We start from the raw sequence: 72,089 nt of genomic DNA, 5'->3' as shown, positions 1-72,089 counted from the left end.
TTGTTTAAAAGGAAATAAACATGGCAACCTCCGTATCCCTCTCACTTAGGTGTCCTTTAATGTAATGTGAATTGATGCCTTCGGAACTTTCCTTTCTTACTTTGCAGCAACTGCAACTTATTTATAGTGACCGATGAGCACAAATTTCACATAATCACATAATTTCGCAATTTTGATGCAAAATTGTAATGCAAAGTTTCAAGAAAAATCTTTATGTATAACTGTCGGGCAAAAAAATCAAAAATCAATTCTTTATTTTTATCTGGTAAACAAGTAATAAAGATGCTAACCAGGCAATCCAAAAGTTAAAATCACTATTACTTTTCTTGTTGATAAATGATCATTCCCCAGTTTACCTGACTCTTATTTTGTACGTTGTCGCACAAAGGAAGTTGCAGGGCATGCTGGGTTGTCTTTTTTTGCTTCTTTATTTCCCCTCAGACTTAACTAATGTACAGAAGCAAGAAAGGACAACCCAGCATGCCGTGCAACTTCCTTTGTGCGGCAACGTACAAAATAAGAGTCAGGTAAACTGGGGAATGATCATTTATAAACAAGAAAACTAATAGAGATTTAAACTTTTGGATTGCTTGATTAGCATCCTTATTACTTGTTTACCAGATAAAAATAATATTTATTTTTGATTTTATGCCCGACAGTTACACTTTAAAGGGAACCCAAGGTAAGAGTGATATGGAGGCTGCCATATTTATTTCCTTTTAAACAATACCAGTTGCCTGGCAGTCCTCCTGATCCTCTGCCTCTAACTTTTAGCCATAGACCCTGAACAAGCATTTGCAGATCAGGTACTCTGACTTACCTGACTTAGGTTTTAAAGCAGTGATCCTAAAACTAAGGCCCGCGGGCCGAATGCGGCCCCCTGAGGCTTTTTTTACAGGCCCCCCACACACAAAATGTATTACTTATAGATGTGGTCAGCTACATCTTTAAATAAATATTGGTGGTCCACATATAGAATAGCAAGTGCTGGCACCACCCATCAACATGGAAGCCAGATAGCAGTAATTCGCCGGTTTCCAATAAAATTCCACTTAAGGTGATGCTGCTGTCCAATTGGACTTCAGGTTGTCACCCGAGTATGCTTCACTGTCTGGCCCGCAAAGACATCATTTTATGTATACTCCGGCCCCCCAGCAGTCTGAAGTATGTTGACCCGGCCCTCTACCCAAAAAGTTTGGGGACCCCTGTTTTAAAGGATTAGCCATATGCTTGTTCCATGGTTTTGACTCTACGTATGCCCGAAGATCAACAGGACTTCTAGGCAACTGGTATTGTTTAAAAGGAAATAAATATGGCAGCCTCCATATCACTCTCACCTTGGGTTCCCTTTAAAGAAAATCTATACTAAGAAAAACGGCCCCTGGGGGGTACTCACCTCGGTAGGGGAAAGCCTCCGGATCCTATCGAAACTTCCCCCGTCCTCCTGTGTCCCACGGTGGTCTCGTTGTGCCCCTCTGAACGTTGGTGATGTAAATATTTACCTTCCCGGCTCAAGCACAGGCGCAGTAGCGGCGATGCGCTCCGAAGTTGGCGGAAATAGCCGATCGCCGTTGGGTCCGTTGTATTACGCAGGCACAAGTCTCCAGCGCCTGCGCAGTAGAACGGACCCGACCGAGATCGGGTATTTCCGTCTACTTCGGAGCTGAAAGCCGAACCAGCACCCCCGCTGGAGCCTGGAAAGGTAAATATTGAACAGGCTGCCGGATTTGTCGGGCCGACTTTGAAGAGCTGCAGCGAGACCCCCGTGGGACAGAGGAGGACGGGGGAAGCCTCATTAGGATCCGGAGGCTTCCCCCTCCCGAGGTGAGTACCCCCCAGGGGAAGTTTTCCTTGTTACAGTGTCTCTTTAATCTCAACGGTTTGCAACCGTGATCAGCGGATCTGGAGGTGTGTTTAGCTTCCAAGGGACAACAATGGTTAATTTGCATATATCCAGCAGTGATGCACTGGGAGACATCTCAGAGCTCACTCCAACTTGAATTATTGCAAATTCTTTCTAGCAAACTTTGGTTTTACATAACATTTTAGTAAGGGAGCTTTTAGGTCCATTGTAGCCCCTCACACACTCCTAAGAGTTCTGGTCCACCATGAGCTTGCTGGGTACTCTGTACAACCGTAATCAGGAACCGTACATTTGCAATTTTGAGTAATTTTGTGCCAACGCTAATGGTTAACAGCAAAGCATGTATAGGAAAAATGTTTTTCAAACTGCCATTTTTCTGAGTTCAAAAAACATTTTTCCTTTGCATTTTTAAAATCGATTTTCTCAAAAATTGCTAGGTCTTTTTTTTTTTTAATTTGTTCCCACTATTCCCCTTAACATACATTGCAATTTTGGTGACAAAAGCATGTATGGGGGCTTTGCTTAATTGCTTAAAGGGGAACTGAAGAGAGAGGTGTATGGAGGCTGCCATGTTTATTTCCTTTTAAGCAATACCAGTTGCCTGGCAGCCCTGCGGATCCTCTACCTCTAATACTATAATAGCCATAGCCCCTGAACAAGCATGCAGCAGATCAGTTGTTTCAGACTTTAAAGTCAGATCTGACAAGACTAACTGCATGCTTGTTTCTGGTGTTATTCAGATACTACTGCAGAAAAATAGACCAGCAGGGCTGCCAGGCAACTGGTATTGATTAAAAGGAAATAAATATGGCAGCCTCCGTATACCTCTTACTTCAGTTCCCCTTTAAGTCGGCACAAAATTATGCATAATTATGAAAAATTATGAATGGATTACAATTCAATAAATCAATTGGATTTCTAAATCATAATTACATATGGCCATAACTACCAAAAAAATAATAATTTACTTTAATTTTTTAATTTTACAAAATTTGTTGTGCAAGATCAATTTATAATAATTTTCTATTGAAGTATATGGGAATGCACATGAACGCAGGCTTAAAAAACGATTTTTACTAGGATGACATAAATATTACAAAATGGTATTCATTTTTCCCAGGTGTTACTTGCAAGTCTCCTGACTTGATGTCCAGAAATTACATTCCATTGTTCACTGTAACATGTTATCTTTATCACACACTAGAAAAGCAAAAATGTTTTAAGCCATGGAAAGGTTCCTGTAGTATGAGCAGGTTGGTCTTTAAAAGCCACTATTTTGCAATATTTAAAAATTTTACTAATGAAAATAAGGTTTTTTTTATTTATTTATTTTTTTTACAATCCAATAATTGACAATGTACTCATGGATTCCAAGCAATTAATATTTTTTAGTGTAGAGAAGCTGCTTAGTCCATTAATGCAACAAACAGAAATTCATGAGAACTTTCCTACTGTCGTATTGTTTTGAAATTCATCATCTCTCCATCATTTGGAATGTTAATGAAATACGTCACTAATTGTCAACTCTGGTATTCTTTAGATAAGCCAGGCAGTTGGCCAGGCAGTGGACCAGGCAGTTGGCCCGGCAGCGGACCAGGCAGTTGGCCCGGCAACAGACCAGGCAGTTGGCCCGGCAACAGACCAGGCAGTTGGCCCGGCAGCGGACCAGGCAGTGGGCCAGGCAGTGGACCAGGCTGTAGACCAGGCAGTGGACCAGGCTGTGGACCACCAGGTGGTCCAGGTAGTGGACCAGGCAGTGGACCAAACCCAGGTGACCAATAATTATACAATTAATGTAACTCAGTCCAAGGGTGTAGACCTGGAGGATGACTGCTTATGATGTCACTGACTTATGTGATCGACACTGTTTAAGCCCCCCCAATCAGACTAACACCAACTTCTGTTTACAACCACCCAGAGACCTGCATTACCCCCACTCTCCACCCACCTGAAGACTTACACCAACCCTTTTTTCACACCCCTAGAGACTGACACAACCAATATTGTCTACCCACCCAGAGACTTAACCTCACCCTGACTATCCACATCCCTAGAGACTCACACTACCTTCACTGTCCACCCACCCAGACTCATATACCACCCCTAGAGACTCATACCACCCCCACTGTCCACCCACCCAGACACTTACACCACCCTGGCTATCCACAACACTAAAGACTCACACCACCCCCACTGTCTACCCACCCAGACACTTACACCACCTCGACTATCCACACCCCTAGAGACTCACACCACCCTCACTGTCCACCCAGACACTTACACCACCCCGACTATACACACCCCTAGAGACTCACACCACCCAGTATCCCCCACCCAAACACCTACACCACCCTGACTCTCCACACCCCTAGAGACTAACACCACCCCCCGGTCCACCGACCCAGGCACATATACCACCCCGACTATACACACCCCTAGAGACTCACACCTCCTCCACTGTCCACCCATGCAGACACATATACCACCCCGACTATCCACACCGCTAGAGACTCCCCCCACCCCTACTGTCCACCCACCCAAACACTTACACCACCCAGACATTTATACCACCCTGACTATCAACACCCCTAGAAACTCCCCCCCCACACTGTTCCCCCACCGAGACACTTATACCACCTCGACTATCCACACCCCTAGAGACTCCTCCCCACACTGTCCACCCACCCAGACCCTTACAGCACCCCGACTATCCACACCACTAGAGACTCACACCATCCCTACTGTCCACCCACCCAAACACTTACACCACCCTGACTAACCACACCCCTAGAGACTCAAACCACCACCACCCCGATCCACCCACCAAGAACACCTCGACTATCCACACCCCTAGAGACTCACACCCCCTCACTGTCCACCCCCCAGACACATATAACACCCCGACTATCCACACCACTAGAGACTCACACCACCCCGACTTTCCACCCACCCGAACACTTACACCACCCTGACTATACACACCTATAGAGACTCCCCCCCCCACACACACACTGTCCACCCACCAAGACGCTTACACCACTCCAACTATTCACACCACCCTTACTATTCACATCCTTAGAGAGTAAACAGACTTCCACACTGCACACCCACCAGCACCTTTCACATCCATAGACAATAAACACCCATACAACCTCTCCGCCCTACATTTCCACATCTCATAGCCACCAAACAACCTCAAACAACACATTCTCTAACCCTCCCTTCTTTGTATCCATCCTACATAAATTACACACGTTTCAATTCTAATATGGCCATTACCACTCAAACAGCAGCACACTATACAGAAAAACCATACAATAAGCTATAACAAAGCCCAACAGACTCATAAATAGTGTAATATAGTAAGGTTCAAATGTGTGTTCAACATCATTATTAGAGATGGCCCCAACCTCTGATTTTAGGTTTGCGAACCTCGAACACGAACCTCCGAAAAAGTTTGCGTTCGCGCGAACTTTGCGAACCGCCATAGACTTCAATGGGCAGGCGAACCTTCAAAACTACAAACAATTGTGGCCACTAAAGTGTTGGAAAAAATTATTCAAGGGGTCCAACACCTGGAGGGGGGCATGGCGGAGTGGGATACACGCCAAAAGTCTCGGAGGAAAAATGCGGATTTTACGCAGAGCAGGATTTAAGGGCAGAAATCACATTTTATTGCTAAATTGGAGGCCTAAAGTGATTTAAAAAATCTTGCATGTGTATACATCAATCAGGGAGTGTAATTAGTGTACTGCTTCACACTGACAGACCAAACTCACTGTGTAACGCACCGCAAACAGCTGTTTGTGTGGTGACGGCCGTGCTGGACTGGTGCACACCATAGCGAGAGTGCAGGCCATGGTGGTTTTCAAGCCCATATGGTCGGGCTGAGGTAGCTGAATGACAGAACAACAGTGACTGAGTGTCCAGCTGATCGAATTTGGTCTGTCCACAATGAAGCAATGACCTTATTATCTATCTTCTTGGGTCAGGTGTGCCAACCAACCCCAACACACTCATTTAGCCGGTCATTGCATCATTGTGATACGCAAGCCCCTTCATTGCGGCAAGGTAACGATCACGAAGGGGAATTGACACATGTACATGCCTTTTGTTTTGTGGTTGCAGCCCCAGTGCATCCAGAAAAATTAGGCAGGCAGACAGGTATGCACGGTCGGAATGGTATTACAAATGTGCAGCTGTCACACACAGGTGCGGTGCAGTGAAAAGGTAGGCACTGAATGTGCTGGGCCTGCCAGTGGCACAGTATAGGAATTAGCAAGGGCCAGCTGCGACTGACAGGGCTGTATATGCAAGTGTCAGTGGGATACACACACACACACACACAAAAAAAAATAAATCACAAAAACAACATTAGCTCTCAAAAGAGCTGTTGTGGGGTGCTTTTAAGCAATAAGTATCAGCAAGAAGCAAGTTAACAAGCCTAACTAAGCTTTCCCTAATCTCTGCAGCAACTCTCTCCCTTCTCTCACTAACTCTGCAGCAACACCGAGTGAGATAATGGGCAACGCAGCTGCCTTATATAAGGGGGGGGGGGGGGCGGGCTCCAGGAGGGAGTGTAGCCTAATTGGCTACCATGTGTCTGATGACTTTGATGTAGAGGGTCAAAGTTTAGCCCAGTGATGTAGTATAGGGGGCGGGTCGAACTAGCATAAAATTCACGATTCGACACGATCCACCAATGTTCGCGCGAATAAGTTCGTATGCGAACCGTTCGGGCCATCTCTAATCATTATGTTTGGAGAAGGTCACAAAGTTGTGTGTTCCAGGTCATGTTTCATTCGACTCCTTCCAAGCTGGAAGGAGAATACATCCTAATCTTAACATTTTGTATAGCGGTGTTCTCCTGTTGGAGTCAAAGTGCTCAAGAGCTGCATCCACTATGGCTGCACTCAAGGAGCCACCCTGCAGTGCTAGGAAGTCTTGCCCAAAGGCTGCTTACTGAATAGGTACTGACCCTAGCCAGGATTCAAACCCTGGTCCTCCATGTCCAAGGCAGAGCCCTTAACCAGTGCACTATCCAGCCTCTACACCTTATACACCCACTTTGAGCCCATACATACTAATACACCACCTTTAACCACTAGTAATTATCGTAATGTGCTCATTACAATTTCATGAAATTTTGCATAATTTTCATAATTATGATCCTAATGGAAAAATTATGTAAAATTTTGACCATGCACAAATTTTCGTAACTACGATCGTTTTCATGACCACATTTTTCAGGAATTACAAAAATGTTCACAATGAGGAGTACTTTTCGGGATGAATTATCATGTAAAACACAAAATTACGATTTCGTGTTACCTGTAATTTTGCAGTTTCGTGTAATTTTCTTGTTTTAGAAGAAATTATAAAATGACGAGTGATGCAAAATTAAACACAAAATTACGATTAAACCTGAAATTATGACACAAAATTACAAATTACGAAATTATGAATTACAAATTTGTAAATTTAGTGTCGTAATTGCAAATTTCGTGTCTTAATTACGGAAACGCAAAATTTCGGCTCATCACTAATGACCACGTGCGCTGTATACTTACCCGCTAATTCTCCAAATTAAACCCACAATGATGCTATGACTCACCCCTCTTATAGGCATGCATATGATTAAGCTGCCGGGAGATTTAGGCGCAGGGTAAAGCCGAAAAACGGCTCATCCTGCTCCTGCAAAAGTCCTGGCGGCGTTAATTACTACTCCCCCTCCAGGTCGCCGTGGATAGTGGGGAAAGATGTAATTCGGCTTCCAGCCATTGTTGGCAGCCAAATTACAGTGTTTTCTGTAATTTGTGCTCCGTCTTTTGACGGCGCCTAAATTACTCACTGAGCGCTGCTATAATTCCTATTACGGCCTATGTTCCTATTACGGCCTATGACGGCGCCCAAATTTCCGGCGCTGTTTTTACAGCTCTCCTCTTATAAAGCCTGTAATAGGTCGCCAGGGTTTGGTTGCTAAGGCCTCGGATTTGCTAGAGCTCTGAAATTCCGAGCTTGGGTCTATGATTGGCCACAATTCAGAATGCAAATACGAATCTTGGAATTCGGGAAATTCAAAAATTTGATTCAGACCACCAAATTCTAATGCAAAACTCAAAATTCAGAATTTCACAAAATCACTTCCCCACATCTGTGAGCACCTGCGCCAAACACTTACAAACACTGCACACTTAACCACCCCCTGTAACCACCACATGCACTGTACATTCATTTAAAAGAAGTAAGCGCATGCACTGTATACTTATCCATCCACTGTAACCCCAGTGCAATGTACCCTCATTCACCTGATGTAAGCACATGTGATGTGCACTTGTCAACCTCTGTAAGCAGATTCACTGTACACTTACCCACCTGCCCTAAGTACATGCACTGTGTTCACTTATCCGACCCCTAAGCACATGTATGATGTACTTACGCAACTGCTGTAAGCATACCTCCCAACTTTTGAAGCTCGAAAAAAGGGCACTAAGCCACACCTCCAGCCACACCCCAAATTCATGCACTGTTAAAAATGGGCATGGCCATAAGGTACTGTGGGCAAAGCCGTATCTACATGAACCTACTAGCGGTGTGCCCTGTCCCCTTGAAGAAATAATAAGTCCCCAAATACTGAACAGACATATGAGACATAATTAGATAGATATTTTCCACAGTAACCGCCTCCCTCACACAATAATTATGCAGCATGTTCCCCCCATAAATATTATTCAGCAGCGTGTTGTGCACCAAACAGTATGAATGATTAGCAGCATCTCTCTCAAAAAACATAATTATGTAAACTCTTTTCCCCCCAAAGAAAAGCAAGGAAGCAGATTGCCCTAAAAAAAACAACAACAACATAATTAGGCAGCAAATTGCCCAAAAATATTTAGACAGCATTTAACATCAACCATCACGGGCTTCCTCAAAACTAATTAGGTAGAGTACCCCCTTAAACTGTTATTTATGTCAAAAACTATTCATGCATTACACAAATGTAATTTCGTACATTTGAAATTTTGGGGTCAAAATTCAGCGAGTTCTGAATTCCAACTTTAAAGTTCGAAATTGTAAAATTCAAATGCGCAAGTTGGAATTTCGCAAAATTCAGTTTGCTCATCCCTATTATCCATACGCTCTACACTTACCGTGTACTGTAAGTCCATGCGCTGCACACTTGCCCATACCTTAAAATATCCTCCTACTTGCATCAGGTGTCTGTTAACAATGTATTTGTTTTCTGATTTCTACAGTACAGGCTATATACAAAGTATTTCACCCTTTACATATTCTCTCTCATTCCTACACAAACATACATCATATTCATAATCTTTCAAACATATGCAATGTTAATGATATGCTTTACTAATTTTCAACCGTGTTATTGTTTAGATAAGCCAGGGAGTGGACCAGGCAGTGCCAGTGGAGAAGGCAGTGGACCAGGAAATAAACCGGGCTGTGGGCCAGGAAATAAACCTGGCAGTGGACCAGGCTGTGGGCCAGGCAGTGGGCCAGGCAGTGGACCAGGCAGCGGACCAGGCAGTGGACCAGGTAGTGGACCAGGCAATAAACCAGGCAGCGGACCAGGACACAAGCCAGGCAGTGGATCAGGCAGTGCCAGTGGAGAAGGCAGTGGACCAGGACACAAACCAGGCGGTGGATCAGGCAGTGCCAGTGGAGAAGGCAGTGGACCAGGCAACAAACCAGGTGGTGGACCAGGTAGTGGACCAGGCAACAAACCAGGTTGTGGACCAGGCAACAAACCAGGCAGTGGACCAGGTTGTGGACCAGGCAGTGGACCAGGCAGCGGACCGGGAAACAAACCAGACAGTGGACCAGGTAGTGGACCAGGCAACAAACCAGGTTGTGGACCAGGCAACAAACCAGGTAGTGGATCTGGCTGTGGACCAGGCAGTGGACCAGGAAGCGGGCCAGGCAACAAACCAGGCAGTGGACCAGGTAGTGGGCCAGGCCATAAACCAGGCAGTGGATCAGGCAGTGCCAGTGGAGAAGGAAGTGGACCAGGCAACAAACCAGGCAGTGGGCCAGGCAACAAACCAGGCAGTGGATCAGGCAGTGCCAGTGGAGAAGTTAGTGGACCAGACAGTGGACCAGGCAAGCCACCAGGCTGTGGACCAGGCAACAAACCAGGCTGTGGACCAAATCCAGGTGATTAATTAAACCTTTTTGTTCACTGTAGAGTTTCATTATTATTTTTTTGCAAAGCAGAAAAAAAAATTCAGCTTTTTTCAGCCTTGAAACAATACCAGTTATACCACCAGCTGGACCTCCAAAAACCACAAACATCAATTTGTAATATTTTACATTTATTCTAAATCAAATACTTTTTTAATTTAGTAGTAGCAGTAGGGTATTGTACCTTGTTAGCCATCAGTAAAAGTAAGAAGTTTTAAATCGGGATGATACCATTTAGTGGCTAACGAAAAATGATAAGAATAAGCGAGCTTTCGGCTTTGCAGCCTTCGTCAGGCTTAAATCCTGTTTGCAAATAGGATTTAAGCCCGACGATAGCTGCAAAGCCGAAAGCTCGCTTATTCTTATTTTTTTAATTTAAGAAGCTAGTAAACAAAAACTTACAAACATCCTCTTAGCTTGGCAGAAAATAATAATTATCTTTTTAAGGCTACAAATTCTGTTCAGTCCATTAAAGCAGCAATACTCACTGCATAAGAAGCTTCTTAATGTTATATAGGTTTGAAATCCATAAATTCTACCCTACCATCGGATGGAACACTACTTTAATGCTTTACTAACTACCAACTTTGGTGTTGTTTAGATAAGCCACCAGGCGGAGGACCCAACGAGTGTGTCGGGTCTCCATTTAAAAGACGGAATTGTGGATACCCCGGGATATCGTCTTCAGATTGTAGCAAGAGGAATTGCTGCTTCAACAACAGCATCCCAGGAGTCAACTGGTGCTTCTACACTAACTCCCAGAGTAAGTATTTCAGTGTATGGACAATTTCCTGGGTTTCTCTAACTCTAATTTCATTGCCAGTCCCTAAGGGGAAGAGAGTCCATTTGGCATGTAGAAAAAACTTAAAATTTTCATTTAGTGTACAAAAATGTGTCTCATAACCACAATTTAGCCATTTCAGCTAGCTAGGGATGGTCGGGAAAGCCGATTTCTGATTCCATTGAAAAATAAGTAGAACATTTTTGTATTGGAATATGGTGCTTTCCAATCAGCTGCACTTTTCCTGTAAGGATGCCCACATACATTACTCGATTTAGTAGATGTCTCATTACATCTGGGGACAAGAAGATACATAACAATAATGGTTGGAAATAAAAATAATAACATAGCAGTAAACACTTGAAGAAGTGGAATGCTACAAAGGAGGCTCATAGGATATTGTATGACAGTAAAGAAAATATTATATGTCACAATGGAGTGGTATCCAAGACTGTCTGGGATATGGCCTTCTTTATTAGCAGACTCTGGTCACTTTCAGTGGATATATTAGGAAAAATAGAAAAGTAGATAAAAAAAAAAAAAAGAAAACTTTTTACCCACTTTTTAGTACTTTTTTAATTGCTAAGCCCTGAAAAGTTATTTTTACATAAGGTGACTGGATAGTGAAATGGTTAAGGGCGCTGCCTCTGACACAGGAGACCTTGGTTAAAATCTTGGCTCTTCCTGGTCAGTAAGCCAGCACTTATTCAGTAGGAGACCTTGGGCAAGACTCCCTAACTTTGGCACTTTGAGTCCATCAGGAGAAAAGTGTGATATAAATGTAAATTATGTCATTTGTCTTGTCTTGCTAGAAAGGAGCACTTAGATGTATCAACATGTGAGGTAACAACCTAAGAGTGGAATAAGAAACTATATATACAAGTGAACCATCCAAACAGGGGCGTAATTAAGCCCCACCAGGCCCCCCTGCAGAAATTCTGAGCGCCCTCCCCCCGGGGCCCGCTCGGGGCCGTTTTGGGGGGCTGGAGAGGTCGCAGCATGAGGGGAAAGCCATGGCCACAATCGTCGGGGAGGGGGGACGTTCCCCCCCCTCCCTCACCTCAGAGCTCTCCCCTCTGCGCTCCCCTCCAGATGGCCATGGCTTTCCCCTCATGCTGCGACCCTTCCAGCCCCCCCAAAACAGCCGGGCCCGGGGCCCCCCACGGAAACAGGGGCTGCAGGCCCTATTGTTACGCCAGTGCATCCAAAGGAAATTTAAGGCACAACAGGTTAATAACAAAACTATCACAAAATAATAAGAAAGTATCTGAAAAGAGATATAGCAAATATGGTATCTAGAGTAGGATGAAACCTTTTTTCACAGCAATTGATAAGGAGGCTTATAGTGTGTTGTCTGAAAAGTTACTTTAAATGGAAAACTTAAAAAGTATCTCCTAGGAGAAAACTCAGGAGATTGGCCATATCCTATTTATTTTTCTCTTGAGTTTACTCCAAGGAGATATTTACAAACCTTATCAAAAAATACATTTAAAGAGAATCTGTATTGTTAAAATCACACAAAAGTAAACATACCAGTGCGTTAGGGGACATCTCCTATTACCCTCTGACACAATTTCGCCGCTCCCCGACGCATTAAAAGTGGTTAAAAACAGTTTTAAAAAGTTTGTTTATAAACAAACAAAATGGCCACCAAAACAGGAAGTAGGTTGATGTACAGTATGTCCACACATAGAAAATACATCCATACACAAGCAGGCTGTATACAGCCTTCCTTTTGAATCTCAAGAGATCATTTGTGTGTTTCTTTCCCCCTGTTCTCATGCACTGAAGTTTCAGGCTGCTCGTTTCTTCCTGCAAACAGCTTTGCCCTTGTCTGTAATTCCTCACTATGTGAAAGCCCAGTCAGCTCAGAGGACGATTTATCCAGCTTGTAAAAGATAAGAGAGAAGAGAGAAGCTGCTCTAATCTAAATAACACACAGTCAGTGTGCAGAGAGGGGCTTGGAAGGGGGAGTTCATAGCAGAACCACAACACTGAAGAACTTGGCAGCCTTCCAGACACAGGCTGACAAGTCTGACAAGAGAGAGATAAGTTGATTTATTACAGAGACTGTGATAGTACAAAGTGTTGCAGTAAGCCAGAACACATTAGAATAGCTTTTGGAACTTGTAGGATAATAAAAAACAGGATGCAATTTTTGTTACAGAGTCTCTTTAAAGCTCCCACCGTGCAAGAAAATACTCAAATTAATTTTTACAGTCCTTTTTTTTTTTACCTACTTTTTAGTACTTTTTCAATTGCTAAGTACTCAAAAGTTATTTTTAGATAAGGTGAAAAATTAACTCCTTGGAGAAAGCTCAGGAGAAATAGTGAACTGCATAAAGATCATTGGTCTTTATCCAATTAACTTTTCATATTTTCTTTAAATTAACTTTTCAGTACTTTGCATTTGGAAAAGTATCAAAAAGTAGGTGAAAAAAAAAGTACTATCAAAATATTCTTATTCGCTGGTGGCGTAAGAGGCATTTTACTGTTAAGGTATGAAAATAAACACCTAGGAGAAATCTCAGGAGAAAAAGCAATTTGCACATATATGGGCTGTTTGACTTTTCTGACTGATCTGAACATTTTAAGTCTGACACTGACAGTTATGCTGGGAATACACCATGAGGCCTGGAACCCACTGAAAACCGCAAACGCAAAACGCAACCGCTAGCGTTTTGCCTGAGCGGTTTGCAAGCGGATTCATGCGCGTTTTTGGTCGTGTTTTGCAACATTGTATTTTTTTCCCCAGCGGGTGCCTAGCGTTTTGCGTTTTGCGTTTTTATCCTGATTGGTCCTGTGAATTATTTTTCATTTTGTTACAGTGTGCTGAACCGCAAAACGCTAGCAAAACCGCTCAGTTTAGGTTTTGCTGAGCGTTTCCGCTAGCGGTTCAATACTTTACATTGAAGCGCTAACGCTCCCAAAATGCTGCATGTCCTGCGTTTGCGTTTCCGAGAAACGCAAACGCTCCTGTGGAAGTTGCCCCATCCATTAACATTAGCCCAGCGTTTTGGCAAACTGCTAGCGTATCGCAGTGCTGCCAAAACGCTGCCAAAAGCGCTCCTGTGGGTTCCAGCCCTAAGTTTTTTCGGCAGATAGATGGTTTGATAGATCATTTCCGACATGCCCGATCGTATTTTCGATTGTTTTTCTGATCGATTTCTCATAGAAGTGAATGGAAATAGCTAAGAAAAGATAAGAGAATCGGGCGGGAAATCAACCGGAAAATCGAATCAAAATCGATCGGATGGGAAATCGACCAAAAAAACACATAGTGTGTACCCAGCATTAGCAATCAAGAGTCTGATCCATCAGACACGTTGATACATCACTGCGTTCAGGGGGGCAAGGCAGAAGGTCGATGGTCTCAGGGGCGGATCAAGACCAAGTTGCGCCTGGGGCAAGGTCAGGTTTTGGCGCCTAAAGGTCAGGTTTTGGCGCCTAAACTGCCATTCATTTTGCCGCCTTTTTAAGAATTCAACAAGCTGTGCCTGGGGCAAGATACCCGCTTGCTCCCCCCTATCCGTCCCTGGGTCTGTAGCGTTGCATTGCATTGAGCAGTACAACTGTGGTTTGACCATTGCACAATAGATTTCTGGTGAAATTCAGTTTGACATGTAGGGCAGGAACCGCCCACTTTCCCGTCAGATGATAGTGATGAATCGGCTTGGTATAGCCCATATATGGCCCATGTATGGCTAGCCTAAATCTCTTCAAAAGGGATGGACAAGAGAACAAAAACTTTTTTCATTCTGGGAAGCGAGAACCTCTTATTCTGCCATAGAGATCCTTGAGAAAGGTATATAGTAAAATCTTCCTAATGTTGCCCATACATGGTACACTAAAAACAATTTGATTTTCCTGTTTATTCAACCAAAACAATCGAATTGAATGAAATTCAATAATAATTGATTTTATCAAGAAAAACAAACGATTACCCCATTTTTTTGATAAAAATTTGATCGGAAACGTTGGGAAAATCTTTATATTCGATCATGTTTTTCCGAATGAATGTTCCTGTACCTCGGACACAACTATGCGATTTTTTCGATCTAACGAGATAATTAAACAAAATTGTCTGATCAAAAATAAAAATAGAGAAAATTGTACCATGTAAGGACACCATGCAGACACAGAGGTAAAACTAATGGTGTGTCTATACATGGTACATTTTTTTCATTTTTTTTTTCCGATTAGATAATTTCTTTTGATTATTCTGTTCGATTGAATATAACGATTTTTCCAACATGTCTGATTAAATTTTTATTGAAAAAACGGAATAGTCGTTTGTTTTTCTTGACCGAGAAAAAGGATTGTTTTTGATTCCATCGTTTTAGTCGAATACACAGAAAAAAATTGAACGTTTTTATTGTACCATGTATGAGGACCATAATGGAGATCAGGTAAAAAAATAAATAAAAAAAGGCCTAATCCACTTTCACACTATACAAATCTAAAATTCAGGTTTTCAGAATTATTTGAAGGCGTCGGAATCACTCATGTCCTTGAGTGCTTCAGAAGACAGGCAGCTCTGTACTGCGCATGCGTGAATTCGTGCATTGGCAGTGCAGAGCTGCCTGTCTTTGGAAGCACTCAAGGACATGAGTGCTTCTGAAAACTTCCCAAGGATTCCTGTAAGGCTTATTCGACCAGCTGGGGTGACAGCGCTAGACTGAGGACATGGACTGAGGCCCGGGAAGGTTCTATAGCAGGGGTCCCCAAACTTTTCCAGTCAAGGGCCGTGCCAACATACTTCAGACTGCTGGGGGCCGGAGTATACATAAAATGATGTTGAAAAGCATTGAATCCAGGTATCGATTCCCCCCAATCATTTCCGGAGGAGACCTCCCAGCAGCAGCCAATCAGTCATGCGGCGCCCAAAGAAATTGTTTGTGTACCAGACAGTGAAGCATACTTAGGTGACAACCTGCCCTCCAGTTGGACAGCAGTGTCACCTGATGCAGATTTGGCCAGCAAATTACTGCACGCTGGCTTCCACAGTATGTGGATGGGTGGTGCCAGCACTGCTATTCTATATTTGGGCTACTGATATTTAAAGGATATAGTTGGCCTCACCTATAAGTTATACATTTTGTGTTTGGGGCCCAGTGAAAAAGCCTTGGGGGCCGCATTAGGCCCGCGGGCCGTAGTTTGAAGACCACTGATTCATAGGATCCAGAGCTTTCCCTCTCCATAGATGAGTATCTAATATTTTTTTAATTTTTTTTTTTTTTTTACAGTCACTTCAGTATCACTTTAAACAGCTGTCTGCAAGATAGATAGATAATTTTGACTAACATATTAACAGGCCATAGCCACACTATGAACCAGTAACTGACTTTTCAAGGATGTATGGGAATAGTTTGCCTGTTCAATCGTTGACCTCCAAGTGTTTCATTATGGGAGTGACTTCTTGCTCATGTGTAGCTGAATATTTTTTAAATACCTTTTGTTTTAAAGCGACACTGTAAGGAAAAAAAGTTCCCCTATGGGGTAATTACCTCAGGAGGGGGAAGCTTCTGAATCCTAATGAGGCCTCCCCCGTCCTCTTCATCCTCTGGGATCCAGCACTGGAAGCCCCCAAAAATCCACCAGCAAGCCTGTCGGCAGGTGGGCAGGCACAGTCGGGGCTTCAGTGCACGGCAATATTTGCCTATCCATGCTCCTGCGCAGGCACAGTACAAGTTTCCCCTCAGTCTCCGGAGGAAATAGCGCAGTAGAGTGGACCGAATTGGGCTCGGCTATTTCCTCCAGAGCCCGAGGAGAAGCTTGTACTGCACCGTCGCAGGAGTGCAGATAGGTAAATATTGCCGCACACTGTTCGGGGGCTGCCAAGGCTGGATCCCCGAGGATGAAGAGGACAGGGAAGCCTCATTAGGATCCAGGGCCTTCCCCATCCAGAGGTAAGTACCCCCAGGGGCACTTTTTTCCTAACAGGATTACTTGAAGAAGGCAAAATTGGATTCCCTTATTTTTTTATTGCAGATAATGCCCAGTGCTCATTGAATCCACCTCAGAGAATAGACTGTGGATACCCGGGCATCAGCGCTAAGGATTGCCTCAACCGAGGATGCTGCTTCAACTCCTCCATTCGTGGAGTCAAATGGTGCTTCTTCCCCAAAGGCTACCGTAAGTTATTGCAGTCTCATAGTTTAATAAAGTCTATTCTAATTCTGTCTCAAATATCACTTAAAGTGAACCTTAACCCCGGACCTTAAAAAAAGTTTCACTTACCTGGGGCTTCCCCAAGCCCCCTGCAGCCTTACTGTGCCCTCACAGCTCCTTGAGTGTCCTCCGTGCCAAGCCGTGGGTTAGTTTAGTTTTCAGACGACTGAGAGTCGTCGGCCAAGTGTAGTCTTATTCACCTTGCCGCCATCAAGCACGTCTTGCGCAGGTGTAGAAAAAACTACGCGTGGGGGTTTGGGGAAGCCCCAGGTAAGTGAAACTTTTTTTAAGGTCCAAGGTTAAGGTTCACTTTAATAACAATGGCTCATCTACTCCTGTGAACCCAGTCTGTATGAGAACAGAATGCCTTTTGCAGGGTACGTGTAAATACGCTAGTGGATTCCATAAACATTGTGCATAATTTACGAAAATTACATGAAACTTCGCTCAGAAATTAAATTGCAAAAAATTTCTGAAAGTGAAATTACCCGATTCACACTACTCAAGAGTAATGTACGGTAGTTGCGTTGCCTAGTAGATGTTTATCAAAGAGGTAGAGAGTACGGGGGCTGCAGGAGCCTACACTAGGTCAGTCATCAGGACATTTGCTTCCAAGATTTACTTGCACAAGTGGTTGCTATGGGCAACCGTCAGCCCTGGGGGAAATCCCCATTCGGGTCTCTAGTCACGTGGTTGGGATCGATCTCCCTCCTAAGCATAATGGGGACTAAAATACTAGTAAACCAGACTTGAGAATTGATTTGACATAATACATCTATCCTAATGCATGTTCCTAGCCCTGCTGTATTGGGGACTTGTGATTTTTATGTAGATAACATTACTTTGGGACAAAAGCAACTAGGATAACTGTATGGACAATAAAAAGTAGACAAAAAAGTTTCCTTACTATTGATTTTTATATCAGACTGCTATTACTCTTTATTAGCGTCTAATGTTTTGTAATTTAATATTCACCAAGAATATACTGTAGTTTTGGACATGTAGTATATTATTTCTCTTGACTAGCTTGCCTTAACTTTATGTTGTACTAGGGAAGGAGAACAGTAACAACAGACTCTCAGGACAATAGTCCATAAAGTAGACCACTTCTTTTTTGTTTTACCAAATGAGTAACAACATGAACATACCTGTTCCATTGATTTTCCTTGTTGTTTGCAGAGGATAACCCAAGTGAATGCGGCACTTTCCCATATTTCAGGAGGAACTGTGGCTATCCAGGGATCAGTAACGCCGTTTGTGCCAGCAAAAAGTGTTGCTTCAATTCCACCATCCCTGGAGTGAACTGGTGCTTCTACACCCGGACACAAGGTATAATGGGTCAGCGTTGTATGTTGACTTTAAGGATTGACCAAAGTCAGTGTCCACTCGCATAATCTGCATATGGGGGGGGGGGGTCTACCTAATACTGAGGGACACATCAGGCTATCAATACTGTGGGGAGGCAACCTAATACGGCGGAGCACATCTGGCTATCTATGGGGGGCTAGTACTGGGGGCACATCTGATATCTAACCTGGGAAGGTCTGCATAATACTGTGAGTACATTTGGCTATTTTACTTTGGGAGGGAGGCTGCCTAATACCGGGGGTGCATCTGGCTATCTTACCTGGAGAGGGGGCTACATCTGGCTACCTTATCTGGTGAGGGTGGGGGGTTACCTAATAATGGGGGTATAGCTTACCTGGGGAGAGGGGCTGCCTAATACTGGGGGCACATCTGGCTACCTTAATTGGGGGGAGGGCAAATTGGGCTATCTAAATTAGGCAGGGGGTCTTCCCAATACTGGGGGCACACATACTACCTATACTGGGGTTGGTACAATTTGTGGGTTGTGGGCGTGGACACTTTGGAAACTCTGCCACTAGTGCTTGAGAACCTTGTCGCGGGCAACAATATTTGTGTAGAAAGTTACTATAAAAGGTAGGCATTTAAACATTGTTGCTACTGTATCTCTGTATGTATTTTTGTATGATGCTTTAATGCTCATTGCTGCCACAGACAAGGTATAATGTATTTAAACCCGCTGCCCTTCCTGTATCCTCCTCAGATAAGCAGCAGTGCGCAGTGAGCCCAGCGGATCGCAAGGACTGCGGATACCCGGGGATCAGCGACACCGAGTGCTACTCCAGAGGCTGCTGCTTCAACGCCACCATCTCCGGGGTCAAATGGTGCTTCTTCCCGAAAGATAATGGTAAAATTTACAGCTAATATACAGGTTTTTTTTTTAAATCATAACTGAACTTATGAATTTGTTTGAAACAAAAAGTATGGGTGAGTTAACATTACAAAGACAATTCCACACATGCCTTTTGTTTGCACCTCTCAAGTTGTTTTAGATTTGTTTTTCTCATTTTCTTCTGCCGTAGCAAAGAGCTATAACAGTGGACAGCGTAAACTCACTGCTTGATCTTGCTGAGTAAACACTTTGGGCCATATTCAGCTGGCACTATCGATAGGGTTAACAGTTAGTGAACAGCTACCCCATTATATATTTGTTTGCACATAATTCAATATAGCATACAATGCTGTGTGTAAATATTGTTGTAACGGCTTGCATATGACCCATATGCAAGCCTTTACATTAACAAGCCTTTACATATCATTTTTTTCTTAATGTTGAGCTGAAGTTTGCGTAATTTTGTGTTTCCGTAATTATGGACTCGAATTTTGCCACTACATTGCGAATTTGTAATTTCATAATTGCCATACAGTTATTCGGAATTCCGTAAGCGAAATTTCTGTCACGTACTGTCGCGTTTTGGGGAAAATTCATTTTTAATGTGAAATTTCATAATTTCGTGTTTTCTATAAAAACAATGATTTTAATTACGAAAATGAATGTAATTTAGTTTTTAGTAATAATTGTGCAAACTTAAGTAATGACTAAACTCAGGAAAGTGACTCATTGATTGCAATTACTGATTGCAATTACTAATAATGCAAAGGCCCCTGCAAGTGCAGTCGCTTTAAATGTATCAGGAGGCTCTACCTCAGCCACTTCTAAGACAGGTGCTCTTTGCCAAGGTGCACTTAGAGGTCATGCATGCTGAGGTTTTGGGCCTTCCAATATCTGATAATGCAAAGGTCTATGCATGTGCTGTCGCTTTAAATGTATCAAGAGGCTCTGGACTGGAACACAACTTCGAGAACGGATGAATTTCCGCATTAAACACGAAATTCTGATTCATTTCCACTACGAAAACAATCGTAATTACGAAAAATGATCATAATTACGAGATTCTGCCTAAACACAAAATTGTGCATAATTTTGCAAAATTACAAATTTTCAATTATGGTCATAATCGTAATTTGGCAAATTTACACCAAATTTCACCTAATCGTAATTAGGTCATTACGCTCATCACTACTTTTTCTCCTGAGTTTTCCCCTAGGTACCACTTTGCACTTCTGGTATTTGCACTTTGTTAATAATGTACCTTTTAAGCCACCAGCAAGCAAGAAAATACTAAAAATAATTTCAATAGTGCTGTTTCACCTACTATTTGGTACTTTTTTAATTTAAAAATGCTGAAAAGTTATTTTAAAGGGAAGATGAAAAATTAACTGAGTACATTCAGGAGATAAAGTTAATTGCAAAAGTATTTTGATTAATTTAACGACCGCCTAACGCCGATAGGCGTCGGCAGGTCGCAAGTGGTTTCCCATGGAAACGTTCCAAGTCAGTTCACGGAGGGTGTCTCTGTGAACAGCCTGCGAGCCTACGATCGTGGCTCGCAGGCTAAATGTAAACACGTGGGGAAGAAATCCCCGCTGTTTACATTATATGGCGCTGCTGCGCAGCAGCGCCGTAAAGGAGATCGGCGATCCCCGGCCTCTGATTGGCCAGGGATCGCCGGCATCTGATAGGCTGAAGCCTATCCTAGGCGGCGCAGGACGGATCGCCGTCCTGTACCGCCCACAGCGTGAGGGAGAGGGAGGGAAGGAGAGGGAGGGCGAAAATTGCTGTGGAGGGGGGCTTTGAGGATCCCCCACCGCAAAACAAGATAGCCGGCAGCGATCAGACCCCCCAGCAGGACATCCCCCTAGTGGGGAAAAAAGGGGGGAAGTCTGGTCGCCCTGGCTGAAACCTGATCTGTGCTGTGGGCTGGAGAGCCCACCCAGCACAGATCATTCAGAAAAGCCCTGGTCCTTAAGTGGTTAATTCTCAACCTCCAACCTCACCTTGTCCAATGTGCACAAAATTGCTAGAAAGTTGCAGAAAAGCCAAAATATCCTTAGCCGTGAAAACATGTCAGGTATACCAGCAAAGTGGACCTCAAACACCATAGCCATCCATTTGTAATATTTTTTGTGTTCCATATTTTTTGCACTTAATTTTTTTAAAACCAAATAAATAAACAAAAAATGTGCAAACATCCCAATAGATTCCCAGTAATAAATACTTATTATATATTTATACTTATTTCTTTTTTTCAACATTTATAATGCTAATTAACAGCTTTTCTAACTTTCAACTGTCTTGTTGTTTAGATAAGCCAGGTGGAGGATCAGGCAACAAACCCGGCACTGGATCAGGAAGTGCCAGTGGTGAAGGCAGTGGACCAGGCAACAAACCAGGAGGTGGATCAGGCAGTGCCAGTGGAGAAGGCAGCGGACCAGGCAACAAACCAGGTGATGGACCAAATCCATATGAGAAATACTTCAACCCCATTGTTCACTGTGGAGTACTCTTATTTAATTACCTGGCAGAAAATAAACAAAAATGTTTCAGCCTTGAAAATATGCCAGTTATATGCTAGTTATATCACCGGCTGGTCCTCCTTAAAACACCAATATTCATATGTAATATTTATTTTTTTTCTAACTAAAATATTGCTTCAAATAATTTTCAAAATGCAAAAAAAAAACAAACAAAAAAAAAACAACTAAACAAAAATAAATAAATAAGAAATAAAAATGTACAAAAATCCCCTTAAATTCCTAGAAAATAATAATTTTCATTGTAAAGTTGCAAATTCCACCCAGTCCATTAAAGAGGAACTCCAGTGAAAATAATGTAATGAAAAAGTGCTTCATTTTTACAATAATTATGTAAAAATGATTTAGTCAGTGTTTGCCCATTGTAATATATTTTAAATCCCTGATTTACATTCTGACATTTATGACATGGTGACATTTTTACTGTTGGCAGGTGATGTAGCTGCTGCATGGTTTTATGGCAGTTGGAAACAGCTGTAAACAGCTATTTCCCACAATACAGCAAGGTTCCCAGACAGGAAACTGCCAGGAGTACCACGGTCCTCAGAGTTTCTTGTGGGAGGGGTTTCACCACAATATCAGTCATACAGTGCCCCCTGATGGTCTGTTTGTGAAAAAGAATAGATTTTTTGGGATAAAGTTCAATTCTTGTTCGGAATTCCCTTTCTCAATAAACGTTGTCAAAGTCAACTTCTGGTCTTTTACCTTTGATCCGGAGGAAGGCCGTTCCACCAGGACATTTTTTTTTAGTGTATGATGCTCTTCCTCTTTCGCCTTCTCCTTTGAGGTTTTTTTAACCTAAAAGAGGCTGTTAATTTGACCTTAGATTCCCAGAAAATAATATTTTTTTGTGAAGATGCAAATTATGGTACAATATATCCAGTGAGAATATGTCTTCCTCTCTGTACACTGTTGGCTTGTATTCAGCTGAGACAATCCTAGCAGTGTTTAAATGATCTTGTTTGTTTTCTTATTGGCTACTATTGTAATTGTTTCCTCTGCAGGTGCTAAGCTTCCCACTTAAGTAAAAAGTGCTGCGTTTAACAATTTGAATGATGTTCTGGTAGTACCTTTTTTTCTGTAAAAAATCTTTTAGAGCAAAGAAGAAATATTGAGGTTCATACAATTTTTATGTTATATTGGTTTGGAATAAAAAAAAAATCCTTTCATGTTATGGATAACTAATGATATACTTTACTGACTTTCAACCGCTGTGTTGTTTAGATAGGCAATGGACCAGGCTATGGTTTTTGCGTTCTTCATAAAAATCCTTGTAGTTCTGGTTCTCCATGACTTGAATATGTGCTCTGTAATCACTTCCATCCCAATGCTACGTACACACATGCGACAACGATCGTTCGTTGAGAATGACAAACGAACTTTTAATTGATGAAAGAACGACCTAAGTAAAGTTAGTTTTAAACTGTGTGTAACGATCTGATCGTTAGAACGAACGTTACATCACGTAAAGCAACTATTACGCTTGCGCAAAAAAATGAGAAGTTTCATGGCGAAATATCGAAATGAGCATGTCAAGCCTAGTACGAACGACCGTTTCCAACAATTTACTACTTTTGCAAACGATCGTCGTTGGTAAAAATCCGCCAAGCTAGATCGTTCGTTTTTAACGATCTAGCTCGTCCGTCGTTAGACTTAATGATCGTTGGTTGCTTTTTTTAAAATGATCGTCGTTTGAAAAGATCAGGGAACGATTGTTTCAAACGACTATAGTCGCATGTGTGTACGCACCTCAAGTCTGACACAGAAAGTCATATAAATTCATACCTTGCGCTGATAAAGGGGTATCCAGTAGTGATGTGGCGAACTGTTCGTCGAACTGTTCACAGCGAACAGGCCATGGGGAATGACCTCGGTGTCATTTCCGCATTCATCATATTACGCCTTACTGCACAGACGCTTTCCCGGCGGCCGCGTGTCCTTGATTGCGCGCCTGGAGTGCTCTGCGCATGACGTCACGCAGAGCACTCCCAGCTGCAAACGCTCGATCAAGGAAGCACGGCCGCTGGGAAAGCATCTGCGCAGTAAGGCGTAATATGACGAATGCGGAAATGACACCGAGGTCATTCCCCATGGCCTGTTCACTGCTAACAGTTTGGGCCATATCTAGTATACAGTGGACAAAATTCAGATGACAAACCTCAGGGACTGGGAGAGAAAAAAGGAACAGAGAACGCCAGGAGAACCAAATAGTGTAGTATTTTCAGGAAATGGGATAACAAATGAGACAAATAGGCAACCACAGTGTAAGGCAAAAAGAAAATACCATCTCCACGAAGAAAGGAAATCTTCTCTGGGATATGTTGGGTCACACTCCAAAAAACCGAAGGGCCCACTGGATCACAGGGGATACCCCTGAGGGGAGGGGCGCACAAGGACAGATTTCTGGAAAGGCCACAAAGGCCTGGGCCTTGGGCGGCTGCAGCCCAATGGGGAACCTGGATATGAAAGAGGGGTTGCTAGCTACATATAAAACAGGAGGTTGAAAATGGGGAGCAACAAATGTAAAAAAGGTAAGTGAGGCCAAAGAGAGCTGCTCATGAAAGAGTGAGGCTACAATACATGGATAATAGTCATGGAAGAGGGGGCTGCACATGGAATGGGAGGGGCACTACTGCACAGGAAAGGGAAGCCCCAACATACTTAGGGTGACAAAAAGTATAAATCCGGTCTTTATTGCACGTAAATTAGAAGGTGCCTCAAAGGTTGAATGCAATCAATTCTGAGTGAATGATGACACAGTCTTTCCTCCGATTGAAGGTATAGAAATTAATTTTATTGACACCACAAAGGATGACGCATTTCACAGGACCTGCCGGCTTCTTAAGGTCTATAGTGCAGTGTCTTAATGCAGCGGCATGCAGTGACTTAGGCACTGCTATAGCTATGCTATGAACAAGAGACTCCAGATGTATGTGGCTTTTGAGGGGAAACCAAAGCAAAGCATTATGGGTGCGACTCCGTGCTCACAGGAAGCTGAATAATTGAAATACCTTATATTTAAAGAGGATCCGTAACGTTAAAAAATGCCCTTGGGGGTACTCACCTCGGTAGGGGGAAGCTTCTGGATACTATCGAGGCCTGTGTCCCACGGTGGTCTTGCTGCAGCCCACTGAACAGCGGGCATGTAAATATTTACCTTTCCGGATCCAGCGCAGGCGCAGTACGGCTCTCGGCTTGGAAATAGCCAATCCCAGTCGGGTCCGCTCTACTGCGCAGGCACAAGTCTCCTGCACCTGGGCAGTAGAGCGGACCCGACTGAGATAGGCTATTTCCGCCTATTTCCGAGCGGAGGTTCGCAACAGCGCCCCCGCTGGAACAGGAAAGGGTAAATATTGCACAGCCTGACAATTGTCGGCTGTGCATTCAGTGGGCTGCAGCAAGACCACCGTGGGGCGGAGGAGGACAGAGGAAGCCTCGAAAGGATCCAGAGGTTTACCCCTAACGAGGTGAGTACCCCCCCAGGGAAACTTTTTTTAATTACAGAGTCTCAATAAAAATGGGATTTTGTATACTGATTTCTTTTCTTAACACGTTTTGTTTCTTAACACAGATAAGGGGCAGTGCTTGTTGAATCCACCTCAGAGAATAGACTGTGGATACCCGGGAATCAGCGCTAAGGATTGCCTGAACCGAGGATGCTGCTTCAACTCCACCATTCCTGGAGTCAAATGGTGCTTCTTCCCCAAAGGCTACCGTAAGTTATTGCAGTCTCATATTTTACTAAAGACTCTTATTATTCTGTCTCAGACATGACTTTATGCAGGAGGCTCATCTCCTGAGAACCCTGTCTGTACGGAGAATAGACTAACTGGATAATTTCCACCAGGCACGTCGTTAGGGCAAGAGATTCAGGGCACTTGCACAAATCTCCGCCCACAGTGCCCTGGTTGTCGGGGCATGCGCTGCAATAATCCATCAAATACCAAATGAAATACTGCATGATTTCTTAAAATACCAAATTAAATACCATATGAGGTAGAAAATTGTGAATTGCCATGCAGTTTTTCAGTAAATTACCAAACTATTACAGCGTAACTGCATGTGTGGGAATCTTGGTGAATACTCAATAAAACATATTTTTGAAATTGACAATCATAAAATTTTTACCAAGCAAGTCTTAGGGAATGGAAGCCATTGAGTATTAATTTAAGATCTACTAACCAAGTGGTTGCTATGAGCAATAGGTCAGAGATGTTAGTAATTTCCCATCCTCACTAAGGTCATGAGGTTAGGAACAATTGCTTTCCTAATTGTAAAGGGTAATTAAATACAACAATAGAATACGAAGCTTGAGGATTAATTTGATATAATACATCTATTAAAATGCTCATTCTGGACCCTGCTGTATTTTATGCTGGAGGGACTTGAGATTTTTACACAGATGACATTACTTTTGCTCGAAAGTAAGTAGGATAATTGCAAGGGCAGTAAAGACAAGCACAAGTTTTTTAATTAAATATTAGGTAAGACTATAAATCCACTTTAACATTTAATATCTCTGGTTTTGAAATTAAATATTCACCAATCATATATAGCTGCAGTGTTGGTGTGTACACATAGTTTTAGTGTATATTTCCTGGATCAGCAATTTTGTACATGAGAAGGAGGAACAGTGGCGTAGCAATCACCCCTGCATGGGATGCAGGCGCAGGTTGGCCCAGGGCGGGAAGAAACCCAGAGGGGCCCCACGACTCTGGGGTCCACCACCTGCCCGTATGCATTAACGAGGGAGGGTGGGCCCCCATCAAAGGTTTTGCAGGGGGGTGAGTAATTTCTAGTTATGCCTCTGTATAAGAAGTCTCCATTTCTCTCTCAGGACATTAGTCCATAAAGAGAAGACCTCTACTTCTTTGTTCCACCAAATAAGTTACATGAACTTGCATGAACCTGTTCCTTTGCTTTCCCTTGTTGTTTGCAGAGGAGAACCCAAGTGAATGCGGCACTTTCCCATATTTCAGGAGGAACTGTGGCTATCCGGGGATCAGTAACTCCGTGTGTGCCAGCAAAAAATGCTGCTTCAATTCCACCATCCCTGGAGTGAACTGGTGCTTCTACACCCGGACACAAGGTATGTTATTATTATAAATATTATAATAAAGTAAGTGAAGTATGGTCCGGTGTTAGTCGTGGAGCAGAAATGCAGACATTTAAGGGACACTATGGCGAAAAACTGTAAAATTGTAAATACAGTATGTGCAAACATGAACAATTAAGAAGTACATTTTCTCCAGAGTAAAATGAGCCATAAATTACTTTTCTCCTATAAGCTGTCACTTACAGTAAGTAGTAGAAATTTGACAGACACAACAGGTTTTGAACTAGTCCATCTCTTCATGGGGGATTCTCAGGGATTTATTTATTTTCAAAAGCACTTAGTGAATGGCAGTTGCACTGTCCAACTGCCAAAAAACTGTGTAGCGAGCAGGGAGGCTGGCTAGCATCATTGTTTAAATCCTTTTTAGGGAATATCTTTATAAAGAATAAAAGCCTTGCTGAGAATCCCCTATAACGAGATGGACTAGTCCAAAACCTGTCGCTTCTGTCAGATTTCTACTGCCTACTGTAAGTGACAACAACATAGGAGAAAAGTAATTTATGGCTCATTTTACTCTGGAAAAAACGTTCTTCTTATTTGTCTATGTTTGCACATATTTTACATTTTTAAATTTTTCACCATAGTGTTCCTTTAATTTAATGACCAGCCAACGGCGACTGGTCGCAGTGGTGTTTCCATGGAAACGTTTCCTGTCAGTTCACGGAGGGAGTCTCCGTGAACAGCCTGCGAGCCTCCGATCGCGGCTCGCAGGCGAAATGTAAACACCCGGGGAAGTAATCCCCGGTGTTAACATCCTACGGTGCTGCTGTCACCGCAGCGCCGTAAAGGAGATTGGTGATCCCCGGCCTCTGATTGGCTGGGGATCGCCGCCGTCTGATAGGCTGAAGCCTATCAGAGGTGGTACAGGACGGATTGCTGTCCTGTGCCACCCATAGAGAGAAGGGGAGGGAGGAAAGGAGAGGGAGGGGGGAATAGCGCTGCAGAGGGGGGCTTTGAGGTACCCCCCCCCCCCCCCCGCTAGGCGAAAGTGAGCGGCGGCGATCAGACCCTCCCAGCAGGACACCCCCCTAGTGGGGAAAAAAGGGGGGAAGTCTGGTCGCCCTGCCTGCCACACAATCTGTGCTGGGACCCCACCCAGCACAGAAAATTGAAAATTTCTGCGGTCCTTAAGTGGTTAAACCAACAAATGTTGAGTCCGGTAATAACTTTAATGACTAACTGTACATGGTTTATTGCAAGCTTTCGAAACATTAGGTTTCATTTCCTTCAGGCATTATACAGAACTGGATCAGAACCGGCTCTGTATAATGCTGTACTTGGGGAGATGGTCATGGAATAGAGCTGCTGCAGATTAAGGGGGCTGCATATGGAAAAGGGTACATGGTAGTTTGACACTATTATACATTCATACATGGGGATTTGCTACACAATTTCATAGGCTCCTGACTTTGTGTTCACTCTGAGCCAGTGATCACAGCAGGATCAGTAAGAAAGGGATCTGGTGTATAAGGGGTCAGAGCCATCCAGTACTTAAAGTGGTCTGAAACTCCGACATAACATTCAATAAAAATGTGTTTTCCTACTTTTTATTACCCATACAGTTATCATATTTGCTTTTGTGCACAAGTAATATTGTCTGTTTACAAATTACAAGTTTCCAAAGTGTAGTTTATCTGCTCTGAAAGCTGCCATTGCATTTTATTCAAGCTGTTTTTTATTATATATTGAAATCTTCTAGTGAGCTCTTCTAGACTGTGTGCATGCTTGAAGCGGAGGGAGCTCGTTTTCAGCACAGCTAAGATATGTAACAACAGAGGAATGTAAACAAAAAGTAATGTTATCTCCTCTCTGGATGCAGATCATAAGCTAAAGGGGCTTTCCACTGCAGAGCAAAGTGCTGTGTTTAACTTTTAGAGCAAAGAAGAAATGCTGAGTTCCAGACCACTTTAAAGGGAAGTAGGGAAAAAGGGCGCAGGTAGCTCGTGAACGAAAAGGGCGCCGCCATATACTCGAATGCATTTATCATTAATGCGGCACCCAAAGCAGAAAAAAGGGTACACATAAATATTGTCAACGACATTAGAACATTCAAGTTTTTGAAATATGTTATTGTTTTAGAAACTTGCATCATTATAGTTTGTCATATTATTTCGTTTGTATAGATAGATTTTAGGTTATCAAACATATTATCATGTCTATATTTTTAAGGGTGTTTCTGCAGGGTGTGTGGTTAGGGTTAGGCAACACCAGGGGGGGTTACGGTTAGGCACCACCAGAGGGGTTAGGCACCGCCGGGGGATGACTAGGGTTAGGCATCACCAGGGGAGTGGTTTGGTTTAGGAACCGCCAGGGGAGGGGTCTATGTGTTAGTGTAGGGTTGGGTTCAGCTGTATTGTTGAATTACATAACGATTTTTAACATTAATAGCTTTTCGTTATTATCTCCCATCTGTTTTAAAATGGTATTTATTGTTAAACAATTGTGTTAACAATGTTTATCATTATTGAGATTTCATTATTCACTGATGCCATTTCGTTATCCAGCCAGGCCCTTTTTTCTTGGCGCCTTTTTTTCATGCACGCCTTTAAAGGGCTCAAAGTGGACCTGAACTCTTGCACAGGACAGAAGGAAAACATATAGAAATGCACCCTGTATTTATTTAGGGAGTTTAGCCTGTCTAATTCCCTCTCATTTGTGTCTAATCACAAATTGTAATTTGATCCTCCCCTGTGTCACATGACTGCCTATTGCAGATAAGCAGATAAGCTCATTTGAAAGCACAGGATGATAACAATATGCCTGCTTCCATTAATCAGGAAGTAGAAACACTGCAGATTTACCCGTATATACTCGAATACAAGTCGACCTTGTGTATAAGTCGATTCCAGTATTCAACCATCTTAAGCTGGAATTTTTTATTGACTCAATTATAAGTCGACCCATCAAAGTTAATGGTTGCACTTGAGGCTCGGGGGGGTTAATGACTGCACTGCATACAGTATTGCAGCCAATAACCCCTCCTGTCCCTTAAGTGCAGCCAATACCTCCTCCATGTCCCCCAAATGCTGCAATTATGTACTTCTTTTTATGCAGCCCAGTATTTCCCCCCTGCCCCTTTCCTTGTTAATTGTTGTGGCCAGGACTTTCAGACCTGTGCTTTCTAGGCATTTCCTTTCCCTTAAAGTATCACTTACCACTGGGTTAATTGCTGCAAATGTCACTATTAGTACACACATTACTACTCAGTGTGCTCAGTGTTGCCCATGACTCCTGTATAAGTCGACCCCTATACATTTATGAAGTGAATCAGACATACATTTCTAGACTTATACTCAAGTATATACAGTATTTTAGGATTTGTATCAGCTGTAACAAAGACATGTTTTTTGTTTGAAGGTTATTATGCTGTTATGAGTTCAGGTCCACTTTAACAAGTTTATCTTGCTGCCACAGAAGAGGTATAATGTATATAAACCCGCCGCCCTTCCTGTATCCTCCTCAGATAAGCAGCAGTGTGCAGTGAGCCCAGCGGATCGCAAGGACTGCGGATACCCGGGGATCAGCGACACCGAGTGCTACTCCAGAGGCTGCTGCTTCAATGCCACCATCTCCGGGGTCAAATGGTGCTTCTTCCCGAAAGATAATGGTAAAAATTAAAGCTAGTGATGATCATAATCAGCAACTTACAATTACGCAGATTTGCCCGTAAATTTTTACAGTTTCGCCTATACGTGATTACGATTTGTACATTTAATTGATTTTGTAGTCATACGTAATTTCATGGAAAATTTCATGTAATTTCGTGCCAACTTTGGCAGCGAATGGCAAAGCCACCATGCATGCTATTGACAACAAAATTGCTAGTGGGTACAAGTCAAAAAGTAATTTTCCAAAAAGACCTTGTAGTTTTTGAGAAAATCAATTTTAAAAATGCAAAGAAAAAATGTTTTTTAAACTCAGAAAAATGACAATTTTACTTTTTCTTTGCATTTTTTAAATTGTTTTTCTCAGAAACTACAAGGTCTTGTTGAAAAAAATCTTGTTTTTTTACTTGTACCCACTATTCTGCTTAAAGAGGAACTTCAGCCTAAACAAACATACTGTCATTAAGTTACATTAGTTATGTTAGTTATGTTAATTAAAATAGATAGGTAATATAATCTCTTACCCACCCTGTTTTAAAAGAACTGGCTAATGTTTGATTTCATGATGGCAGCCATCTTTTTGGTTGAAAGGAGGTGACAGGGAGCATGAGACACAGTTCCAACTGTCCTGTGTGCTGATCACCCCTCCCAGTTGCTAGACAACGTGAATAACAACATAGAAAATCCCATCATGCTCTGCACAGAGCTTGGGTGGAGCTTAGGTAAAAATGCAGCTAAAAATGATGCTTTGGTAAGAAAAACAAAGTTCTGATGCTGTGAAACTGTTAAAGAAACACCAAGCCTTTTCAGTTCTGCTGAGTAGATTTTTAGTCCGGAGGTTCACTTTAACATATGTAGCAATTTTGGTAGCAATAGCATATATGAGGACTTTGCTATTAACCACTAAAGTCGGCACAGAATTAAGTGAAATTTCACAAAAATAACACGAAAAATTAGCCAAAATTATGAAATATTACTATTACATATAAAATTACGGTAATTATAATTTTCCCCCGAAATTTTGCATCACGATTTCAATGCGTAATTGCAAATTTCAATGCATATGCGAAATTTCGGCCCGCCAGGGCCTGTTTCCATTACACACAGATTGGATGCAGAAAAAATTCACAAATTCAGTTATGATTTAAAAAAAGACCTGGATATTCACTTGAGGGCCTGTTTCCACTACACGCAGATTGCAGATGCAGAAAAACTGACTCCAATGAATGTCTATGGGCCTGTTTCCACTAAATGCGATTTTTCTGATGCAGATTTTCCCATAGGCATTTATTGGAGACCGTTTTTCTGCATCTGTAATCTGCGTGTAGTGGTTATAGTTATAGGCCCTCAAGTGAATATCCAGGTCTTTTTTTTTTAAATCATAACTGAATTTGTGAATTTTTTCTGCATCCAATCTGTGTGTAGTGGATACAGGCCCTCAAGTGAATATCCATGTCTTTTTAAAATCATAATTGAATTTGTGAATTTGTTTGCAAATAAAAAAAATATGGGTAAGTTCCTATTACAAAGACGTTTCCACACATGTCTTTTTGCTTACACCTCTGAGGCTAGGTTCCCGGTGGTCAGTTGCATAGTGCACGCGTTAAAATGCGTTATAATGAGTGTGAACGGCAATGAGTACTGGCAGGGCAGCCATCGGGGGGGGGGGGGGGGGGGGGACAACTGACACTGCAGTGAGGGGCCCAGGGCTTCTGGGGGCCCTGCCCCCCCCCCCCCCCCAAGCGCTAGGAGGGCCGCATGTGCTGGCTGCAGGCCTGTGGCTTACTAACCAGCACACCATGTTCCAGAACTGAGAGAAGAGTGACATCAGCGCTTAAACGTGGGGAGCAGATGAGTGAGCCCGCTACATCGGACTTTCTATACTGGGGCACCACCTATATCTGGCTACAGGCTACCTATACCGGGCCACCACCTATACCTGGCTACCTATACTGGGGCTGGAACCACCTATACCTAGCTACCTATGCTGGGGCACCACCTATACCTGGCTACCTATACTGGGGCACTACCTATATTGGGGGCACCTGTACCTAGCTAACCTATACTGGTGCTCCACCCATACCAGGCTACCTAAACTGGGGGCAACTATACCAGGCTACGTATACCAGGGCACCACCTATAGTTGAATATCTATACTGGGGGCACCTGTATCTTGCTGGCCAATACTGGGGCACCAGGTATACCAGGCTACCTATATTGGGACATCTACACCAGGCTACCTATACTGGGGGCACCTATGCCTGGATACCTATACTGGGGGCACCTATACCTGGCTAGGGCAGGGGGAGGAGCTGAGACAGAAGGGGACAAGAGGTAACACAGGGGGATAAAAGAGGCAGAGAGGAAACAGAGGCAGGCAAAAGAGACACAGGGAGAAAAGAGATGAGACGGGAACATGAGGTCACACAGAGGGACATAAAAGAGGCACAAACTGAGGTGAGACAGAGGGGGACAAAAGAGGCATAGGAAGAAAAGAGGGGGACAAAAGAGAATAAATAAAGGATAAGAACAGACCTACAAGTCCCTATCTTATTTGTTAACCGGGGACTAAATGCATTTTGCTAGTATTTGGCTCCACCCACAACATGCCATGGTCACGCCTACTGTTTGCCGCATCACGCTGTGCATGCCGCTTTCTTCAGTGTTGGAGCCATGCACATTTTTCGCCGCAGCGCACTTCGTGCATGGACACGGGGCGAGGTGGCTAGTAGGGGGCAAAGCAACCAGTGGGTGGGCCTAGGGAGGGGGGGCCAGGCCTGATGATATGTGAGGGGGCCCAAAATTTCTTATGGCGGCCCTGGGTACTGAACATAGACTTTAATACAAAGCCTGCATGCAGTGAGTTAGAATAACAACGCAGTACTGTGAACAGGTCCATAGAATAATATGGGCAGGGAGTTGACATGCAGAATTATTCTGCTACACATCTGACCACCGTGAACATGGCTTCAAGCTTTTTTGATATTTTTTAATTTTCTTTTGTGGTATGGAAGAACTGTGAGAGTGGACAGCGATAACCGCGAATACTGGAGAAGATGGATCAGGGAACTTCCGGCGACCTGCGATCTGATAAACATTCGTTCCCTGATCCATCTTCAGGATACAAATGGGTACAAATGACGGCACAAGAGGGTTGAATATTGGAGTCGGCTTATACACAAAGTCGACTTGTATTTGAGTATATACGGTAGCTATACTACACTGTGCTAATTCTCCTACTATTCCCATCCTCTGACTTGCCTATTTCTAGTTTTTATTAAACAGCAAACATACATATATTTACATGCCAGGTATAACCAGCAAGGTGAGCCTCAAAAACCATAAATGTTCATTTTTAATACAGTGTATACTTGAATACAAGTTGACCTTGTGTATAAGTCAACTCCAATATTCAACCCTCTTAAGCTGGAATGTTTTATTGACTCCAGTATAAGTCTACCCAGCAAAGTTAATGGCTGCACTTGGGGCCCAGGAGGGGTTAATGATTGCAGTGCATACAGTATTGCAGCCATTAACCTCTCCTGTCCCTTTAAATGCAGCCAATACCTCCTCCAGACCCCCAAGTCAGCAATTATGCACTTAACTTCCTGCAGCCCATTATTTTCCCCTGCCACTTTCCTTGTAAATTGTTGTGGCCAGGACTTTCAGACCTGTGTTTTCATGGCATTTTCTTTCCTGAAAGTATCACTTACCACAGGGTAATTTGCTGCAAATGGGAACGTGACTATTAGTAAACACATTTCTCAGTGTGCTCAGTGTTGCCCGTGACTCGTGTATAAGTCGACCCCTATACTTTTATGAAGTGAGTCAGACCTACATTTTCTAGACTTATATACAGTATATACAGTATTTCATATTTTTTCAGCGATTTTTTACTTTTTTTTTTTTTAAAAAAACTAATAAATAAACAAAAATGTGCAAACATCCCCAAAGGTTCCCAGCAATAAATACTTTTAATTATGAAGGTGCTGAACTCAATTCAGTCCCTTAGTTGAAGACATGGAACTAATTACTTTATGAGAATTTTTTTATGTTAGATTTTGGTTAAATTCTGTTATTCTGTTACAGAATATTATCTTTCCAACCAGGGGCGCTACTAGACTTCATAGGGCCCCCTGAAAAAATGATAGCATGGGACCCCTTGGTCCCAGAACCCCATGCAGGTCACGTGATCAGGAGCCGGAGAATGGCAGCAGAGAGTGTTCTGCTGTGAAGCAGCGTCTGGAAGCAGAAAAAAAATTACACACGCTCCGGCACACGTTTATGTGAGGGAACAGGAATTTTTTTTTTCTAATTGGCTGCACTTGTGGTTGGGGAGAGGGAGGCGGAGGGGCCCCCAAAGCCTTTGCCCCTCCCCCTGCAAAGGCAGAGGTCGCACTCGCAGGGGTAATTGTTACGCCCATGTTTCCAACATATGCAGTGCTAATTAAATGCTTTACTAATTTTCATCTTTCTTGTTTAGACAAGCCAGGCGGCGGAACAGGCAGTGGACCAGGTAACAAGCCAGGCAGTGGATCAGGCAGTGCCAGTGCAGAAGGCAGTGGACCGGGCCACAAACCAGGCACTGGATCTGGCAGTGCCAGTGGAGAAGGTAGCGGACCAGGCAACAAACCAGGCTGTGGATCAGGAAACAAACCCGGCTGTGGACCAGGCAGTGGACCAAACCCAGGTAATTAATACTTAAAACAAAACCTGAACTAAAATAAACTGATGAGATAAACAATTGTATATCAATCCTTTTAGTCCTAAAATTAAGTTTTTAGAATCTCAGTTTTATTTTCTGTTTTAAAGCTAAAAAGTATACTAAATGTTTTATGGTCTCAGCTGAATGACACAGTCTTATAATGTCAGAGAGCTACAACGTATGAACTATCAACTTTTTTTTATCTATCCCCTGCACTCAGAAGCTGTTCTCTGCCAGGCAAGAGTTTTATGGCTGGAATTAGGTGTACATTCTAGAAACTATCATTTGTAAACCTGCATGTTTATCCCTTTCACAGGGAAAAAGAAAACAGTAAACATAAACAAGTTATATGAAGGATTGGTACTGTACATACACGTGTTTATATCATCATGTCATATGTCAGTTCAGGCACTCTCTAAACCTCATTGTTCACAGTGGTGTTTTCTATCTTATGTTACACAGTATTCCCAAAAAAGTTTCAGGCTTGAAAGTGTTACATTTATACCACCAGCTGGGCCTCCAAACCCCACAAACTTTAATCTATAATACTTTTTATATATATTTTTTAATACAAATATTGTTTCAAGAAAGGTGGGTAGCTGATGACACACATGTTACAGTACAACTTTGGCAATTTGATCAACGCTCAATAGATTTCCGCTAAAATTTATCAAATTTAAATTGCTATTGTTTGGGAAGAATTAGTTACTATCCGACCAAACTTCAAGATAAGAATTGATCGGCTTAGCAAATTAGGCCACAATTGACCAGTATATGGGCAGATTAAATCTCGCCAACAGGGATAAAGATGTCAACAATTAGAACCTGCTCACATAAGATGGGAGAGAGTTATGCTGCGTACACACTGGCGACTACGGTCGTTTGAAACAGCTAATTAACGATCGTTCCGCCGACCATCGGGGAAAAAACTTTACCCAACGATCATTAACACGAATGACAAAAGAACGACATCGGGAAGATGGAAATATCCAGCCTGACGGATCGTATCTACCGACAATCGTTACAAAACTATAGTGTGTACAGACATCGGCCGAGAACGATCGTTACAAGGGCCAATGCGCCTGCGTTGAATTCTGCCCAGCTTCAGTACTTCCTTTGTAGCGCGGCCGTAAAGATTGTTACATTGCTCATTTCAATTAAACTTTGTTTTCAAGTTAACAATCATATATTGTTACAATCATTGTATCTATTGTAACTCCATGTCAGTGTTTTTTTTTATTTTATATAAATATGTACGCAACATATCCTTCTGATCGTTCTTTTCTACGAGAACGATCGTTAAAATGTGTATGATGATCGCTGCATCCCATCGTTGCATTCCAATCTTTCCAATATCGTTCGTCTGGTAACTATCGTTCCTTGCAAATGATAGTTATTGCAAGTGTGTACGTAGCATTAGAATCACATTTTTATTCTGTGTACAGGACCTCCGGTGTCTGAGGTCCACGGAGGTCCGTGAGAAAGGAAGTTGGGAAAATGTTCCTGTAGGAGATACAGACAGAGCAGAGGTCAAACTCTGAGGAAGGCCTAATACCCTTTCACACTACTCAGTCAGATCTAGAACAAAACATTTTCAAACAGAAAACAAGACTAGGACTTTCCACAATGCTCTTGAGTGAAGGCTTAGCGGACAGAAAAGCTAAGAGGGCCTCTCCATTCCATGCAGTAAGCTCAATTAACTTTTTGGACAAAATTCCCACAAAATGCATAATTTCCAGCCACTAATTGCGTTAAACCATAAACCCCTGAGCAGCTCAGAACTAGGGATGAGCGAGATCAGTTTTTAAAAAAGCAAAATGATCTCGGAGTGGGTGGCACTGAGGGGGTTAATTTAATTCACCTAAGCTACCACGTGCCGCCGATGCGCTCCATGCCACTCTCCATTTTCCCGACACTTCCGCCTTCTAAACTGGAACTTCCGCTGTGAAGGAAGTGTGAGAAAGATGGACAGCAGCATAGAGTGCATAGGCATGAGGCGGTGACCTAGGTGTGTTAACCCCCTCTCTGTGGTGTGCTCCGAGTTACCGAGTCATTTTTGCTTTTTTCAAGTTTATCTCACTCATCCCTACTCAGAACACCATGGGAGACTCAGAGATACATTTTTCACCTGGTAACAGCTGAAGGTTTTCACTAGAAGATCTCTGAAAGCCAACCTAGCAGAGGATTTTTGTACTGGTGCTTTTTGGTTCAGAAATTCCTAGTACTGTAGTTCTGTTAGGGTCGGCACTACCATAGAGGTAAAGGGGCAATTGCCCCATGGCCCCAGAGCCTGTAGGGGCCCCCAAGGTGTCCACCCCCTTTCCAACTTAACTGTTGCTCCCCAGAGCCTCTGCCAAAGACTCTGCAGAGGCCCCTTGGGAGCACAGTCAAGGTAGAGGGTGATCGAGGAGGGATGGAGGTTCAGCAGATGGCTAAGGGACCCTGGGGGGAGATTTGGCTGCAGCAAAGGGCCCCTAGTACTGCTTTTTGGTTGGGGGTGTCTGTTGTGGGGCTCCCGAGTTAATTTTTCCCATGGGCCCCACTGTTACTACAACCGGCTATAAATTCTGTTTCTCCATGACTTGAATGTGCACTCTGTAAACTCCTACATCTCAAGTCCTACCCATACAACCTTATCCACTGCATATCTTGCACTGAGGTAGGTCATCCTAGTCCTTTTAAACAGCTGCCTGCTAGTTAAGGTGCATGCACACATACAATCTCTGTCACCCTCGGGGATCAGGACTCAAGATTCTATGCTATGGAAGGGGGAGGAGGAACAACGCATGATGGAGCAGGAAGGTGAGGAGAACAAAGGCCTGAACCAAAGCTTGGATAAGATGTCTTGAACAAGATAATCCAGCAATCTGGATCGTTGTGGGCATTGCGGGCCACAAAACACATGCTAGATTCTTGACTGAGGAGGCCCTGGTTGACCGCTTTGGACCAGAACCCTCTAGCATGTGTACAAGACTTTAGATTATACGAATCTGGAAAATGAATAGGCTATAGTCATGCAATGAACCAGAGACTCTGGATGTATGCCTGGCTTTTCAGGGACGTAAAGGAATGGCTTGCATAATCACTTGACCTGAAGTGTTGCATTACAGGAGTGACTCCTTGCTCACATGAAGCTGAAGCTCATTCTGGAGCTCGTATTGTTCATCTCAGCCACTTCCAGCACATTGTTGCTGTCATTGGTTACAGCCGCGAAACGCACTGTCCAGTTTTTTATGTGCAAATAAACTTTTTTTCAGTCTACAGTAAGTCTTTGGCTGATGATTCTTCAGAAAAGATAACCCTTCCAATACCTTATTCTTTTTAACAGTTTTAATTCATTTTATTGCTTTTTGGGCGCCTCCAACAGGGGGATGTATCAAACATGTATTTGCCATGTCTTTCTTGTTAAAGAGAACCCGAGGTGTGTTTAAAGAATGTTATCTGCATACAGAGGCTGGATCTGCCTATACAGCCCAGCCTCTGTTGCTATCCCAAACCCCACTAAGGTCCCCCTACATTTTGCAATCCCTCATAAATCACAGCCATGCTGTGAGGCTGTGTTTACATCTGTAGTGTCAGTCTCAGCTGCTCTCCCGCCTCCTGCATAGCTCCGGTCCCTGCCCCCATCCCTTCCCTCCGATCAGCGGGGAGGGAAGGGATGCAGGCGGGGACTGGAGTTCTGCAGGAGGCGGGGAGAGCAGCAGACTGACACTATAGAGATAAACACAGCCAGCTCTGACAAGCTGTTTGTCAGCAGCGTGGCTGTGATTTATGAGAGATTGCAGAGTGCAGGGGGACCTTAGGGGGGTTTGGGATAGCAACAGAGGCTGGGCTGTATAGGCAGATCCAGCCTCTGTATGCAGATAATATTCTTCAAACCCACCTCGGGTTCTCTTTAAGATTCGTTAGGATGGAACTGTATGCTGATTTGTTTTCTTAACACAGATAAGGGTCAGTGCTTGTTGAATCCACCTGAGAGAATAGACTGTGGATACCCGGGAATCAGCGCTAAGGATTGCCTCAACCGAAGATGCTGCTTCAACTCCACCATTCCTGGAGTCAAATGGTGCTTCTTCCCCAAAGGCTACAGTAAGTTATTGCAGGCTCAAATATCACTTTTGTATGGAGTCTGTATGGAGAATAGAATGCCTTAAAGGGGGATTGTCAGCCACAAAATCAAATTCCATTTACCCACTGCTCTGTGTTTATTATGTAGTCTACATGCAGTCTGCATTGAAAGCATTCCAATATAATCATAAATGTTTCTGCTGTAATTAATCTTAACTCAGTCAGCCTGGCTCTATTTGGTACATTGCCGAGGAGAGGAAAGCTTGTCCCACGTTCCTGCTCCTCACTGATTGGTTGAGGGCAGTTCAGTGTGACATGAAGCTGAGAAGGGAAATACACCCCACCTCTCTGCAGAAGCTTCTGAAATACGATCTATGCTGTGCTCACATGTGTTTACAATGCAAGCTAGATATGACAGTGCAGTTTCTAGGAGAAAAAAAGATTAGGAGAGAAAATTACATCAGGATTGGCTTCAGTCAGAGGCAGTAAATATGGGAAATGCCTGGAACACTTTTCGCTTTATTTAGTATATAAAATTCACTGAAATCAAAATGTTGACAGTACAATGCATCTGATATGTAAGTAGAACAAGTATTTATCTATCTGTGTCTTTTTTCCTGGGACAGAATGGCTATCCCTGCTGCTTTAATAACTTGATAAAATCCACAGATACAGTGGGTTGCAACAGTATTCGGCCCCCTTGAAGTTTTCCACATTTTGTCACATTACTGACACAAACATGCATCAATTTTATTGGAATTCCACGTGAAAGACCAATACAACGTGGTGTACACGTGAGAAGTGGATCGAAAATCTTACATGATTCCAAACATTTTTTACAAATCAATAACTGCAAAGTGGGTGTGCGTAATTATTCAGCCCCCTGTGTCAATACTTTGTAGAACCACCTTTTGCTGCAGTTACAGATGCCAGTCTTTTAGGTTATGTCTCTACCAGCTTTGCACATCTAGAGACTGAAATCCTTGCCCATTCTTTTTTGCAAAACAGCAGATTAGATGGACAGCATTTGTGAAGAGCAGTTTTCAGATCTTGCCACAGATTCTCGATTGGATTTAGATCTGGACTTTGACTGGGCCATTCTAACACATAGATATGTTTTGTTTTAAACCATTCCATTGTTGCCCTGGCTTTATGTTTAGGGTCATTGTCCTGCTAGAAGGTGAACCTCCGCCCCAGTCTCAAGTCTTTTGCATTCTCCAAGAGGTTTTCTTCCAAGTTTTCCCTGTATTTGGCTCCCTCAATCTTCCCATCAACTCTGACCAGCTTCCCTGTCCCTGCTGAAGAGATGCACCCCCCAAGCATGATGCTGCCACCACCATATTTGACAGTGGGGATGGTGTGTTCAGAGTGATGTGCAGTGTTAGTTTTCTGCCACACATAGCGTTTTGCATTTTAGTCAAAAAGTTCCATTTTGGTCTCACCTGACCAGAGCACCTTCTTCCACATGGTTGCTGTGTCCCCCACATGGCTTGTGGCAAACTGCAAACGGGACTTCTTATGCTTTCTGTTAACGATGCCTCTCTTCTTGCCACTCTTCCCTAAAGGCCAACTTTGTACAGTGCATGACTAATAGTTGTCCTATGGACAGAGTCTCCCACCTGAGCTGTAGATCTCTGCAGCTCGTCCAGAGTCACCATGGGCCTCTTGACTGCATTTCTGATCAGCGCTTTCCTTGTTCGGCTTGTGAGTTTAGGTGGACATCCTTGTTTTGGTAGGCTTACAGTTGTGCTATACTCCTTCCATTTTTGAATGATCAGTTGAACAGTGCTCCGTGGGATGTTCAAGGCTTTGGAAATCTTTTTGTAGCCTAAGCCTGCTTTAAATTTCTCAATAACTTGATCCCTGACCTGTCTTGTGTGTTCTTTGGACTTCACGGTGTTGTTGCTCCCAATATTCTCTTAGACAACCTCTGAAGCCGTCACAGAGCAGCTGTATTTGTACTGACATTAGATTACACACAGGTGCACTCTATTTAGTCATTAGCACTCATCAGGCAATGTCTATGGGCAACTGACTGCACTCAGACCAAAGAGGGCTGAATAATTACGCACACCCCACTTTGCAGTTATTTATTTGTAAAAAAATGTTTGGAATGATACACTTTGTAATGGTCCTTAACGTGGAATTCCAATAAAATTGATGCATGTTTGTGGCAGTAATATGACAAAATGTGGAAAACTTCAAGGGGGCCGAATACTTTTGCAACCCACTGTAGTTAAAGAGACACTGAAGTCTCTTTTTTTACCTTCATTTCTTATCCAGTGTGCATCAGCATTAAATCCTAAGCAGATTCGCTGCATCCCCTGGCAAAACGAGTGATTCATGGCTTAGAAGTAGAACTGCAAAGTCTTTGCGGGTCGCAGATTCTGCTGCTCTGGAGAGCTTTGCGCTGTAGCTCTGCCTCCTATTCAGTCAATCTTCACAGATCTCCACCTCTCCCCGCCCGATTGACTGTAGAGGAGGCAGAGCTATGGCACATGGATCCATCTGAAAATGGCGCCTTTGAATAATGGCGCACGGTGGTGACGCTAATCCGTTTGTCGCTTATCGCTATTTAAAGATCGTTCTTTGGCTCTGTTTATTTTATTGAAAATTAGCGTTAACACACAGAACCCTCTCTGTACCTATACCTAACCCCTAGACCCCCCTGGTGGTGCCTAACCCTAACCACCCCCCTGGTGGTGCCTAACCCTAACCACTTCCCTGGTGGTGCCTAACCCTAGGACCCCTCTGGTGATGCCTAACCCTAACCACCCCCTGGCGGTGCCTAACCCTAACCACTTTGCTGGTGGTGCCTAACCCTAACCACTTTCCTGGTGGTGCCTAACCCTAGGACCCCCTGGTGATGCCTAACCCTAACCACCCTCCTGGTGGTGCCTAACCCTAACCACTTTGCTGGTGGTGCCTAACCCTAACCACTTCCCTGGTGGTGCCTAACCCTAGGACCCCCCTGGTGATGCCTAACCCTAACCACCCCCTGGTGGTGCCTAACCCTAACCTTGACAGTGTTACATGAAATCCATTCACCATTTTGCAGTTAAATAACGTCTGCAGTTTGGCTTGTGTAGGGCGCTATTGATAAATAACGTTACTGTGCGCAATAACGTCTGCTGTTTGGCATATGAACGGCGCTATTGATAAATAACGTTACTGTGTGCCGTTTTTCTTCTTTTTTGCCTGTGCGCCATTATTATGCAGCACTAACGATAAATAGCGATAAGCGTATCTTTTTAATGCGGCACCATTTTTATGCATAGGCGCTGTGCGCCATTATTCACTGATCCCATGGCACACAGCTCTGCCTCTTACAGGAAGCAGAATGATGCGAGTCCTGGAACTTTGAAGGGCTATTTCTAAGCCATGAATCACTTGTTTTGCCATGAGGATGCAGCAAATCTGCGTAGGATTTAATGCTGGTGCCGACTGGATAATAAATTCACTCTTTAATGCATCCAGAGTGATCGACTTGAATTTTTCATAGTTGTAGTTTCACAGTGAAATTCACAGTTACAATGCAAAATTGTTTTCTCATGCCCGTAGACTTCAATGCATTTAGCAAAAATGTATTTTCTCATACCTATACATTTACTACATTTTCACATATATCGTTCATTTGTATGAAGATGGGATATTTTTGCAAAAATTATGGAAAAACAAAAATGGCCATATTTGGTAATTAAAGGGGAACTTTAGCCTAAACAAACATACTGTCATTAAAGTGAACCAGAGACGAAGCACCCTCATGTATTTTACCATAGAAATCAGTGTGAACATTAGAGAAAACATTTACCCTGCTCTCTGTTCCATCCTCACTGCTAAAAGTGTCTGTTATCTAGCTGAGATAAGAATCCCGGACTGAGCATTGAGTCTGGCTTTGCTATAATGACTCAGCTATAATGATTCCTGAGCAAAGCCAGCAGGGGGCAGGCTTGGACTTGAAGACAGCAAAGAACACAGTCTCAGCTATAATTATTCTGTAGCAAAGCCAGACCGACTGCTTAGTCGGGATTCTTATCTTAGAGGTGATAACAGGCAAATTAAACAGAGAACAATGTAACAAAGAGCAGATTAAGGGCTTGATTCACAAAGCGGTGCTAACCTACTTAGCACGTCTAAAGTCTTTAGACGCGCTAACCAGGGTGCTAAGTAGGTTAGCACCGGATTTCTCAATCAGATCGCGCGCTAACTTTGCGCGCGCAAAGTTTTATGCGCGCAAAGTTTTACGCGCGCTAAGTCCCATAGGCTTTAATGAGCACTTCGCGCGGAGCGCCCTGCGCTCTGTGCAGTACGCGCATAAAGTTTTACGCGCATAAAGTTTTGCGCGCGTAAAGTTTTATGCGCGAAAAGCTTGTTTAGACGTGCTAAGGGGGTTTTCACAGGCGTGCTAACAGTTAGCACCGCTTTGTGAATCAAGCCCTAGGTGTTTACTGTCATGTTCCCACTGATTTATAAGGTAAAATACATGAGGTTGCTTCATCTCTGGTTCTCTTTAAGTTAAATTAGTTATGGTAATTAGAATAGATAGGTAATATAATCTCTTACCCACCCTGTTTTAAAAGAACAGGCAAATGTTTGTGATTTCATGGGGGCAGCCATCTTTCTCATGGGGGCAGCCATGTTTTTGGTTGAAAGGAGGTGACAGGGAGCATGAGACACAGTTCTAACTGTCCTGTGTCCTGATCACCCCTCCCAGCTGTGCGCTAGGCTTCAAATGTCAAATTCAAAATAAAAAAAACAGCAGAACGAGAAGAACAACATCAGAAATGCCATCATGCTTTGCACAGCATCAGGGGAAAAATGCCCGGGCAGTTTTCTTCTGTGCAGCTAAAAATGACGCTTGGGTAAGAAAAACAAAGTTCTGATGCTGTGAAACTGATTAAACCACATCAAGCCTTTTCAGTGCTGCTGAGTAGATTTTTAGTCTGGAGGTTCACTTTAAATGTCAAATATATCCCTTAGCGCAAGATTCACAGAATGTTGCTAGAGGTGGCTCTTTCTGGAGTCCCCCAGTGCTCAACTAACGTACAGCACATGGACGGTGACTAGTGTTGGGCGAACAGTGTTCGCCACTGTTCGGGTTCTGCAGAACATCACCCTGTTCGGGTGATGTTCGAGTTCGGCCGAACACCTGATGGTGTTCGGCCTTTTAAGTTCAGGTTCGCCCCGAACTACTAATTGGCCGCCGAACAGGGCCGAACAGGGCCCCTGTTCGGCCGAACAGGGCCCTGTTCGGCCGAATACTGCCCCCCTATGGGGTCGCAGGCATAAGGGGGGAGCATGCCCCGATCGCGGGGGGGGGGTCGGAAATTCCCCCCACCCCCTCCGCTAGCGTTCCCTCCTCTGCCCGCTTCCCCATACAAAAGTTTCAGGAAGTAGCGGTCCGGTGGTAGTGGGTGGCTGGCAGTGGGCGGCACTGTGAAGTGAGTGACTGAGGAGAAGGAGTCCGGAGAGTGACGCGTTGAGGGAGGCCGGGCAGCGGGCAGTTCAGCAGTAGTACCGTACTACTGCTGAACCGCCCGCTGCCCGGCCTCCCTCAACGGTGGTAGTGGGTGGCTGGCAGTGGGCGGCACTGTGAAGTGAGTGACTGAGGAGGAGGAGTCCGGAGAGTGACGCGTTGAGGGAGGCCGGGCAGCGGGCGGTTCAGCAGTAGTACCGTACTACTGCTGAACCGCCCGCTGCCCGGCCTCCCTCAACGCGTCACTCTCCGGACTCCTCCTCCTCAGTCACTCACTTCACAGTGCCGCCCACTGCCAGCCACCCACTACCACCGGACCGGTACTTCCTGAAACTTTTGTATGGGGAAGCGGGCAGAGGGGGAGTGCTAGCGGAGGGGGTGGGGGGAATTTCCGACCCCCCCCCCCCGCGATCGGGGCATGCTCCCCCTTATGCCTGCGACCCCATAGGGCCCCCAAAAGCAGGATGTTCGGGGAGTTCGGGGTTCGGCCCGAACATGCCGAACATTGCGGCCATGTTCGGCGAACTTTCCCGAACCAGAACATCCAGGTGTTCGCCCAACACTAACGGTGACCACCACCAAAATACCAGGTCAGATATTTAGTTGGTGCTTAAAACACAATACATTTATTTCCAAAATTGGTTAAACTCTGTTGCAGCAATACTCATATCCTACGCCCTTATGACAGGGACCCTTTAAGAATAGCAGGCATTTTGTGTACATACAGTGCATACATATAGGTTTTGCAGCGTATCAATATATGCCCAGTCTCCAATTGCCAACCGGTTTCGGCATTCCGCCATTGTCAGGGGTATAGCACGATAAACTGAAAACTTACTATCCATGTTGGGCGAAAATATGTTAGTGGATTCCGTGAAGAAGATTTTTCCTAGATTGCTAAAATTATGAGAAACTTCACAAAATTAAGATTACCGGCAACTATGTAATTACTAATTGCGAAAATTATACAAAAAATTATGAAAATGAAATGACCTACTGTACTAAGGGCCAACACTGCTCATCAGAAATAATGCAGTATGTGTTCCTGAAAGAGGGAGAGAGAGCACAGGGGTTGCAGGAGACAAGGAATCTGATTGTAACATCTACTTTATCCAGGTTATAGCTATGGGCAACTGTTGGTCAGGTATGACAGAAATTTCACATCTCCACTTGGGTCTCTAGGCAGTAGGCACAACACTAACATACTAGATTTGAGAAAAATGAAATATATTACTTCTATTATCATGCCATTTCCCAGCCTTGCTGTATTCTGCACTGGGGGGACTTGTGATTTTTGTACAGATGACATTATTTTGGAACAAACATAAGGATGGACAATAAAGAGTAGGCAAACACATTTTTTAGTTTCTTTTTTATTAAATGTTATCCCATACTGAATTTTTTTATATCTATTATTTTGTTCCACCAAATGAGTTACAACATGCTTACCTGAGGCGCCAGGTGCTATCTGGACATACTGCTGTTGTGTGCTCCTTCCTGTAATTGCCTGATGAAGCGGGTTTGACCTGCGAAACGCGTTGCAACCTTATTTGGAGTATACCAATAAATGTCCCTTTTGTGAATACACAGTTGTTGTGTCTGCTTGTGGGAGGTGAGTCCACCACTGCCTCCTAAGCAATAATTTTAAAACTTTTAAATATTGTTTTTATCCTTTTGGCGCCTCTGTTCTCTACCATAATACTGATTGTATCCACCTTTGGTGGAGGGGGATACCCCTTCTTGTTTTTCAAGCCTACAGAGAACATGCTTACCTGTTCCTTTGCTTTCCCTTGTTGTTTGCAGAGGAGAATCCAAGTGAATGCGGCACTTTCCCATACTTCAGGAGGAACTGTGGCTATCCGGGGATCAGTAACTCTGTGTGTGCCAGCAAAAAATGCTGCTTCAACTCCACCATCCCTGGAGTAAACTGGTGCTTCTACACCCGGTCACAAGGTAAAATGGGCCGGGATTGTACGTTGGCTCTTAGGAGTAGGACAGACCAAAGCCACAGTTGTGCATCTGTCACATAGTCAGTGCTGCTCGTGGTGGGCTGCATTTGTCTTAATGGAGCTTGCTGTTGTGTGCGAGAACGCCATAAAGCAAAGTGCACTAAAAATAAATCTGTGATGCCCCCTCCTGGCACCCTAGGCATCAGCCTAGTTTGGCTAGGCTTAAAGCCAATGGGTACCGCTGTCAAAATAAAAAGTCAGATACTCACCTAAGGAGAGGGAAGGCTCGGTCCTAATGAGCCTTCCCTCTCCTCTCCCGGTGCCTTCGGTGCTGCGCTGGCTCCCCTGTTCGCGTCCGCCGCCGCAGGGATTTCGGAGGTCTTCGGGAGCACTCGGGCTTCCGAAGACGGGCCGCTCCATACTACGTACGCGCAATTGCGTCATAGAGGGTGCTCGCGCATGCGTAGTATGGAGCGGCCGCGTCATCGGGAGCCCGAGTGCTCCCGAAGGCTTCCGAAACATCCCTTCGGCAGCGGAAGTGGCAGTATTTGACCAAACTAGTCGAATACTGCTACGGGGGATCCTGCGCTGGACCGGGCACCGGGAGAGGAGAGGGAAGGCTCATTAGGACCGAGCCTTCCCTCTCCTTAGGGGAGTATATGACTTTTTTTTATTTTTAAAGCGGTAAACATTCACTTTAAAACTAAATAATTTAGGTCGGTAAAGTACCGCATTCAGTATTTTACACTTTTTTTCCATATTCACTAAGATTTCCCGCATGCGGTAGAAGTTCGGTGATATACCAAAAAAACATGCTTCAATTTACTAAGCCCAGCTTTCAGGTTCCTGGCATAAAAAATGTGTGGATTGAAGCAGTTTATCTACCAAGGAAGTCTGATCGGCTGTTTGTGGCCCCGCCTATTTGGACCCCAGTCACCCAAAGACCGACTGTAGCAAGTTTGAAGCCTCTGCCATTAACAGTGTAAGAATGGCAGCAGTTGAAATATTTCCCTTGAAAATCAATAAGTGAATTTTGATTGGCTGTTGTAGGCTCCACCCACTTTCCTTAATCTTAATCTCATTCACCCAGTGACCAAGTGTTGTAAGTTTGAGAACCCTGCGATTAACAGTGTAAGAATGGCTGCAGATTACATTTTCTCATTTAAAATGAATGGCTGAAATTCGATTGGCTGTTTTATGCTCCACCCACTTTTCCTGGATTTGTTACCTCTGTCACCAAGTGACCAACTGTGTGGGGACTCTGGCTTGATTACTGTGAGAATGGCAGCCTTTTCCATTTTTTCCATTGACATGAATGGGTGAAATCTGATTAGCTGCTTGTAGATCCGCCCAGGTGTGCAGAGGGGACACAAGACCCCCAGAACATATCATCCCAGGTAGTAAGGGATCCACATACCAAGTTTCGCTCAAATCAGTCAAGGCGTTTTCGAGTGATAGTGGCACATACATACATCCGATTTTATATATATAGATTATGATGTTGATGCTGCAGTTTATTGCTCACTGCTGCCACAGAAGATCCATAATGTATTTAAACCTGCCTCCCTTCCTGTATCCTCCTCAGATAAGCAGCAGTGCGCAGTGAGCCCAGCGGATCGCAAGGACTGCGGATACCCGGGGATCAGTGACACCGAGTGCTACTCCAGAGGTTGCTGCTTCAACGCCACCATCTCCGGGGTCAAATGGTGCTTCTTCCCGAATGGTAAAGTAAAAATTCAAAGTCTATGACCAAATTGTTACTGAACCCCTGAACATTATTGAAAGACAATTCCACACACGCATTTTGTTTGGACAAGCCATTTTTTGCTATAGAACCCTCCAACGGGCCGCCTGTGGGGGAAGGGGGGGGGGGGTAGAGGGGGTGGGCGGGCGGCCTAATGTCAGGAGGCAGGCAAGGGATATTATATAACATACCAACACAGATCAACAGAATATCATGTTTCCAATATGTGTAATACTAACCAAGTGTTTATACTCATTATCAACTGTGCCTTGTTGTTTAGTTAAGCCAGGCGGCGGATCAGGCAGCGGACCAGGCAACAAACCCGGAGGCGGATCAGGCAGTTCCAGTGGAGAAGGCAACAAACCCGGAGGCGGATCAGGCAACAAACCAGGAGGCGGATCAGGCAGTTCCAGTGGAGAAGGCAACAAACCAGGAGGTGGATCAGGCAACAAACCGGGAGGTGGATCAGGCAGTTCCAGTGGAGAAGGCAACAAACCAGGAGGTGGATCAGGCAACAAGCCAGGAGGTGGATCAGGCAACAAACCAGGCAGTGGATCAGGCAGTTCCAGTGGAGAAGGCAGTGGACCAAATCCAGGTGATTAATACTTAAAGCAAATCTAATGCGTCCAGTAAAAAAGTCAGATACTCACCTCTGGGGAGGGAAGGCTCTGGATCTCATAGTGCCCACCTGTTCCTCTCGCAGTGAACTTGGTCCACCGCTGTCCACCGTTGAAATTCTCCATTCTTTTGTTAGCACTAGTGTCTCCAAGTGCCTCAGAAGATGGGCCGCTCCATACTGCACATGGGTAAGGGCACGTTAGTGTGCCCTTATGCTTGCATGTGTAGTTCGGAGCTACCATCTACATGAGGGCTTACAGTCCTCAATGGCATATTAGACTAGTCCATCGAATAGCTTCAATGGCATTTCTGATTTTTTTTCCCTTTCTTAAAGGAGCAGTGTAAGCTATACTATGCCAGAAAATAAAGACATACATAAATAACTACTTGATCTACTTACATAACAGATGTATTGTACTGTCCACGTTTTTATTTCAGTGACTTCTATATGGTAAAAAAAGAGAAATCTGTTTCAGGCATTTGCCATTTTGATTCCCTCTGACTGAAGCCAATCCTGTTGTCATTTCCTCCCTTACTTTTTTTTTTCTCCTAGAATCTGCCCTGTCATATAGCTAGCTTGCTTTGTAAACACATGAGAGCATAGGCATAAATCGTGTATCAGCTTCACACTGAACTGCACTCGGCCAATCAGTGAGGAGCAGGAAAGTGGGAGGGGAGATGACAAGCTTCCCTCTCTCCTTCTCGTCAGCGATGTTGAAAACAGAAGCAAGGCTACGTGAGATATTACAGCAGAAACATTTCTGAATAGATTGGAGTGCTTGCAATGCAGGGTCGGGTTCCTGGCTGCATATTAAACAAAGAGCAGTGGGTAAATGGAATTGATTTTGTGGCTGACAATGCCTCTTTAATTAATGGGAAAACATCAGTAGATTTCTGCAGAAGTCTGTGAAAATTGAGTATGCCATTTTGGGGGAGGAATCAGTTACTACATAATTGCAATCAGATAATGATAAATTAGCTTAGCATATCGTGCCTGTATATGGCCAACTTAAATAGATAGCTGCAAATATCCTATACTTCTTTCACTGTACTGCAGAGATCGGCACTGGCTTATGGCTTATGTCTTATGTCACATAAAACACAGATTCACTAGCAACACCCCTGGGTGCAACCATCTGTAAATTAAGTTCTTAAAAAATTTCATCTTTGCTCTAAAAGATTATTTTCAGCATAACATCTACTGCCACCATTTTTTTTTATAGCAGAACAAAATTCAAACAGTTAAACACAGCACTGCCTTGCTGTTGCGCACGTCTGCATTCTCCCGCGTGTGCCATGCCGCCCCCCGGTAGCCCAGGGATCAATGAATGGGAACATAGTTCCCTTTCATTGATCTAAGTCCCCGGCAGAAAAACCGATGGCTTCTTTTTAGAGGCTGCTGGCTTTCTGACAAAACAAGTTTCCGGTCCTCTATATGCTTCCTGGAAGCGTGCACTTTGCTTCCAGGGCTGAACAAAAAAAAATCTCACTGTGGTCATCTTGTGGCCAAATAGTCAAACTACATCTATAAACATATTTTAATAAAATAAACTCACATGATTACATTTAAAATTAACTGTTTACCTCCCACACCAAAAATTACCCAACTAAATTTTTTTATGAAAAAAAAATTACAATAAAAAAAAACAAAACCATAAATAGTTACCTAAGGGTCTGAACTTTTTTAATATGCATGTGAAGAGGGTATATTGTGAACATTTTTTCAATTATAAGCTTGTAAATAGTGATGGACGCAAAACTGAAAAAATGCACCTTTATTTCCAAATAAAATATTGTCGACATACATTGTGATAGGGACATAATTTAAATGATGTAATAACCAGGACAAATGGGCAGATAAAATACATAGGTTTTAATTTTGGTAGAATGTATTATTTTAAAGCTATATTGGCCGAAAACTGAGAAATAATGAATGTTTTCAATTTTTTCTTAATATTCCTGTTAAAATGCATTTAGAAAAAAATAATTGTTAGCAAAATGTACCATCCAAAGAAAGCCTAATTGGTGGCAGAAAAACAAGATATAGATCAATTCATTGTGATAATTAGTGATAAAGTTATTGGTGAATGAATGGGTGAAAATTGCTCTGATGCATATAGTGAAAAATACCCTTGGGCTGAAATGGTTAATAAACATTAGCAAGCTGCCAAACTGTGCGGTACTGAGCTGACAAGCAAAAAAAGATGAGAAGAAGCGTTTACTAGATAGGTTTTAATATGTAACTACAGCAGCTATGCAATAAAATGCAATGGCAGCTTTCAGAGCAGATAAAATGTACTTTGGGAATTTGTAAACAGGCAATATTACTTGTACACAAATGCAAGTATGATAACTGAATGGGCAATAAAAAGTAGGAAAACACATTTTTATTGAATGTTTTGCCAGAGTTTTATCTCATTTTAGATATAACAGTTTTGTAACATGTTCTTTCCATACAGGAGTTCCAGGCACATGCAATCGGGCCCCGTGTCTCAGGAGAGACTGCGGATATCCTGGAATAAGCCAAGCTGAATGCACCAAGCGAAACTGCTGCTTTAATTCCAGCATACCTAATGTGATCTGGTGCTACTATTCTGCAGATCAAGGTATTGTGCGCATTGTGCCACCCTCTGCCTACTTATGCTTCAAATACAATGTGCGGACTGGGGATACGGCATACAAAGGGGGAAAAGACGGCTGCTGTACATACAGGGAGTGGAGGGGCAATGCAGCCCATAAAGTGAGGGGAGGGGCAATGCAGCCCATAAAGTGAGGGGAGGGACAATGCAGCACATAAAGTGAGGGGAGGAGCAATGCAGCACATAAAATGAGGGCAGGGGCAATGCAGCCCATAAAGTGAGGGGAGGGGCAATGCAGCCCATAAAGTGAGGGGAGGGGCAATGCAGCACATAAAGTGAGGGGAGGGGCAATGCAACAGATAAAGTGAGGGGAGGGGCAATGCAGCCCATAAAGTGAGGGGAGGGGCAATGCAGCAGATAAAGTGAGGGGAGGGGCAATGCAGCCCATAAAGTGAGGGGAGGGGCAATGCAGCCCATAAAGTGAGGGGAGGGGCAATGCAGCCCATAAAGTGAGAGGAGGGGCAATGCAGCCCATGAAGTGAGGGGAGAGGCAATGCAGCCCATAAAGTGAGCGGAGTTGCCCTACATAAGTGAGGAGAGGGGGATGCTGCACATAAAGTGGGGGATGGGGATGCAGCACATAAAGTGGGGGAAGGGTGAAGGCTGCACATAAAGTAGGGGAAAGAGGGAGGCTGAACATCCAATGAGGGGGAGGGAGTGCTGCACATAAAGTTGGGGAAAGGGGAAGGCTGAATATAAAGTGGGGGAAGGGGGATGCCCACTATAAGTTATGGCCCAATGGTTCCTGGGTGCCGGAAAACCATCAGAGTAAATAGTCGGCAGGCACTCCAGATATAGGATATAACTTAATGTTTATTGCTGCACATAAAACAGCAGCTCAGGCTGCTATAAACACCCGATGGTGCACATCCAGCTTATTCCCCTGCCTGCACATCTGTTTGGCATTTGTTGTCCTTGAGAAAGAGACCCGCTGTAGTCTCGAAACGTTGGAATGTTTTATATGCAGCAATAAAGATTATAGTTTTATCCCATATCTGGAGTGCCGGCCATTCACTCTGATTACTCTTTAACATCGAGTCTTTAGGGACTGAAGGTGTCTTCTTCTGCTTTACTACACTGTCCTCTCTGCCGCAGATAAAGCCCAATGTTCTATCGTGCCGGAAGACAGAAAGGACTGTGGCTACCCGGGGATCCCCGCCAACGACTGTCAGCACCGAGGCTGCTGCTTTAGTTCAAGAATACCCAACGTAAAATGGTGCTACTTCTCCAAAAGCCAAGGTATGGTGAGACTCAACGGATCGGAATATTAGAGACAGCCGAGGCGGATCCGAATACTAGAGACAGCCGAGGCTTTCCCGGCATTGGAGAGAACATGACCAAATATTGTCTCTTCTTCAGAAATTGAGATTTGTTTTAAGGTGGCCACACACGATACAATAAAATGATCCGATTTTACAGTAATTCGATAAAAACGATCGTATCTCCCGAAAAAATCGAAAGCTTTTTTTTCATTCGACTGATTTTCCGTTTTTTCGATTTTAATCGATCCGGACTGCCAGATATTTTTCTTCAATCTTTCTAAAGATTGTATGGTGTGTGTTGGATTGTCAATTTATTAATATACACACCCTAGCAATTTTGTTAGAGTTTCCAATCATTTTTATCATAATTGGGGGGAAAATTGAACATAGGTGTGTGGTACATTGGTCATATTTTTGAAATGTTATAATCAGTCAGAAAAATTGATTGCAATTCTTAAATTGAACATATATTTAAAACATTGTATGGTGTTTGGCCACCTTTAGTCTTCAGACCAGGGCCGTAACTAGAGGGGAGCAGCCACTGTGATCACAGGGAGCCCAGAGCTGTGGGGGGTCCAAACTACTAACATTCCCTTCCTCCAATACAGGGGTCCATCCTTCACATCAGGTGTTTCTGTGGCTACACTTGTTGTATGACACTTATGAGATTTACCCCAAGGCCGTGAAGGGCATCAAGGGGAGGTAAGGGAAGGGGTGTAAACATTGGGGGGCCCCATCAAAGGGTTGCTGGGGGGCCCATGAACTGTAGTTATGCCACTGCCTATCCATTTGTTAAATCAGCTAAATCAGTCATATATTAAATTTGCATAACTGCTACTCTGTGAATAGTTTAATTTCTGTTAGTGAATTTTTGGCAATGTGAATTTTATAAATATCAGTTTGTTTGTTTTTCACAACAGCGACCGCCACTTATAAGTGTGGCGTCTATCCTCATTTAAGAAGAAACTGTGGCTACCCCGGCATCAGCGCTTCTGAGTGTGCCAGGAGGAACTGCTGCTTCGATTCCAGCATCCCCAACGTCAACTGGTGCTTCTATTCACAGACACAAGGTACATAACACAGCAATAAACTCTGCTTAAAGTACCCCTGAACTGAGAGGGTATTTGAATAAAAAAAGTTATCGCTGTGTGACTGGTGCTGCGACATATGTCCAGCACAAGTCTCTTGTCTGCACCCCCAGAGGTCCCCGTTCTAGTCAGTCAAAATCTCTGACTAGACTGGAACGTTGAATCTGGACGGGGAGGATATGGCAGTTATCCTCCCTGATCACTCTCCCTTAAAGAGACACTGTAACATGAAAAAGTTCCCCTGGGGGAACAAGCCTCAAGCCTCAGAAGTAGGGTAATAAAGGCCTCTGCTCAACTTTTAATTGTAAAAAGAGATGGTAAAAAAAAGATGTTTTTAATAATGAGCCACACTGTTGGCATGCATTTTTAATGTGCTGTTGAGATGCCCTGGGTGCTACCAATGGTGCTTGGTTCAGAGCTGTACATTAGTCATAGTTCTGAATAGTTTCTATGAATAGTGACAAGTGCACCTGGAAACAAAATATCTGCCCAGCAATAACATTCTGTGCATGTTCTTCATTGTCTCCAATCCAGACAACACTCAGTGCTCGGTGAGTGCGAACAGCAGGGTAGACTGCGGATATCCCGGGATCACTGACACAGAGTGCCGCTCTAAAGGATGCTGCTTCAACGCCTCCATTCCTGGGGTTAAATGGTGCTTTTTTTCAAAAGGTAAGTATTATGAATAACCTTATCCTCTTGTATCTGTACAGTCAACTAGACAGCATAATGCTGGGGATGCGGGTAGGTCTAGAGCGCCAGGGGCGTAGCAATAGGGGTTGCAGAGGTAGCGACTGCATCGGGGCCCTTTGGCCATAGGGGCCCAGAGGGGCCCTCCTTCAAGCAAAATATTAGCTCTTTATTGGCCCTGTGTTGATAATAATCACTTCTATAGATGCTTAAAATAGTAGTGATCATTAACAACCTGCTTCTCATCCCCTACTTGCACCTCTGACACTGTGGAGATCCTTGGCAGGTGTTGTTGCGCCGTATCAATTGTTATGTATAGAGTGCTTGGGGGGGGGGGCATGTAAAACTTGCACCGGGGCCCATAGCTCCTTAGCTACGCCACTGTAGAGCGCGCAAAAAAAGATTAGGGTTGGGACCCACTAGGGCATTTTTTGGCACTGTTTTGGGATCGCCGACAAATGCCGGTGATTCCCAAAAACTCTTTGCCAAAGTATTTTAATGGGACGGAACCCACTAGTGTGATTGGGATTAGGGGTAATCCCAATTGCAGGACATGTAGTAATTTGAGTGCTCTATGCTAAGTATATAAGATTGTGCAAAATCTGCACTTTTTAAAATCAATTTTGCAGCACTTTGGGGGACGAGCGATTGCACTTTACATTAAACTTTAAAGTACTTACCGGGTGTCAAATGTTCGGCTTGCGTCCGTAGCCACGCCCCCTAAAGGGAGCGGTCACAGGCGCTTCTCTGATTGGTCCTAGAGAAGCACCTATTACCGCTTCCTTTAGGGGGCGAGGCTACGGACGGTAGCCAGACATCCGATACCTGGTAAGTATAATAAAGTCTATTTTTAAAAAATGCAAAAATGCAACCGCTGTCTAGTTACAATGTACAGCGCTGCGATCTACAGCAGCTCTGCACTAGGGACAGCCGTGTCACTCGGCTGTCCCCTAAACAGCAACAGGAGCGACCGGCTATCATAGGCTGATGCCTATGACAGCTGATCATGGTGATTGGCTGTCGGGGGGAGGGAGGGCTTAAAATAAAAAAAAATGTAAATTTATTTTTTCAAAAAGACAAATAATAATAAAAATAAACATTCTGGGAGCGATCAGAGCCAACCAACAGAAAGCTCTGTTGGTGGACAGAAAAGGGGGGGGTAATCACTTGTGTGCTGAGTTGTACGGCCCTGCAGCGAGCCCTTAAAGCTGCAGTGGCCTAAATTGTAAAAAATAGCCTAGTCACTAGGGGGGGGGGGGGGGGGGGGGTGTAAGCCTATGGTCCTGAAGTGATTAATACCTTGAGGGGACAGAAATTTCCAGGGTGGTGTGAATCTTATTACATCTGCCTATTTGTCAGCGGTTCTCAATAACTATCGATATGGTGCAGTAGAGGTCTCCTCCCCCAGCTGGTTGGCCTGCTGCTATTGGCCATAGCTCACTGTGTATGCAAATAAAATGTGTTCTGGAATGCTATAACCCCATGACTTGGCTGCAGTATGGATCTGTGTGTGACCCGTGTGTGACCCGTGTGACCTGTGTGTGACCCGTGTGTCTTCTCTATATCAGGTAACACTGAGTGCTCTGTGGCTCCTAAGGAGAGACAGGCCTGCGGCAAGCCAGGGATCAGCGCTGCCGATTGTCAGACCAGCGGCTGCTGCTACGACTCCAACCAGGCCGGCGCCCCAGCGTGCTTCTCCCGGAACAACAAATAGAGGTGAGCTCTGCAAACTATGGGGCAGTCTGTCCTCTGTCTGAGGACTGCTCTTTACTGTTCTTGAACTACGGGGCAGGGAACACACTTGACAGTTTTCGTACGCGTTTTCTGCACAGAAAAACTGAGAACTCATGTTAATCAATGGGCTACTTTACACTTAGTGTGTTTTTCATGTGCAGAAAAAAAAAACATTCTGCATCATGATTCTGCACATTTTGTCAGTTTTCTGTATTAATTACATCAGCTGCTGTGAAAAAAACCTGCACATTTTTCTGCATAGAAACACACTTAGCGGTTGATTCGTGATATGCCAGCACACCTTCATACCTCCCAACTTTTTGAGATGAGAAAGAGGGACATTTAAGCCACACCCCTGCCACACCCCTGATCACGCCCTCACCACGCCCCTAGTCACGCATACCATAAAGATTTTATACGAAAAATATGTTTTATGATTCAAACCACACTGGTCCTTTCTATCCTGGTTCATTTTCCTTCATATTAACATTTTTAAATTAGTAATATATCAATTTAAAAGATGGGAATATAGTTTAGAGTCAAACACAGTTTTCAGTAGAGAAATACATACATTTACATAAAGAGGGACAAAGTCCTGAAAGAGGGACAAATGAGGAAGAAAGTGGGACAGAGGGACAGGGCTCCCAAAGAGTGACTGTCCCTCCAAAAGAGGGACAGTTGGGAGCTATGCACTTTATCAAAGATATCACACCTTATCAAACTTAACATGCCTTATCAGAGTAGCGTAGCGAGCGCTACGAACTTATGCCTGCTAATTGGCAATGGCACTCGTCCTGTCCTGAGCCCCTGCGGCTTTGTAGCGCTCGCTATGCTACTTGTAGCGCTCGCTATGATAAGGCGTGTTCACTTTGATAAAGGGCTTGATTCACTAAACCATGATAACTGATATCAGTTGCATGTAACATTTTTTGCGATCGCAAATTTCCATGTGCAAAAGCTAATTTACGCTTGAAACGGGCCGTGTTTGCGTACGAAAAACGTTACGTGCATTATAACTCGCGCAAAACACGATCGCAACCGTGATATCAGTTATCATGGTTTAGTGAATCAATCCCAAGGTGTGCTATCTCTGACAAGGTGTGAGATCTCTGATAAGATGTGCTATCTCTGATAAGGTGTGATATCTCTGATAAGGTGTGAGATCTCTGATAAGATGTGCTATCTCTGATAAGGTGTGATATCTCTGATAAGTTGTGCTATCTGTGATAAGGTGTAATATCTCTGATAAGTTGTGCTATCTGTGATAAGGTGTGATATCTCTGATACGGTATTCTATCTCTGATAAGGTGTGCTATCTCTGATAAGGTGTGCTATCTCTGATAAGGTGTGATATATCTGATAAGGTGTGATATCTCCGATAAGGTGTGATATCTCCGATAAGGTGTGCTATCCCTGATAAGATGTGATATCTCTGATAAGGTGTGCTATCCCTGATAAGATGTGCTATCTCTGATGAGGTGTGCTATCTCTGATAAGGTGTGATATCTCTGATAAGGTGTGATATATTTGATAAGGTGTGCTATCTTTGATAAGGTTTGCTATCTCTGATAAGGTGTGCTATCTTTGATAAGGGGTGCTATCTCTGATAAGGTGTGATATCTTTGATAAGGTGTGCTATCTTTGATAAGGTGTGCTATCTCTGATAAGGTGTACTATTTGTCATATTACGTTTTAGTGAATCAACCCCCTAGTGGGCAGAAAAATGCGCGCAGAATACTGAAAGACAAGTGTGTTCCCTGCCTGAAATAACATTCCCCTATCTTTTTTTTTGTTTTGTTTTCTTTTTTTTACAATTCCCCTATCAAAGTGCATTTCGTAAAACTCCAAGGAAAATCCGCCTTTGTTAAAAAAATAAAATTGCCAGAAATATGGATCATTTCTTCAGGGGTCTATTTGCAATTTAATGTTATCAAAATGATCCATTTAAATACATTTTAGGAAATCGATTCCCAGCAGATGTATTGAAACCAGATAGAAAGAGTAAACAAAATCGGCACTAGTTGCTGATGGCAAACAGGTGGGGGTTGGTGGTTAGTCTGATGTGCCTCCGGACGGTTAGATTCAACAAACACCAGGGAAATAAAAAGAAGAATCTGGGCACCATCAACTGCGATCACCACACTTTATTTCATCCCCACAGATAAACAGATACAGGTGAAGAGGGCGGATCTGTCAGCTGTTTCGCAAGCAAACACGCTTGCTTCCTCAGAGACATTGATGTATTGAATCTGCAAGGATCGATGCCGATAAGTGTATGGGCACCATTATACAAAAGACATGTAGTCCTGTACATTTTATAGCTTGGGAAAAATCTCTCCTGGGATGGGAACATTTTTTTGCTTCTATGGGTTTCTTATACAAGGTTATGGTAACCTCTTGTGGACAATATGCATTATCGCAGGCAGTAAAGTTTAAAAGACACCTGAAGTATGAGGGATATGGAGGCTGCCATACAGGTATTTATTTACTTTAAAAAGGAACCTGAGGTGTGAGACCTATGCAAGCTCCCATATTTATTTCCTCTTAAAGGGTACCTGGACCGAGTAAGATTATTTAAAATAAGCACATGATGTACCTGCAAATAAATATTACATACTTATCTTGCCATCAGTTCCTCTCAGAAGCTCACCATTTTCTTCTTACAGTGATCCCTTCCAGTTCTGACAAAATGTTGTCAGAAATGAAATATACCAGTTGATGTCAGTTATATATCCGTTGCTGTCAGTTACAACTGAAAGGACAACAGATGAGCAAGGTAATGCCCATGTTTCCCTATAGTTCAAGTGGGCAATATTACAATTTAACAGTGTGCTGACCAGGAAGCTGTTATGGGGTAAAGGCCAATTTCAAAATGGAGGGCAGAGAATTCCATTGATCACAGTGGACAAACAGGAGGCAGGAGAGGAGAAAGAGATTGAGGAGTAGACTACACAGAAGGTAAGTATGAAGTGTGTATGTTTATTTTGACTTTTCATTTTCAGTTCAGGTTTGCTTTAAACAATGCCAGTTGCCTGGCAGCCCTGTTCATCTTCTGGCATAAGTAGTGTCTGAGCAAAACCCTGGAACAAGCATATGGCTAATCCAGTAAAACCTGAGTCAGAGATCCTGATCTGAATCACACACCTGAAAACAGATTACCATCATCACTATTAATGAAGTATCTTTAAATGTGCCACTGGGGCTTCCCATTGGCATCCACAGCACCACTTGAGCCATAGGGAAACATGGACATTACCTTGCACATTCAATTGTAACTGACAGCTGCTGATATATATCTGACAGCAACTGGCATATTTCAGTTCTGACAAAATATTGTCTGAACTGGAAGGGGCCACTGTAAGAAGAAAATGGTGAGCTTCTAAGAGGAACTGATGGCAAGGCAAGTATGTAATATTCATTTGCAGCTACATCATGTGTTTATTTTAAATAATTTTACTCAGTTCAGGTTCCCTTTAAGGATCACAAAAAATAGTTTGATCCGGTGCACAGGTCGTTAGTAATTAGTTCACCCAGTTAATAACTGGGGAAGGCATTGCCCACAAAACAATTTGCCAGCCAGTTTTGCCAGTTTGGGGTAGAGGGGAAGCCAGTTTATAGGAATATGTGATTTGGATCAATTAAGATTTTCATTTTTATAGTTCATTGAGTGGCGCTCATCAATTTTCTTACACATGTTATGCTAGAAAAATAATTTTACAAAAATACCTTGTAGTTTTTGAGAAAACTGATTTTCTAATTTGGTTTTTAAACTTAGAAAAATGGTTAAAAAACATTTTTCCTTTGCATTTTTTAAAATACATTTTCTCAAAAACTACAAAGTCATTTTGAATTTTTTTTTGTTTTGTTGCCACTATTCCCCTTAACATGCGTAGCAATTTTGGCAATGATAGCATGTATGGGGGATTTGCTATTACGCTAAAATGCGAAATTACGGTTGCTGATTACGTATATTTCGTATGTACCGGTAATTGAGAATAACAATGAAAAATTAAGATTATGTGAAATCTGTGTTCATCACGGTTTATGAAACGGACACTGAATGTCAGCACACGTCTGAACTATTTGAAAATAGTATCGGTGAAATATCCACTGCTTTGTTAAAGAAAACCTGTAACGAAAGAAACCTCCCCTGGGGGGTCCTCACCTCGGGTGGGGGAAGCTTCCGGATCCTATTGAGGCTTCCCCCGTCCTCCTCGTTCCCACGGCGGCGGCGATAAAGCTCCCCAAACAGCAGGGATGTAAATATTTACCTTCCCGGCTCCAGCGTAGACGCGGTATCGGCTCTCCGCCTCGGAGATAGGCGAAAATCGCTGTTGGGCCGCTCTACTGCGTAGGCGCAAGTCTCCAGCGCAGTAGAGTGGGTCCAAGAGAGATCGGCTATTTTCGCCTATATCCGTGCAGAGAGCCACAACAGCGCCCCCACTGGAGCCAGGGAAGGTAAATAAATCAGCGCTTATCAGGCTTGTCGAGGGAGGATTCCGGGACACTTCGGGGGAGCCAGCGCTAGACTGCCCGCAGCTACAGGGGAGGGGGAAGCCTCATTGGAACCCTGAGGCTTCCCCCTCCTGAGGTGAGTACCCCCCAGGGGAACTTTTTTTTGTTACAGGTTCTCTTTAAAGTCCATAGGATTCTAGGCAACACTGCTACCCTTAGCAACTTAACTATAATTACTAATAAATAAAAAACATGACACTTCAGGCAATCAAAGGTTGTGACCATATTTATTGCTTTTAAAATGCCTTACTTAATTGAAATCTATAAAACTTTATGAATGATAAACTTTAATTAACATAACATATGTACATCAAAACCAGTTGCTCATCTAACCACCACGGTCCAGATAAGTTTTCATTTAAATAACACCAATTAGGGGAGCAGGAAAAAAGGGCGCCGGCTGAGGGTGGACGAAAAGGGCAGCGTCACAGACTCTAATGCAATTATCGTTAATATGGCGAAAAAAGCAGAAGAAAGGGCGCCCTATAAATATCGTTAACAACATTAGAACATTACAGTTTTTGAAGTATGTTATCATTTTAGAAGCTTGCAACGTTATAGTTTTTGTCATATTATTTTGTTTGTATGTACAGATTTTCCGTTATCAAAGATATTATTGTTTCTTTGTGTAAAGGGGTGTTTCTGCAGAGGGAGTGGTTAGGGTTAGGCACCACCAAGGGGAGTGGTAAGGTTAGGCTCCACCCGGGCGATGGTTAGTTTTAGGCAACACCAGGGGAGTGGTTAGGGTTAGGCAACACCAGGGGGGTGGTTAGGGTTAGGCAACACCAGGGGGGTGGTTAGGGTTAGGCACCACCAGGGGAGTGGTTAGGGTTAGGCAACACCAGGGGGGTGGTTAGGGTTAGGCAACACCAGGGGGGTGGTTAGGGTTAGGCACCACCAGGGGAGTGGTTAGGGTTAGGCAACACCAGGGGGGTGATTAGGGTTAGGCAACACCAGGGGGGTGGTTAGGGTTAGGCACCACCAGGGGGGTGGTTAGTGTTAGGCACCACTGGGGGTGGTTAGGGTTAGGCAACACCAGGGGGGTGGTTAGGGTTAGGCACCACCAGGGGAGTGGTTAGGGTTAGGCACTACCAGGGGGGTGGTTAGGGTTAGGCACCACCAGGGGGGTGGTTAGGGTTAGGCAACACCAGGGGGGTGGTTAGGGTTAGGCACCACCAGGGGGGTGGTTAGTGTTAGGCACCACTGGGGGGTGGTTAGGGTTAGGCAACACCAGGGGGGTGGTTAGGGTTAGGCACCACCAGGGGAGTGGTTAGGGTTAGGCGCCACCAGGGGAGTGGTTAGTTTTAGGCAATCTCTATGTGAGATTAGGGTTGGGTTAAGCTGTATTGTTAAATTACGTAACAATTTTTAACGTTAATATCTTTTCGTTATTATCTCCCGTCTGTTTTTAAAACTGTATTTATCGTTAGCCAAGTTTGACGACGCTTTTTATCGCTATTAAGATTTCGTTATCCACCTGCGCCATTTGGTTATCCAGCCGGGCCCTTTTTTCCTGGCGCCCTTTTTTCATGCACGCCCAATAGGACCCCAGTTAGGAGTAACACTTGTCCACACCATTGGCATGACTTACCACATAAAGATTGACCACAACGAACTGACGACTCCCAGGGAGCGGAGGGAGGTTGTCCTTGGTCACTTAGAAAAAAAGACAGCTGACCTGCCGAACGGACCCTCTTTATATACACATAACTCAACCGTGATTTGGTGCTGCAGCATTGTATAAACCCAGCAACACCTGGCAGAAAAATCTTACCTACTTAAAGCAACCAATCTGGTAACGTTTACCTAGCTGACTCAGCATTCTTCTATACATAACCTGTACAGAGGGCTGCAGCCAATCAGCAAAGCCCTCTCCACAGAGGGATCCATCTGAAAATGGCGCCTGTGAATAATGGCGCACGGTGTTGCCGCTAATCCGTTTGCCGCTTATCGCTATTTAACGTTAAAGCCTTATTGTTATTTAGCGTTAAAGCCTTATCGTTGTTTAGCGTTAACACACAGAACCCTCTCTGTACCTATCCCTAACCCCTAACCCCCCCCCTGGTGGTGCCTAACCCTAACCACCCCCCCCCCCCGGTGGTGCCTAACCCTAACCACCCCCCTGGTGGTGCCTAACCCTAAGACCCCCTGGTGGTGCCTAACCCTAAGACCCCCCTGATGGTGCCTAACCCTAAGACCCCCCCCCCCAGTGGTGCCTAACCCTAACCTTGACAGTGTTACATTAAATCCATTCACCGTTTTGCAGTTAAATAATGTCTGCAGTTTGGCTTATGTAGGGCGCTATTGATAAATAACGTTACTGTGCACGATAACATCTGCTGTTTGGCAAATGAACGGCACTATTGATAAATAACGTTAGTGTGTGCCACTATTGATAAATAACGTTAGTGTGTGCCGTTTTTCTTCTTTTTTTCCCTGTGCGCCATTTTTATGCAGTACTAACGATAAATAGCGATAAGCGTATCTTTTTAATGCGGCGCCATTTTTGTATGCATAGGCGCTGTGCGCCATTATTCACTGATACCCCACAGAGAGAGAATTATGATATTTACCTCATGAAATGGGAAACCTGAGTTACCTCGGGCAGGATTGCCACATACCCATGTAGGGCCTGCTTTATACCATATGGCCCTTGTCATTCCATGAAATGGACCATTTTCAATGCAAACGTGAAACAACCCTAATGTATTTCAAATGGAGGGTGGGACAAAATGTCACCTGTGTGAGGACTGATCTCCATTCTGCTGAGTTTTGACATTTGTATATCATAGTAAATAGTAGGCAAAGAACACAACTTACCTCTTCTCTTGTTTTGTCTGTTTCAGGTCATCTTCGTGGTACAACAGGAAAACCCGTAAAACTTACAGCACCTTAACACAATAATCTTCCACAAGAATGCCAATCACCACTGAACACACACCCTTGTGCAATCCGTGTTTTTACCCAGATAATACATCAATAAATTATTTTGTTTGTGCCGTAACTCTGAACATCGTCATAAAGATTATCCTATGTTGTCCTGAAATCATCAACTGTTTGACTACCAGAGAGTTAAACAAAACCTGTATCAAAGATGTAATTATTATATGAAATGAGTGTACAAATATAATGATTGAAAAGGACCTGCCTGCTGTCTGTTTTCTTTTTTATGGCCTGTGGGTTCTCTTACTGAAGGTGATATTTCTGACCTGTGTAGGGGGTTACAGGAATTGTGCCTTTGCCTCTGATTTCCTCAGTATATGCGAGAATGGCTCAATAGCAATGATGAGCAGGGGTGCTCGGATACCCCTTTTCAAAATCCGAATTGATCCGGATACCCAGATATCCGGTTCCGAATCGGATATCTGAATCTGAACTTTTTGCTATCTGAGTAAACTCCGATATCCGAACCCGATATCCGGATAGAAAACCAGAAGTGACCTGAAAATGGCTTAAAATGCTTCCAAAAGTCTCTTCAAATGGTCAAAATCCCTTTCGGAGCGCGCTCTCTCTCTCTCCCTCTCCCCCTCTCTCTCTCCCTCTCTCTCTCTCCCCCTCTCTCCCTCTCCCCCTCTCTCCCTCTCTCTCCCCCTCTCTCTCCCTCTCCCCCTCTTTCTCCCTCTCTCTCTCCCTCTCTCTCCCCCTCTCTCCCTCTCCCCCCCTCTCTCTCTCTCTCTCCCTCCCTCTCCCCCTCTCTCCCTCTCCCCCTCTCTCTCTCTCCCTCTCTCTCTCTCCCCCTTTCTCCCTCCCTCTCCCCCTTTCTCCCTCTCTCTCCCCCTCTCTCCCTCCCTCTCCCCCTCTCTCCCTCTCTCTCCCCCTCTCTCCCTCCCTCTCCCCCTCTCTCCCTCTCTCTCCCCCGCTCTCCCTCTCTCTCCCCCGCTCTCCCTCCCTCTCCCCCTCTCTCCCTCCCTCTCCCTCTCTCTCCCCCTCTCTCCCTCCCTCTCCCCCTCTCTCCCTCCCTCTCCCCCTCTCTCCCTCCCTCTCCCCCTCTCTCCCTCTCTCCCCCTCTCGCCCTCTCTCTCCCTCTCCCCCTCTCTCTCCCTCTCCCCCTCTCCCCCTCTTTCCCCTGACTGCCTTTGAAATTGATTTTTGCCATTGAAGGTGATTTTGGCTTCTGCTCGGATACCTGAACTAACTATCCACCTGGAGTTCAGATTTCAGATGGGAAATCCGAGTTTGTCGGATAGTGATAATCGGATTTTAAAAAATATCCGAATTGCTATTCTAAGCACGAAAACGTCCGTGATATGAGTTATCACAGTTTAGTCATGTGTGTCTGTTTTATACAGGAAGTCGCGTCAGAGACTAGAGTGAGGAACACACGTTGGAGCGCACGGAAGACGAAAGGTATGTATCAGCCGTTGCCTGTCGCTACCCGGACACTCATTAAGCTGGAGGGGAGCGCAAAGGGGAGAGCCCCAAGGTGAGGGGCATGGCTATCCCCTCATGCTGCGTCCCCTCCAGCCCCCCAGAATTTCTGCAGGGGGCCCAGTGGGGCCTAGTTACGCCTCTGCACAGTAATATTTACATCTGCACACTTGCGCAGGCGCAGTACAAGCTTCAAGCTGCCAGAAATCGCTGAGCCTGATCAGGTCGGCTCTACTGCCAGGTACGAGTTGTCTGCGCAACAGGGTGGGCGCAATCGGGCTCGGCTATTTCCGCCGGAGCCCAAGAGGAAGCTTGTACTGGGCCTGCGCAAGAGTGCAGATGTAAATATTGTAATGTGCTGTTTGAGGGTCCCAGTGGGACGGGGAAGCCTAATTAGGATCCAGAGGCTTCCCCCTCCCGAAGTAAGTAGCCACTAGTGTTGGGCGAACAGTGTTCGCCACTGTTCGGGTTCTGCAGAACATCACCCTGTTTGGGTGATGTTCGAGTTCGAGCGAACACCTGATGGTGTTCGGCCAAACCGTTCGGCCATATGGCCGAACTAAGAGCGCATGGCCGAACGTTCGGCTAGCGCTGTGATTGGCCGAACGGGTCACGTGGTTCGGACCCGAACGCGCTCTGATTGGCCGAACGGGTCACGTGGTTCGGGTAAATAAATACCCGATCCACATCATTTCTCCGCCATTTGTCTGTGGGTTTAGTTTTGGGTAGGCAGAAAGGGTAGTTCTCTCTCCAGCCAGGCTAGCCAGGGTCCCCCCAGTCATTGTGTCGCTGCTGGGAACAGTAGTACACCGCTCACCCACACTATATAGCATTGTGTTTACTGCCACTCTGTGTACACCGCTCACCCACCACTGTATAGCATTGTGTTTACTGCCACTCTGTGTCTCTGCTGGGAACAGTAGTACACCGCTCACCCGCCACTGTATAGCATTGTGCTCTGTGTCGCTGCTGGGAATAGTAGTACACCGCTCACCCACCACTGTATAGCATTGTGCTCTGTGTCGCTGCTGGGAACAGTAGTACACCGCTCACCCGCCACTGTATAGCATTGTGCTCTGTGTCGCTGCTGGGAATAGTAGTACACCGCTCACCCACCACTGTATAGCATTGTGCTCTGTGTCGCTGCTGGGAACAGTAGTACACCGCTCACCCACCACTGTATAGCATTGTGCTCTGTGTCGCTGCTGGGAACAGTAGTACACCGCTCACCCACCACTGTATAGCATTGTGCTCTGTGTCGCTGCTGGGAACAGTAGTACACCGCTCACCCACCACTGTATAGCATTGTGCTCTGTGTCGCTGCTGGGAACAGTAGTACACCGCTCACCCACCACTGTATAGCATTGTGCTCTGTGTCGCTGCTGGGAACAGTAGTACACCGCTCACCCACCACTGTATAGCATTGTGCTCTGTGTCGCTGCTGGGAATAGTAGTACACCGCTCACCCACCACTGTATAGCATTGTGCTCTGTGTTGCTGCTGGGAATAGTAGTACACCGCTCACCCACCACTGTATAGCATTGTGCTCTGTGTCGCTGCTGGGAACAGTAGTACACCGCTCACCCACCACTGTATAGCATTGTGCTCTGTGTCGCTACTGGGAACAGTAGTACACCGCTCACCCACCACTGTATAGCATTGTGCTCTGTGTCGCTGCTGGGAACAGTAGTACACCGCTCACCCACCACTGTATAGCATTGTGCTCTGTGTCGCTGCTGGGAATAGTAGTACACCGCTCACCCACCACTATATAGCATTTCTGTACTGCCACTGTACTGCTGCCAGTCAGCGTGTACTTTAAGGATAAGTGAAATGAAGAAGAAATCCTGTGAAAGAGGGAGTGGCAAGGGAAGAGGTGTTTCCCCTGACGGTTCACGTACAGGCCACAGTGGAGCACCGAAGAAAACCCACTCAATACTGCCCATGTTGTCCAGGAAATCAACCCTCACAAATCCAAAAGAACAGGACCAGATAATTAATTGGATGACCTCTCAAGCGTCCAGCAGTGGGTTAAGCAGCACCAGCACATCACGCACAAGGTCCGAGTCCTCAGTCAGTTACAAGGAGCCAGTGGGAACAAAGCTGACACAACCGGCAGCAACACCACGCACACAACTGCCAAATAACCAGTCCGAAGAATTTCCTCAGGACACAATGGGGTATAATTTTCTGACACCCATGCAGCAGCCCACAGAACAGCAAGCGTGCAGATCCACCTCCAACACCGATCGCCTGGAGAAGATGGTCAAGGACTACATGTCAGATGGCGTAGCTGTGTTGAACAATCCATCTGCACCCTTCAACTATTGGGTATCGAAGCTAGACACCTGGCACGAACTGGCAATGTACGCAATAGAGGTGCTGGCTTGCCCGGCAGCCAGCGTTAGGTCGGAACGTTGTTTCAGTGCTGCCGGAGGCATCGTCACAGATCGGCGTATCCGTCTCTCCACAGAAAATGCAGACCGTCTGACTCAAATTAAAATGAATCAATCCTGGATTGGAAACGACTACGCAACACTCCCGGACCCCAACCAAGTAACATGAACAATGAACATCTGTGATGGGTTAGCGTTTCCGGTCCCTGTTTATTGAACCTCTCATCTGTATTACATTTATGACTGCATGGCGACAAAATGCATTGCTATCCGCACGCTTCTTGTCCTCATGCAAGGCCTGGGTTGTTGTGTCTCAAAGCGTGGCCTTCTCCTCCTGCGCCGCCCTCCTCCTGTTCCATCACGTGTGCTGCTGCTGGGTTAGCGTTACTGGTCCCTTTTCCTGGAACCTCTTATCTGTATTACATTTATGACTGCATGCATGGCGACAAAAAGCATGTTACCTGTGCAAAGAAAAATGACATTTTCCGCATTTAAAAGACATTTTTTCCTTTGAAACTTTACAATCAATTTTCTCAAAAACTATAAGCTCTTTTTCAAATATTATTTTCCTCTTGTACCCACTCCCAAGGTGCACATACCCTGTAAATTTGGGGTATGTAGCATGTAAGGAGGCTTTACAAAGCACGAAAGTTCGGGTCCCCATTGACTTCCATTATGTTCGGAGTTCGGCGCGAACACCCGAACATCGCGGCCATGTTCGGCGAACGTTCGCGAACCCGAACATCCAGGTGTTCGCCCAAGTAGCCACATGGGACAATTCTTTCTTTAAAAGTATGTATACATATCTATTTAAAATTTTACAATTTTTTTACGATACTGGTTCTTTGACCACCTTGGCGGTAATGGACGAGCTGAACCTTGGCGGTAATGACAAGCTCAGCTCGTTTATAACCGCCGCGGTGGATTTCTCAGGCAGTAATTTTTTTTGTAAACTCGCAGTTAGCACTTTGCTAGCTGCGTGCTATGTAAGATTGCCGCCGCTCGCCGCCGATCCACCGCTACCCGACTCGTAACACGCCGCCCCCCTACCCTCCAAGGCCCCTACGCAGCCTGGCCAATCAATGCCAGGCAGCGCTGAGGGGTGGATCGGGACTCCCCCTGACGTCACGACATCGGTGACGTCATCATGATCGTTGCCATGGCGACGAGGGAAGCCAAACAGGACATCCCGTTCTGAACGGGATTTCCTGTTTGCTCTGATCGCCGGAGGTGATCAGAAGGGGCGGGGGGATGCCGCTGCTCAGCTACATGATTTAACAACAAAAAAAATACAAAAAATACCGCTGCGCTGCCACCCTGGCGCAATCAATGGAACGCCAGGGTGGTTAAAGGGAACCTTAACTGAGAGGGATATGGATATTTCCTTTTAAACAATACCAGTTGCCTGGCAGTCCTGCTGATCTCTTTAGATGCATCAATGGCTGAATCACACACCTGAAACAAGCATGCAGCTAATCCAGTCTGACTTCAGTCAGAGCACATGATCTACATGCTTGTTCAGGGGCTGTAGAGACACAGGATCAGCAGGAGAGTCAGGCAACTGGTATTATTTTAAAAGGAAAAATCCATCTCCTTCTCAGTTTAGGTTTTGGGCGTACATGTAGCTGTCCAATTCCGCTGACCAATCAGCTAATGAGGTGCGTCAGGGATAATTGGTTAATCGGATGTTTAATGGTCTACGGTAAGAAATAAGGCGCTTTGCAGTAATTCACTGACACCTTCACGCTCTGACGATCCATTCATCTCTCTGCCACCATCAATTTCATTCAATGTATAGATAGTTCCTTAAACAGTTATTACAGTTTCAGTTGACAGTTTTTAAATCCAATCATGTTCAGTTGACTGGAGAAGGAAAAGAATTACTGGATCGCCAGGTGTACATAGAGCAGGGAGATGCAGCCGTAATACTTAAAGAGAAACTCCGACCAAAAATTCAACTTTATCTTAATCAGTAGCTGATACCCCCTTTTACATGAGAAATCTATTGCTTTTCACAAACAGACCATCAGGGGGTGCTGTATGACTGATATTGTGGTGAAACCCCTCCCACAGGAAACCCCTCCTACAAGAAAAGTTCGAACTTTTGGCAGTTTCCTGTCTGTGAAACTTGTTGCATTGTGGAAAATAGCTGTTTACAGCTGTTTCCAACTATCAAAAAAGCATGCAGCAGCTACATCACCTGCCAGCAGTAAAATGTTCACTGGAGTTCCTCTTTAAAGAGGAACTCCAGTGAAAATAATGTAATGTAAATAAAGTGCTTCATTTTTACAATAATTATGTATAAATGATTTAGTCAGTGTTTGCCCATTGTAAAATCTTTTAAATTCCTGATTTACATTCTGACATTTATCACATGGTGACATTTTTACTGCTGGCAGGTGATGTAGCTGCTGCTTGCTGTTTTGGCAGTTGGAAACAGCTGTAAACAGCTATTTCCCACAATGCAACATGGTTCACAGACAGGGAACTGCCGGGACCATGGTCCTCAGAGTTTCTTTTGGGAGGGGTTTCACCACAATATCAGCCATACAGCGCCCCCTGATGGTCTGTTTGTGAAAAGGAATAGATTTTTTTATGTAAAAGGGAGTATCAGCTACTGATTGGGATAAAGTTCAATTCTTGGTAATGGTTTCTCTTTAAAGGACCACTGTCGTGAAAATCATAACATTTAAAACATATATAAACATATACATATAAGAAGTGAGCCAGAAATGACTTTTATCCTATGTTGCAGTAGTAGAAATATGACATTACCGACAGGTTTTGGACTAGCCCATCTCCTCATTTCGGTATTTTCAAATGCACTTAAAGAATGGCAGTTGCTTTGTCTAACTGCCAAAAAAGTGTACGGTGGGCAGGGAGTAAAAGCCATGCTGAGAATCCCCTATTAAGAGATGGACTAACCCAAAACCTGTCGGTTTTGTCAGATTTCTACTACCCACTGTGAAGGGGTCGATACACTAGTCAATTTCAGCCATCGATTCGATCGAATCAATCGATCAATCGGAAATCGATTCTATCGAATCAGCCAATGCATCAATTTGCGGCTGATTTTGATTTGACCTATCTGTCTGAATGGAAAATGTAGGTCGATCTGCTGCTGGCAGCAGATCGATGGCCCATACAGTTGCATTAGATCTAATGCTGGGCATACATGGGTCGATCCGGCGGCCGATTAGCCGCCGGATCGACCCCCGCCGCTTGTGCGTGTGGATCGATTCGAGCTCGTCCCCGCCGGCGGTCCTTATCAGCCGCTTGATTCCCTGCCGTTGTCCGCCGGCGGGAATCGAGCGGGCGGGGGTCGAGCTTCATGATCGGGCCAGCTGAATATTATCAGCTGGCCGGATCAGCTGGTCGATACACGGTACAGAAATGTACCGTGTATCCCCAGCATAATGGTCCAATAATGCATTTAGATTGATTTCCAATAGATTTCAGAATGAAATCTATTGGGAATCTGTTCCTAGTGTGTGGCACACATCAGATAGATTCCTGCCAGATTCAACTTGACAGGCATCTGACAGAAATCTATCTGATGTTCGAATCTGCTGCTAATCTATCAGTGTATGGCCACCTTTTGTGACAGCAACATACTGTAGAAGTAATCTATGGCTCATTTTACTCAGAAAGAAATGCATTTTTTATTTGTATTTGTTTACATATATGTTAAATTGTAAGATTTTTGCAACAGTGGTCCTTTAAAGGATACCCGAAGTGACACGTGACATTATGAGATAGACATGGGTATGTACAGTGCCTAGCACACTAATAACCATTGCTGTTCCTTTTTTCTTTCTCTACCTGAAAGAGTTAAATGTCAGGTATGTAAGTGGCTGACTTAAGTCCTGACTTAGACAGGAAGTGACTACAGTGTGACCCTCACTAATAAGAAATTCTAACTATAAAACACTTTCCTAGCAGAAAATTGCTTCTGAGAGCAAGAAAGAGATAAAAAGGGGAATCTCTTATCAGTGAGGGTTACACTGTAGTCACTTCCTGTCTGAGTCAGGACTGAGTCAGCCACTTACATACCTGGTATTTAACTTTTTCAGGCAGAGAAAGAAAAAAAGGAACACAGCCTAGTTATTTGTGTGCAAGGCACTGTACATACACATGTCTATCTCATCATGTCACATGTCACATGAGTCAAATTATTTAAAGGGACCCTGACCAAATCTGAACTTACCTGGGGCTTCCTCCATCCCCCCATGGCTAGCGAGGAACCTCGGCATCCTCTGAGTCCCTAGAGGCGATGTCTCTAGGCCGATTTCATGCTAATCAGTCTACGGTGTATGCGCAGGCAACACTGATCAGATACAATCAGAGAAGGGTCTGTCTCA

General features: G+C 44.2%; 1 protein-coding gene across 1 annotated transcript; it reads left to right on the top strand.

Annotated features, from left to right (window-relative positions):
- The first annotated feature begins 37,970 nt into the window (after window positions 1-37,970).
- On the top strand, window positions 37,971-63,999 carry LOC137545278 (integumentary mucin C.1-like). Its single transcript, XM_068266392.1, has 11 exons — window positions 37,971-37,983; window positions 39,127-39,270; window positions 46,529-46,678; window positions 48,260-48,397; window positions 48,699-49,013; window positions 51,496-51,642; window positions 52,771-52,914; window positions 53,858-54,007; window positions 54,560-54,697; window positions 56,284-56,431; window positions 63,811-63,999. Exons 1-10 carry the CDS (start codon window positions 37,971-37,973, stop codon window positions 56,427-56,429), a joined length of 1,485 nt encoding a protein of 494 aa, XP_068122493.1. The 3' UTR covers window positions 56,430-56,431; window positions 63,811-63,999.
- The last annotated feature ends 8,090 nt before the right edge of the window (window positions 64,000-72,089 follow it).

Source organism: Hyperolius riggenbachi, chromosome 2 (genome assembly GCF_040937935.1).
Source record: "Hyperolius riggenbachi isolate aHypRig1 chromosome 2, aHypRig1.pri, whole genome shotgun sequence".
Lineage (NCBI taxonomy): Eukaryota > Metazoa > Chordata > Amphibia > Anura > Hyperoliidae > Hyperolius > Hyperolius riggenbachi.
The sequence above is the reverse complement of the archived record's forward strand: the minus strand, read 5'-3'. Positions and strand labels throughout refer to the sequence as shown.

Excerpts from the sequence above, each read along its gene's own strand:
- LOC137545278 (XM_068266392.1), top strand. Across the intron at positions 39,271-46,528 it reads CTTCTTCCCCAAAGGCTACA|AGGAGAATCCAAGTGAATGC; the intron begins GTAAGTTATTGC and ends TGTTGTTTGCAG. Across the intron at positions 51,643-52,770 it reads CTACTATTCTGCAGATCAAG|ATAAAGCCCAATGTTCTATC; the intron begins GTATTGTGCGCA and ends TCTCTGCCGCAG.